This window comes from Hipposideros armiger, unplaced genomic scaffold (genome assembly GCF_001890085.2).
Source record: "Hipposideros armiger isolate ML-2016 unplaced genomic scaffold, ASM189008v1 scaffold_1164, whole genome shotgun sequence".
Classification (NCBI taxonomy): domain Eukaryota; kingdom Metazoa; phylum Chordata; class Mammalia; order Chiroptera; family Hipposideridae; genus Hipposideros; species Hipposideros armiger.
The window spans coordinates 132,788-204,876 of record NW_017732514.1 but is presented as its reverse complement, the minus strand read 5'-3'; the positions used below and the strand labels follow the sequence as shown (position 1 = coordinate 204,876).

Sequence of the window (72,089 nt, the reverse complement as noted above, 5' to 3'; positions counted from 1 at the left end):
CACTCACTTTAAATGGCTGATTACACACGCAATGTCCTTTCTCAAGTAACTTTAAATTTTTAACTTTTCTGTGGGAAAATGCTTGTTCACAAAGGAAAAAACAGGGCCCCTCTCTCTCTCTCTCTCTCTCTCTCTCTCTCTCTCTCTCTCTCTCTCTCCCTTGCAATGTATTAATAGCACAACTTAGAAATGAAAGCTAAAACAAGTGGAGACCCAGAAGTTTCCAGAGTTTTCCCAATGTCACAGATTCCTCGATGAAGCACCAACATGCCTCCTAAATTCTTCCGGAATTGTCATCTGGGCCCTGATTCATGTTTAAGGTGCAACACATTGGTGAGATCCTCAATCATACTTATCCTCTAGTACATGTGAATTTTTTGGATTCCACATTTCCAACATTTATGCTAGCAATTTGAATAGGGAAATAATGGCTGGTAGTGCTTGTATCTATTCTTGATGGTTCACCAGAAGAGTTTAAACAAGTCACTTCTTATTTCTGTCTCCTCACTGAAAGTAGCCCACAGCTGGCTTTGTTCAATATCAGGGAAGAATGAATCCATGTCCACAGAGGTTCTTTGATAAGAAACAGGTCAATACTTCATGTCTTGATCTCAAGGGTCAAGATTCAAATATTAATATTAGCACTACAGATAAAGCACCAAGATATAGAACTTGTATAACACATGGGTTCTGATTTTGTTAGTTTTATCATTGATTGTAGGAAATGTTCTAGCAAAGGAAAGGGGAATTTGATATTCAACCTAAAGAGTATACAGAATCATGCCTACACTGAGATGGTCATACGAGGTCAGACAACTAAGTTCAGAAAAAGTGCTACACACGTGATTGGTGAATATCACCTACGGTCACCTTCGAAGTACTCGCTTTGGGAAGCTCTGCACTGACGCCAGTGCCTAGTCCACCCTTCAAAGCAATTTTGGAAATCTTTTTCTGGAATGGCCATCAGAGTTGTCATTCATTGTATTACCCTTGATGTCCTGAATGTCATCAAAATGTCCTCCTTCCAATATTTCCTTTATCTTTGGATAAAGAAAGAAGTCATTGGGGGCCAGATCAGGTGAGTAGGGAGGATGTTCCAATACAGTTATTTATTTACTGGCTAAAAACTCCCTCACAGATAGTGCCGTGTGAGCTGGTGCATTGTCGTGATGCAAGAGCCATGAATTGTTGGGGAGAAGTTCAGGTCGTCTAACTTTTTCACGCAGCCTTTTCAGCACTTCCAAATAGTAAACTTGGTTAACTGTTTGTCCAGTTGGTGCAAACTCATAATGAATAATCCCTCTGATATCAAAAGAGGTTAGCAGCACAGTTGCAACAAGTTCGCAAACTTAATTGCCCGACCTTGTAGTCATGCCAAAACCATGAAGTTAAGACAAATCAACAAAAAAAGTGAAAATAATAATCTTTTTAAGTAGTATATGACACAAGGACCATTTTCTTGCTCTTCCAAACTCATCATGCATTTTGAGCTTTCTATTACTTGCTTTGGCTCTTCCTGTGTTCTCTTACCACAGGGATGTTAAAGAAAAAAATTCAATTGAGTAAACTTTAAATATGTTAATGTCATTATTTAGTGATTCATGAATTGGGTAGCAACCAATCAGCAGATATAAATGAGCTCCAAAGAGCTGTACGAGGCAAGAGATTTTATAGGCAGAAGGGAGCAGGAATAAGGAAGTTATACTGAGCATTTGCTGATTGGTTATTGCAAGGTTACTTTTCTTACACGGAGGAAAGTGAAGTCTTAGAGCCAAGTCAGGTAACTTGAGCTGAGAAGGCAAGCACTGAATGGTTGACATAGGCCTTCCTTTTCTGGGAGGGCTGAGCATAGAAACTTAGCAAAGTTTTGGTTTGCTGAAATGGGTCTTAGCAGAAGTGTCTCGATCTTGCACCCAATCTGGTTATTTTAACAAGGAGTTGAGTGAAGCCCAGGTTGTGGGAGCAAATGTAAACAGAACAAGTAAAAAGTACTCCACCCTACTTGGCTTTTCCCCAGGATGATTCTCTGATTTCCTAATCTTACCTGTCTTCGGCCTCCTCCAGACACTTCCATTCCCTAGCAGGCTGGATTTTTTTAGTATTTCATTGAACACCCAGGGATTCACTACTGAGAGGAAACATCTTTGACCAACATTGGATGAACCCTCTCATTCAGATGTCCGGGATCTCCACTGACCTCAGCTAACCCCCTAGAGTTCAAGCACCCAAAGCTAGAGCATACTCCCTAGTGTCTGCACTCTGAAAAATACTGTGATACCCTCAGACCTTCCCGGAAAGAAGGAAGCCTCCTCAGCTCTGGAAGAGGCAGTCTGAGGAAGTCAGGCCAGATCTCCCAGCTTGACTGCAGAGTCACCTAATCGCCAGGGATAGTTTAAGCCTAAGTGCTTCCATGCCAATGCCGGTGCTTTCTTCTATCACACTTGATTTTGGTTGCATTAGGAAGGCAATTTTATCCATTCGTGCCCACACATGTTCACTGAAGTCCAGAATTAATTATAATTGATTGAACAAAAGGGAATGACTCTGGCTCTGTTATACATATAATGAGTAGAGAAAATGTACTGAAATAAATTATATGGCCAACATGTATAGTGCTGATACTAGCAACAGAAAAGAGGCTAATGATGTCCTACAAATTCTACATTCCTAAGAGTAATTTTTGAGCTCAGGAAGCCAAGGCCTAATAATAACAATAATAAATAGTAATAGTAATAATAGCTAACATGTATTCAGCATATATTGTTCAGTGAGGCACTGTTTTAAATACTTTATATGAAATAGTTCATTTAATCCTCATAACACCCTAAAAGGTAGGTACTATCATTATCCTTATTTTATAGATGAGGAAACTGAGGCTTAGAGAGTGCATTGCTCAGTTTCAACTAAATAGTTAGACACAAATCCCATTTTCAAAATTAGGCTGTCTGACTCAAGAGCCTGTGCTCTTCACTCAGCTACAGTGTGTAACCTTGAGGAAGTCCCCCAACCTCCCAGAGTGCCCTTTTTATTCTCTGAAAATTGAGGGAGTGGTAGACTTCCCGTTAAATATGGAGGGTTGTCATGTATCTCTGTTCCCTCCCAAAACCCAAATATATATATATATATATATATATATATATACACACACACACACACACACACACACACACATATATATATTGAAGTATTAATATGGTATCTAATCAGAAGGAAAGAGAATTGGAAAGAAGACAACAGCAGATGAGAGATTTCAACATATATTTGGAAGATGGACATCAAGTAAAAAGTAACTGTCTTAAAACAGTGTACAGTATCCCAACTTTAGAACCTGTAGAAAGGGAATATGGCCAGAAAAGAGCCATGGTCTTTGCACAGCCCCTGAGAAGTTCAGTACTTACAAATTCAAGAGTGGGGGTGAGACTAAAAATAGGTAAACACCTTAAAAACCTGTACTGACTAGTTGGTCATCAGCCTCATTCACAGCACAGCCAGTGTACACCCAGATCAGTGACTGTCCTTCCCCCATGGAAAACAGAAGGACAGAAGGATTGTTTTTTGGAGAAATTGAGCCAGAGAAGCTCTAATCTGGTGTATACCAGACACAGAGGTGGAGGGAAGACAGATAATGAAAGTCCCCTTCGCCACCCCACTCCCAAATACATACAGATACACACACACAAACACACACACACACACACACACACACACACACACACACACACACACAAAGAGGAAGAAACTGCAGTATTCTTTTATAAGGAAGTGAATGTCCCTTCCCAAAATTATATACTTTAATATACCCTTTAATATACTGGAATTTGGAGATTGCTCTCCAAATGAAACCCACCAGTTGACATGTCTTCCACAAGCACCCAGGACTTCTGATCAACATTTCATTGCATCCCTTTTAAGTAGGAATGAACAGCCAAAGATTAAAAACACTTAAGGAAAGTTTCCAACATGAAAGAAAACCCAAAATAAACAAATGGGAAAGAGAGACTGCTGAAAACACAGCAATATAGGAAAAAGAAACGAATGCTTTCAAAATATACTCATCTTCAAAATAATAAGAGAATCCATCACATTCATATAGCAAAACCAGGATGCTCTAAAAAAGGAAGCATTGGAGAATAAGAAAGCACTCCTAGAAGTTAAAATTATAACCAAATAAAAATTTTAATTGAAATGTCAAAAGAAGGTAATCTCTAAGAAAATTAAAAATGGGATCAAAAGAGAATAGTTGGAAAGGAATACTAAAGAAATAAGAATCAGGGGATCAGTCCAGAAAGTCTACACCAATAGAAGTTCCCCCCAAAAGAAAACTATGGGGAAGAAATTATCAAAAAAAGAGTACAAGAAAAATTTCCAGAGTTGTATATGAATCTACCAGAAAGTACCAGCACAATGAATTTTTCAAATATCTATACTACAGCTCATCATTATGAAATTTCAGAACATCAAGGATAGATAAAAGTTCCACGCAGTCATATTCAAAGGAATGTAATCATCAAAATCTCATTAGATTCTCAGCAGCAACACTGGATTCTAGAAGAAAATGGGGGTAAGCGCCTTCAGAGTTCTAAGAGAAAATAATTTCTAACCTGGACTTATATATCCAGCCCAACTACTATACAAATGTAAAGTCAGAATAAAGACATTTTCAAACAAATACTAAAAAATTACCTTTCGTGCACCCTTTCTTGGGAAGCAACTGCAGTAAGGGCTTCTGAATTTAAGGGAATTCCAAGAAAAATGAAGATACGGTATCAATGCAGGAGAATTGCAAAGGAAGTCGCAGGCTAACTGGTAGACCAGGTCTAAAGAACACCCATCCTAATCAGAGCAAGAGGCCAGGGGACTGTGGGAGAGGGGCCTTGAGGGGAGTGGAACTAATATACTGCCTGATACGTTGGAGGTTTTGGAAAAGCTGTTGCTAAGCTAGGTATGTGGAATACTGGGAGGAGGAGAAGGCAGGAATAGACATAGATGTATATAAAACAAGCAAATGAAAAACTAAGAAAAATAAAATTCTAGGGGAAAAAAAACACCATTGTTTACAAAAGGAAACACAACTGGGAAACACTTTTGGAGCTACATAATTATAATATTGATTCTTTAATCAAAAAATATATTGAGGGGTTGGGGTAGAGAAATGAGATTATTATGGTATAAGAGAGCTAAGTATCAACTACCAAAACAAGAGATTAACATCTAAACAGGATAAATCAAGAAATAACATGATAGGGCTGGCCGAGTGGTGCGATGGTTAAGAACTGGCTTGGGATGCCAGAGGGCCCCGGTTCGGATCCCACATATGAGGGCCAGTGACACTGCCCTCCATAGCTAAGATGCTGAACAACAGCTCAACCTGGAGCTGGGCTGCCCTGAGTCGCCAGCGACGGCGTAGGCTGCAACCCCTGCTGCAGTGAGTTGCCATGGGCTACCGTATGTAGCCAGCAGCCAGCATGAGCAGCCAGCAGCCGCAGTGAGCGGCCGTCCAGAAGCCGGCGACTGATCTGCCTCACCCGGGAAGAGCGCAATGATGGTGCCAACTTGGGCCAGTGAAGCAACATCCTCCACAACTAGACTGAAGAACAAAAGGACAGCAACATGTCTGTTCCCCTTCCCCCAATTCCCCAGCACTGTTCCCATCCCCGCAATTCCCCAATTAAAAAAAAAAAAAGAAAGAAAGAACATGATAAATGTATGGTTTTAAGACATGAAGGAAAAAACAAAACAAACAAACAAACCCAGGTATAACAAAGTGAAACATTAAAAATGGTTGACTCTGGGAAGCAAACTCGGGAACTGAGAAAGGAAGGACAAAGAACTTTATAAAGAAATATGTCTTTTAGTGCTAGTCAATGTTATGAATGGATTAGTTCAATAACGTAAAATTTAACATTATACAAATAAACATTATGACCTGTCAGTCAGAATAGATTTATTTTATGCTTTATGGCTAAAAATTGCAAAGATACATTTCTTGTTCATGCTACATGTCTCTGCAGGTGTCCGGGTGACTGCTCATTGTGGTCAATTCGGGACATGGACTGATGAAACAGCCATCATCCTGAATGTTTCTGATCCCCACACCACAGGCAAGAGGCCACGGAAGGTCTAGTATCACCAATGAAATGCTCTTGGTTTAAAGTGGCACAGATCATTTCTGCTCACTGCTTACAGGCTAGAACCACAAAAAGGTCCGGAATGGCAACCCTACCATGTGATCAGAAAGGAGGAAGAACTGAAAATATTTGATGAATTGTACTAATCTCAGTCACATACAGTGATGATAAATCTGTAGTTCCCAAACTTGACTATGCATCTAAATCACTTGAGGAGTTTCAATTTTTAGTACAAATCCCCAGACCCCATCCCATTTCTACAAATTGAAATACCCAGGGCCAAGGCTGGGAATAGGTAACCCTATTGCAAGCAGCCTGAAACCAACCCAAAGCTGTGTACCTGAGAAGCACAACACTAGAATACCTCAGGGTTCCTTCCAAAGAAAATATGCTATCGAGCAGGACACTGATTTTGGTGGGCCAAGTTGTTTTGCATGGGAATTTTATTAATAAAATTTTAAATGTTTTAGTCTCTTTTGTTAAATCTTCTAAAATACATTTTGTTTTCATAACTTATATAGAGTAAACCTTTCCTTGTTGGCCCTGAGTGGTTGTTCTTTCAGCCAAGAATTCCCACCTTTGCTCTAGCACTTTGCCAATGGTATGCAGATGCCAGAATTTAGATCTTAAGTGACAAGCCAAATATAACAAGAGATGAAGGTTAATAAATATAACTATAAATTCCTATACTCATATGCAAAAATAAACCATACACGTATAATTGGAAAGACATATTCCTGATAAGATACATGTTTTAAGGACCAAGGGCTTGCTTGATTGTCAACAGCATGATGTTCTTGCCAAAGAACTAATGAGATCTTGGCTACATTATCAGGAACAAAGTCTCCAAAATAAAGGAGTTCTACTCTGCTCCACACACACGGGATCATCCTTAGAGTCAAGTATCTGGCTCCAGATAAGGTCCTTTAATAGGCTCATTAATAAATTAGAACTGACCTATTGTTGGGATTTAAAGCATAGAGTTCAGAGTTCAAAAGATAGGAACTGGAATATCAGCTCCATCAACTCACCCACGTTGGTTCACCGCTCTGGGCTTTAGTTTCCTTATCTGCCAAATGCTAGTATTAATATTGCATCTCTCATGAGATTGTTGTGAGAATTAAATGAGAAAATATCTAGCAATGTTTACTGTATTCTAAAGGCAAAATGTTAAACTCATGCTTAGCAAAAATAAGATTCTCAAAAAAAAGGTTTATTTTTAAGTATAATGAAGTACATGGGGCATTAATTTTCTTTGAATCCATTTCATATAAAAATTATTAATAGAACTGGGAAGATTTAGCTGGGGGAAGAGTCATCTTGAAAAGAACATGGGGTTGCTATGTTCAAACATTTGAAGGTTGTCACACAGATGAAAGAACTTGGACCAACAAATCCAAGATACAGGGAGACAAATGGTTTTGAACTCAACACGGGAACAACTGTTCAATGAGCAGTTGAAAAGTTAAGCCGTTACCACAGGAACTGGTGAGTTTCACGGCAATGAGAAGTTCCATAATTACCTTGAGAGTCTACAAATCTATAAAAATCCCCTGATGCCCCTCTACTGTGTGGAGTCTCTCTCTGAACATCTCATCAACTTATCAGTTACTTCTAGGCTGCAAAAGTCTAAAGACCAAAATCCTGTATTTACAAGTCCCAGGATCATCTCATCTTTGAACCCTTGCCCTATGTTCCTTGTGCCAATTGCCCTTCTCTCCTCTGACAAAACTGAAATGACCAAAGATGCTTCTCAGTGAGGGGAGACTGAAAGGAAGCCATTAGCCCAAAACAAGGTGATCACCTCCTTCAGTGTCCAGCCCAAACAAAGTCCAATTTCCTTCCAGATGAATTTCATCCCATTTTGCACAAACCTTTAACCTCTGACCCAGTGGCATTTAAATAATCAAATCCATTAGAAGTCTATCATTTTTGCTGTTGTCAGTATATTATATTTTCATTTAGTGAAGCAAGGATCAGCGAATGGAAGTTTTATGGCATCAACTTTTAGTTTAACAAAAGAAAGAATTTTTAAACCATGATTGCTGTCCAGTAATGAGGTGGGCTATCTCTAAGGATAGTGGTGGCCCTTCAGTGAAAGTGTTAGAGCTGAGACCAGGAGGGTACGGGTGGCAGGGGCAAACTAGAGCACCTTTAAAGTCCTTCCAACCCTAAGAATCTGCCTAAGTCTATAATGTTCAATAATTTCAAATGGAATCAAGGAAGAAAATGACCTGGGTGTATAAGGAAATGAATCCAGGTTGAAATGATATACACCTGCACTTGCTATAAACACCTTAATTTTAAAAATAAAACAAAAACTACCATTTAAGATAGCTTTGCTACTATTGCTTCACCAAAGGTTAGTGTGTTTTAGTGATAAATGCTTGTAGTACATTACAAAGAAACAAGGAGTTTTCTGAGACTATACACACAAACGACAAACAAAAAACTGTCTATAAAGTTTAAAGTGAAATCCCAGGGCAGCAATTACAGAACATCCTCCAAAAATGTGTAACAAGGCTTGACCTTGGTTCCTGGCTCCCCTTTCAGATAAAAAAAGAAAAAAAGAAAAAAAATCACCCAATAGGGTATGAAATTTAATGCATAGAACGTAAGTGAACACAAATATATATATATAAAAGAAGCTACCACTAGATCATCCCAAAGCTGTCCCTATAGTTAAAACTCTGTCTTTCTGATTCTTTCAAGGAGCAATGAATGGCGTCCCATCGAGCCATTTCATTCCTTCAGTGTCTCAGGCATTTAGGTGAAGAGGCGTGTGGAGGCTTTTGACACCCTTCCTTCATACTGCTAAGAGTATACACCTCCTCCAGAGGTGTTCATTCTCTTTCTTAACAAAGAGCATGAAAGTCTCAATGCCTGGCATTTCCTCTTCAAAACCAGGGAACTTGTACATGGGCTGAAAAACGTCATTAAACATACTGGCTTTAGTCATGCAGTCATTTAGTTGCCATGGTAATCTTTGGTAACTTGAAAAGTACTTTGGAGTGGTCATTTCTAATGCCTGTTTTTTTAAATTCTAGAACTTTTGAAAGTCCTAGGGGATAAAGAGACTGAAAATGCTTTTCTGTTCAATTTCTAACCATGGATTCATTAAATGAAGCACAGCTATTCACAATATGACATCCATTACACCTCTGACAATGATCGCTTCATCATTTCCCACTTCAAGACACTCTTATAGACTGCCCATTTCTTCCCAACTGAATGAAAGCATTAACTTGGGTCTCCGTGGCAGTGAAGAGAATTAATTCATGAAATAAGCACTTTCCCATAATAGTCCCCAAAGCTCACAATTGAGCACTGTCATCTTGGCCTTCCATCAATAATAGGGTGACAAAGTACACTTTGAAGCAGTTTATCAAAGAAACACCAGATCGCTTGGGACTTGAACACATCCAGGCCGCTACCCATGGAAACATTGTCGGACAGAAGGCTCCGATGATTCACAGCTCGAACCCACTCTGTTCATCAACCATGTCAGGGCTCAAAAGGTTTCAGGAAACACTGGTTGGAAGACATTTTTTGGCTAATAGCTACATTTGACAATTGACCTTTAATCTTTATTTCATACTATCATCCTATCATTCGCCAAGGATAATACATGAACATTTTTCAAGTGTATCAAATGGGTATCAAAGCAGTAGTTGGGTCCGGAGCTTACAGAAGGGATCTCTGCTAGAGATATAAAATTGAAAGTCATCGGCATATGAAAGTCAGCTGAAGCCATGGTGTGGAGCAAGTACAGCTGGGAAAGAAGAGGCCGAGAGCCAAGCTCCCAGAGTCGCTAACAATTTAACCTGAGAGTATAAAAGTAAGAGTGTGGAAGAGACTGGGAAGGGAGGAGCCACATAACTGAGAGGAAAACCAGGATGGAGCATTGCAGAAGACAAGGGAGAAAGGCTTTCCTTGGAGGGAGAGTTCCACGCTGTATTTAGTGACTGAACGTCACTGGTGATCTTAGTGAAACTGTGACAAGCTCAGAGGCAAGATTAGAATGAGGGGTTTAAGTCTTTACAACTTTATTGACACAAAACCATTTGTCCAAAAGAATGTCAGATAAAAAGGGGAGTCACAAAAAGAATATTTGCATGAATCATGTTTAAAAAGAAAAAATACATATTGGATTTTGAGCAGGATTCTGTTAAAGACCCAAACTACTTTGTAAGTAAAGCTACAGTGCATTTCTGCATCCCCAGGCACAGTACCCCTCAGGGGAGAATTTATGCTCCATTCGAGTATAGGATAAGCCTTCATGATTTGCAATCCCAACAAAACCTAGAGCCTTATTATATTAGGTTCTCAGAGTCAGTAAGGAAACCACTAACTACAGGAAACTGCCTTACTGCAAGGGCTTTTGGCCCTCAGTCCCCATCACAGACATTTGTAGAGCACATTCTATGTCTGAGGGTTGTGCTGGGTGCTGGAGAGCAAAGAAAAATCTGGTCAGTTTAAACCTATGGAGGGACTACCCTGGCGGCCTTTCCTAGGGGTAACTACCCGATTACTCCCTTCCAGTTCTCAGTAAGGACCAAATGGGAGATGACTATATTTTTTTGAAGGCATTGAATTTTGGCTCAATCAGCTCCTTGAATAGAATGAAATGATCCTGGAGATAACACCATCTTCCTTTTTCCACATCTTCTTTGGCAACTGTGCTCATTCATTCATTCATCCATTCATTTATTCATTCATCACTCTTCAATTGTTCAGCTATGTACCAGGCTATGTGAGCTCTGGCAGTTTGCTTACTCTTTTGTCCTCATCTGCAAAAAGTAGAGTAATAACATCTATCTCGTGGTGGGGTCAGGATGATCAAATGAGGTCACTTATTGAAAAATGAAAGCACTTTGGAAATCATGGATCATTCTGTATACCCTGCACTCCCCATTCCCGGGCATCAGTGATATTGCAGGCTCCGGACCTTTCAGCCTGCTGCACTGTGGGTGGGCCCTGGTGTGGTAGACTCCATTCTACCCTCAGGAGTGCGAATCTATGAAGCCATCACATCACTATCAGATGACAGCCCTGCTTGAAGGCCCTCTTTTGTCCTCACTTCTGTTTAGTAATACCCCTTCTGAGATACTCCTTTTTTCCAATAATGTCAATTTCTCTCACCACCAGCCTCAGTTTTCATCACATTGTTCCCTTTCATCTTCCTCTACAATTTTCCACTTAACAACACTGGTCTTGACCTCTTCTAAGAAAAATGAAGGTAGAAAGATGAGAGGAGGCTGGGGAGCCCCATGAAAGTTCCTGGAGCATGTATGCCATGAGGGCAGCTGCTGCTTGAACAAACCTCATTAGTTTCCTAGCTGCCTCTGTGTGTTTACCTTTCTATTGACAGTGATTATGCAAATGTGATATTTGTTTTAATGAGCACATCAGATGTGTTTAGCTGTAACGTAACATATGATTGACTATGGTATTAAAGTAACAACTTGAGAACAACTGCATAAGAATAAGTTGAGCTGTAAAAACAAAGGTCTGGCAAACTTCTTTCTGCTAACAGTGGCACAATCACTGTTGGACAATAAGAGCCTAAATTTTGTGTGAAGCAATTCCCACTATGTGCTAAAAATTCAGACACGCAGTATCTGGAGTGATCATTTCTGTCAAACTCCACTGGAGGCACAAGAGGGACCTGGGGCTCCAGCCCGCCAGTTCACTAATCTCAGGGAGTCAGTCGTCAGACTACATGTGGACTTTTTGAGGCGCTGTACTGGGTTGGGGGAAGGGCGTGCTTTATTCCAGAGAGGCAGAATGGCACAGTGGTTTTAGAGTCAGACCACACCTGAGTTTGAATTCTGGTTTCTGCCCTTTCTTTCCACATAATCATAGCAAAGTTACCCTCTATGGATCTTAGTGTTCTTATCTGTAAAATAGAGATACAAGATAATGCTGACTTCATGGGGTGTAAGAATTGAATGAGCTGCTAGCTGCAAAGCACTTAGCATAGTACACGAGCCTGCAATAAACTGTTTACGGTAAAGGCTAAGGCTGCCGAGGCATTATCTTTCTGCTCACTGGCTAAAGTGTTGGTGAAAACACTTGACTCTAGACTTGTCCTCCCATATTTTCCACCCTCCTCTAGCCTCAATTCTCCCTATCCTGACTGCCTCGTCTCCACCTGTATTGTAAAATGTCAAACCCTCTTCTAAGGGGCACATGTTAAGTGAACAAAACAATGGGAACTACTGATCTCTGCTCTCATAGGCCCTGAAAGTCGGGCAGGCTCATGAGAGAAGTTCATTGACAGGAAGGCTCTCCCCACATCAGCTCCTGCTTGTTCATTCCACGTGGTGGTGGTGGCGGGGGGGAAGTGGGGGAGAAAGGTGGCCTGCTGGAGGAAGAGCCCCCATCGTTCTCTGGGACACAAACAGGGCAGCACCAAGGAAATCAACACATGAAAATTGAGTCAGTCACCAAGACAATTTTTGTCCAAAACCCACTGTCAATTCTTTGATTTCACCACATTACCTGTAGTTATTGCTCTGGCCCTTGTTATCAACATGTACTTGTACCTATTTCACCCAAATCTCATAAGGTTGGTGGTAAAGAGCCAAACATCACAGGCCACAACTTGGTCATTTTGTCTTCATACTCCTGACTCTAGAAAGTACGATGGCAAATAAATAACAACAATAAAATTGATGGAATATCTGCATTATTATGATAAATTATAGTCAGTTTAAAGACTTCTGAGCATTTCCTGTTGTCATAAAGGCAAAAATATATTTCATTATCTAGAAAGTCTACATATCAACAAGGGCAACAACCGCTAATCTGACATATGGTTTACAAATATTTTCTCCCATTCCATAGGTTTCATTTTGTTGATGGTTTCCTTTGCTATGCAGAAGCTTTTTAGTTTGATGTAATTCTACTTGTTTATTTTTGTTTTTGTTGCTTGTGTTTTTGATATCATATCCAAAAATACTCATTGCCAAGGCCAATCTCAAAAAGCTTCTTCCCTATGTTTTTTTCTAGGAGTTATTGAAACAGGATTTAAGAAATGTCTGCACTCCCATGTTTATTGCAGCATTATTCACAATAGCCAAGGTATGGAAACTACCTAAGTAGCCGTCAACAGATGAACAGCTACAGAAGATTTGGTATATATATACATATACAATGAAATATTATGCAACCATGAGAAAGAAGGAAATCCTGCCATCTGCAACAATATAGATGGACCTTGAGGGCATTGTGCTAAGTGAGGTAAGTCAGACAGAGAAAGACACATGCTTTATGATATCACTTACGTGTGGAATCTAAAAAGGCCAAACTTGTATAAACTGCGAGTAGAAAGGTGGTAACCAGGGGCTGGGGGTGGGGGAATTGAGGCGATCTTGTTTAAGGGTACAAATTTGCAACTAGTGGAAAAGGCCTGGAGACCTAATGCATGGCATAGCGATTATAGTCAACAATACTGTATTATAAACTTCAAAGTTGCTAAGAGTCTAGATCTTAACTGTTGTCGCCATAAAAAATAAATAATAATTATGTAAGATGATAGAGGTGTTAGCTAAAGCTACAGTGGTAATCATATTGCAATATATAAATGTATCAAATCAACAAATTGCACACCTTAAACTTATACAATGTTATGTCAATTATATCTCATTTTAAAAAAAAAGATTAAAAAAAACAAAACAACAACAAAACAAGAGCAACAAGTCTGACCTTTAGGCTTATTCTCTTTCCAACAGCGTCCAAGTCCTTTTTAGCTCTGTTCTCTTCAAGTTCTTTTAGATAATTTCTGCTCAATTTACTCTTCTTAAAATGCCAAATTATTCGTGTGTGTGTGTGTGTGTGTATTAATATGTATACACACACACACAAAATGGTTTTGCCTTATGAATTAAGGTCATCCATGCCTTGTGCCATCAGTGAATCAATGACAGTTTCAGGACTTGATTATCTAAAGTTAGATGTGAATTTAGTCTATGCTCTCCTTGGGTTTCCAAGCCGTGTTCTTCTTAAGTTTTATTATAAAACAAATTTACTCATTTCAAATACCAGAGGCTTTTTTGAAACTGAAATTTCTGAAAAATTTAAAATAGCTTGGCTTTAAGATTCACAAATAATCCAAAAACTTTTTCATAATTAAAGGCCTCGACTTTCTCCCTTATGAAAAATTTAGCCAGAATTTCTAATGAATTAAAGTGATTTGAACTATAACTCATAAGACATGGGATTCAATATTTCCAAACCAGGTTGATCAAAAAGCCCCAAAAGACCTAAATAATTCATTGACACTCAAGAACTGGGTATCATTTCCAAACCTCAAGAATGGGGTCAAGCTGAATGAGCAGAGGAATGATATATAAAGTAGACACAGCTTGGTGAGGCCTTCCCAAACGGGCAACACAGTAACACCTCACCCCTCACAGCAGAAATAGCAATCCATCATCACATGCTACTATCTTTTTAATTTAAGAATAGCATTTAACAAGCTTATTTTAGAATCTGATTCATTATCATTTTTAGGAAATTTAAAGGCCTTCAATCTTCTCCATACTGTGATTACACCTAATTAAATTTCACATCTTTCGCAGAAAGGTAGAACATCAGTTCTAATTTTATATACTAGTGTGATCGAGAGCATACAGCATCAGATTGCAGGTCAGGAGACCCAGGTTCTATTTCAGACTTGATCAGTGCTTTTCTTAAATGCCTCAGTTTTTCCATCCATAATATATGGGCAGGGTTCATTAGAACTTGTCATAGCTCATTAGATCAAATTGTCATTAGCAATCACTTTAAAACTATTGAGCCCATACTGAGGGCTGGACACCATCCTTTTGCCAGCTTTCAGGTGAACAAGAAAGGCATGATTCCTAATGTCACAGAACTTACATTTCATCCATATATTTTTACTGCTATCAAATCACTGATAAGACACTCGAGAACCACTGAGGATACGTGAAGTCAATAAGTCAACCAAGTCAACAAATATTTGTTGAATATTTACAATGTGCAAGGCATTGTTCAAAATTAATGAGAAAAAAATGTCCCTACAAACCTATGCTCATAGCAAGAGGGTAGAGGTCATGTTCAACATTGTGCTCTGTGTCCCCAGAGTCTAGCAGAGTGTCCAGGACTCAGCAGGTGCTCAATATATAATTGTTGAATGATCAAATGAGTGAGTTTGTGAGTGAAAAATAAAGTATGGTCTCTACTCTCAAGGGATTAGAATCTAGCAAGGTATTTAAAGCATCTGTGCATCTAGGCAACAACTACAAAATATTACAGCATATCATGAAAAGACATGAAGGATACAAAAGAATTAAAAGCAGGAACTCAAACAGACACTTGTCTACTAAAGGTCACAGCACCATTATTCACAATAGACAAAAGGCAGAAACAACCCAAATGTTCATCAACACATGAACGAACAACATATGATGTATCCATACAATGGAATATTATTCAGCCTTAAAAAGGAAGGAAATTCTGACACAAGCTACAACATGGATGAACCCTGAAGACATTATGCTAAGTGAAATAAGCCAGACATAAAAGGACACATATTATATGATTCCACTGGTATGATGTACTTAGAATAGGCAAATTTGTAGAGCCAGAAAGTAGAGTGGTGGTTTCCAGGCACTGGGGGAATAAGGAGTGAGGAGTTAGTATTTAATGGGTACAGAGTTTCTCTTTGGGATGAAGAAAAAGTTCTGGAAATGGATAGTGGTGATGGTTGCCCAATATTGTGAATATAAATACCTAACTTCACTAACTTCACTGCACTGTACCCTTCACTAACTTCACTAACTTCACTGCACTGTACCCTTAAAAATAATAAAAATGGCAAATTTTCTCATGTATGGTTTGCCACAATAAAATAAAATGATAGTTATAAAAAGGCATGAAGGAGTTTGGGAGGCAGTAACAGTATTTGCCTGGCTTAACCACGGCACGGTAGTGGGTTCCTAGAAGTGGTATATTTGAGCTTGCTCTTCCTTTTAATGCCTATAAATCAAATTGGAAACGTTTCCACTGTTAACAATAAGAAGCACGCATTTGTTTTCTATGGTTCACCAGTTTTATATGATCCCCTCTTATACAAGAAACTAAGAAGAGTGGCTGCTTCTGGGGAGAGGCATTGGAAGTCTAGAGATTTAGGGATCTAATGGCCTGGGGTAGGAAATGATTTACTGTTCACTGTGCTTTTATTCCTTTTTGTTTAAAATACTAATATTAACATATATTTAAAAACAAATGACTCCTCATGCTCTTTACAAAGATTCCCTAAATGTGGTCTGAAAGATACACCAATTGTCTTACAATAGTTTCCTATACTCCTTTTAGTCAAAGGACATAAAAACAGTCCATGGTCCACGTCAGAAACATTAATCAGGTAACCACCAAAGCATCGTTTCAATTTGAAACTCTCTCTCTTCTGGGGACATCGGTTTTGTAACTCGGAAATCTGCTTCCCTGCTAATCACCCCTCAACACACAAATACAAAGAACTAACGAGTTCAAAATATTTAGACTATAATTTTAACCACCAACTCTTCCTCCCAGGCATCTTAAATCAGGGTCTTGGTCTGACTCTTTAATGCTCTGTTTTTAATCTTGGGTCCTCTTCTAATAAATTGTAATTTGTCCATTTATTCCTATATTTGTGGTCCTGGGTTAAAAGACCAATTTCCTTAGACTACTTTGCAGCTAGATATGGCCAGGTGACTAAGTTCCAATCAGTGAAAAGTATTGTGTCCTTTTCTGGAAGGTTCCTTAGCCAACAGACACACTCCCTTGCCCTTCCCTTTGCATCCTTCCCGGAAGTGATTTTGAGGCTACAAGGCATGTGCTAAAGATGGTGGAATGAGAGAGAGGACACTGGGTCTCTGATGGGATCCTAAAGCTTCCACTGAACACCTGGCTCCCTCTGTGCATTTCTATGTGGGAGAATAAACTATTGTGTGGTTAAGCCAGTGTTACTTGGAGTTTTCTGCTATATGATGTTTACATAAGCTTGCTTTCTTTCTTTCTCTGTACAACATTCTTCTTCATACTCACTTTACTGTGATTCCTGTACTTTTCTACACTGTGATATATGCTCTGTTTTCTGGAAGCTTTAGCTCTCCTGCACACCGCTGTCTTTTGCCTAGGGCCGCGTCTATGCGTCCTCCTCCATCTCTGACTGCTGTGGCTGCTTTACCAGCCCCATCATGCCTTCCTCTGCACAAAATGCCGTACACTCTGCAGTTCTGCTGTTTTGCAGTAGTCCCCACCAGGAACGTCAGCTCCACGAAGGCAGGGCTGTCCTGTCTATCCACAGCTGTATTCTAAGAACTGAGAACAGTGCTGGGCTTTTAGTAACTACTCCATAACTATGGCACTGAGTTTACTCAGCAATATTTATTAAGCACCTAGTATGTGTCAAGCACCTTCCTAAGCACTGGGGACACTTCAGAACAAAACAGATAAAAATTGCTTCCCTGTGGCAATTACTGTATTTTGCTGTGTATAATGTGCACTTTTTTTGCCCAGCTTTGTGAGGGAAAAATAAGGATGTGCATTATACATGGGTAGCGCTAATTCCATATCTATATAAATGTTTTCAATTATTTTATTTATGCTTATGAGTTAAAAACCTAATAATAAATAAATATGCTAAAAATTCCTTTAAAATACAAAAAATAAGTACCTAAATATAAACAAAAATCTGAATTAAAAAATTAAAACAAAAGATTTTTTTTCCCCTGAAAGTTTGGGCCAAAAATATGGGCCCACATTATACACAGCAAAATATGGTACATTCTATGGAAGAAAGAAAAATAAACAATAAACATTAACTCAATCAATCATTCCACGAAAAAAATGAAAAACGAATCTAGTATGTTACCAGAGGAGTGGTGCTCTGGAAACCAGAGCAGGGCAAAGGGGTTGGGGGCTCCTGGTAGAGGAAATGGGCAGAAGGGAGAGAGGGTCACAGTTTAAATAAATAAAGGAATAAGAGTTGGCCCTTGCAGAAGGCAACATCTGAGCAAAGACTTAAAGGTGGTAAGACAAGGAGCCATTCAGGTCTCTCAGGGAAGAGCATTCCCGGCAACTAGTACAGTGTAGGAACAGCGAGTACAAAGGCCAGTGGCCCCAAGGCATCATGTTGAGGATACTGAGCCTTGAAGAAAGTAAGCTGGCGGGAGACAGGTGTAAGAGGTCAGAGATCGAACCTTACAGGTCAATGTCACTTCTTTGACTACTACTCTGAGTGACATGGGGCACCACTGCAGGGCTTGGAGCCAAAGAGGGATAGGATGTGGTTTTCATTTTAGAAGAACATTCTGGCTGCTGTGTTGAAAACAGGTTATAAAGGAACAGGAATGGAAGCAAGGAGACCTGCAATAATTCAGGTGAGAGACCGTTAAAAGCGTGGACCAAGATGTAGCAAGAGGTGGGCAAACATGATCAAATGCTAGATACATTTCAAATGTAGAAGCAAGGAGATTTCTTAGCCAGTCGGGTATGGGGTATGACAGACAAAAAGAAAACAATTCCTTGGATGACTCCAAGTTTTTTGGCCAGGGGAAGTGGAAGAATGGTGTTCAATTAACTGAAATAGAGAGAACTGTAGGTGGAGCAGGCTCAGAGGGAGGATTTGAGTGTGGCTATGTGAGGTGGGAGAAGTCCATCGGACATTCAAGCAGAGGTGTCCAGCAGACAGTTAAATGTACACACTTGGAGTTCAAAGAAAAGTTCTGGGTTAGGAGTAAACTTTGGAGTTATGAATACCTGAAAAAAGGGCCCTGAACAATGATAAAACGTATTTTCCTTTACTCAAGGAATCTTAACATTTTGTAGCTAAAGGAATGGCTTCTAAAGAACAAGGCCATTTATCACGAAAACAAGTCAAAACCTCTATGATGCTTCCTAAACTTTCATTTTAAAGTAACGTGTCTCAAAACATGGTCTACAGATCCCCTGAATCAGAATAAAACCAACTTTTGTAATAAGCTCTCTTAGTGATTCTCACACATATCAAATCTGAAAACCACCCACTATGAGTGTGTAACTGTGGCAGAGTGCCATTTGGAAGTTTCCACTTTCATACCTATAACGGCATCTAAGTGAGGGTTACACAGGATGGGCACAGCCTAACCACAGAGTCATTAGAGATCCCTCATATCCAATTCATTTTATAATAGCCACAGGCTGACACAGGTCGCATGGGATTTATCAATATTCAAGGAAGTATGTTTCTGGGTAATCTTCTGAATCATTTCCTGCATCATCTCCATGGCAACCCTGATCATTCGCCTTTAAGATGGATCTCTCTTGCTATGAGTTGTAACAACTTTGGTTGGGATGAGCCTGATGTTTCAGGAAAGGAGCTGTTTCTCAGCCAGAGCTAATTCTCTGGTGTCAACATTTAAAAATATACCCATGACAGTTTTTCAGCTCTTTGTAATCTCGGGTGGTTTTTTTTTTTCTTTGACTATCTTTTGCTTGCTGATGAAGTGTAAGAGCACGTAAGGTTATATTATAGTCTGATGAACCGAAAAATCCTTACAAAGTTATTGGCACTCAGAGAAGCAAACATAGCAGACGCTAACAGATTACCCAGATGCCCTTTCAGGGAAATGCTAGTTCCAGGAGACTGTGTAAAGCCACTTAACAGGTTTCTTGAGCAATCATTTTTAGGCTCAAATTAATCTATAGTAACTAAGGAATATTTGCAAAGTTTCTGGACCAAGGAAGCCATAAACCCGAATGTCTCTTCAAGTAGTTTTTCAGGATGTGTGGTGGCTGTGGGCCTCACGCATGTATATTTCCTGCCTGTTTTTTCTAAGTACTGGAATTACCATTCCGAACCTAGATCTATTATTCTCATAGGTTCAAGATCCTGGAGCTACATTTTCAATCTACTATATCAAAAAGGAAAAGAAAAAGCCACTTGGCTCCATAGGCTATGGAGAATCTGATATTAGAGAATCTTTAGAAAGCACTGAGGCCATTTTTTAAACTATAAAACCCAAATTTGTGGTATTCTAGGTTTTGGTTTCCAAAACTCTATGTATTTCTGCCTTCCGTTCTACTGGACAAAAGGTTTACATTTTAAATTATAGTTGTCACATTCATTTGTCTCAATTCTAAAATGATATAATTTTTATATTTTTGTTAAATATAAAACATTAATAAGTTTGATTGATAGGTTGCTCCTAAATTCAGCAACAGTGCCCAAGGACTGACAGTCCGGGACAGGAATTAGAGATGATAAGGAACCAAGATCACGTCACTATGAGGGAGCCTGATTCTGAGCTCACTGGTCCACAGCATCCCTGAAACGGGCTCAGCATATTTGTAAGCCAAAGAGGACAGGAGCCGGGGTGGAGGTGGGGGGATGCAGAGTCAGAAAGTGCCAACTCTGATGATTCTCTGGCACCATTCGAAGCACCTGCTCTGGCAGGAGGAGGGCACAGTGGAAGCTCCCGTCCAAAGACCGTAGTCAGAGGCCCGTTCCCTGGGGAAGTCACTCCACCTCTGAATGGAAACCACAAGGGGTAGCAGCATCAAACAAAGAAACACTGACTTTTTCTAAGTGAACTCATGAGCTTATGACTCTTGGCAGACAGCAAGGTTGTAAGTTACGTCATTTTCTCATTTCTCACTCATTACTACTAAACACATCAGAAAGAGCTTCATAAATATTGAGATATCCCTTTACACTTTTATCCTCTGCTTTATTTACATGATACTTCATTCAGATCTTGCTTCCTCCTGGGAGGCACTGGATCTTATTCCCAGAATATTGATTCCCCTTCTTTTTCTACACCTGGTATGAAGGAAGCACATGACCATGAAAAGCATTGGGACTAGTACTGAGGCATGATGGGAAGGGAGCAGATATCTATGCCAGCGCACATTCCTACTACACTTTCTATATGCCTTCCCATGATGGCACCATGTCTCTTCAGTTATATTAACAGTCCCTGCAGTACAAACATCCTGTTGCCTTTCTCCAGCACTTGGAGTCCTGCTGCATTAGGCATTCACTAAGTATTTGTTGACTCATGATCAATGCAAACTAGAAAAGGGAAAAAATTATGATATCCTATCATGTGTCCATTTGTAAGGCTGCAAATAACATGAGATGTTGTCACAGAGACTTAGAAAAGCTACAGGATACAGTGACTTATATGGCTAGCTTGGGAGCTGTAAACAGGGAGAAAATATAATGTAACAAAATGTTCTCAACACTTATTTTCTTAGAAGAAATTACTATTTCGAAGGTATTGGTAGTGCCTCCTAAATCATCTGTTATTAAATATATTATCAAGGGAATAAATCCTTTTGTTGCATACTATAAGAAAACAGCTTTAAACAAGATGCCAAGAGGAAGCAAAGAGAAGAAAAAGGATATTTGGTAAAATATCCTTTGTTAAAATAGCAGTTGCCATATCCCCTTTATTTTTATAGTTATTAAAAGACAATGAATACAACAAAAGCGAATAGTTTCTAAATATTTCAAGCTATATATATTTATACATGAAATTATACAACACTGTCATTTAGCAATTCTTTTTACAATAGCTACTCATATATAACATAATTCACAGAATTGCCTCAAAGGGATCTCTAACTGCTCTAGTAAAAATTTAGAAACTAATTGAATTCCTCCACAGGAGCATTTCCAATAAGTCAATTATGATGAACTAGGATATTAACTAGACTTACTGTGGTGATCATTTCATGATATACAGAAGTATCAAATCATTAGGTTGCATACCTGGAACTAATATATGTCAATTATCTCAATTTAAAAAAGAAAAATAACTTAAGCTAATAAAATGCAGCAGCAGAGAAAAATAGATATGTAAAATACCAGGTAAACAGAAAGTATGAACATAAGATAAAATAAATATATCAGTAATCACAATAACTATAGACTAAATGTATTAATTAAAAGTCACAGATTGTCAGATTTGATTTTAAAAAAGAAACCACCATAGTTTCTTAATCCAGTCATCTACCAATAGGCATTTTGTTTGTTTCCAAGTCTTGGCTATTGTGAATAGCACTGCAATAAACATATGGGTGCATATATTTTTTCGAATTAGTGTCTTGGGTTTCTCTGGATAAATACCTAAGAGTGGAATTGCTGAGTCATAAGGTAGTTCTATTTCCAGTTTTTTGAGATACTTCCATACTGATTTCCATAGTGGCTGCACCAATTTGCAATCCCACCAATAGTGCATGAGGCTTTCCTTTTCTCCACAGCCTCGCCAGCACTTGTTGTTTGTTGATTTATTGATGATATCCATTCTGACCAGAGTAAGGTGATATCTCATTGTGGTTTTTATTTGCATTTCTCTAATGATTAGTGAGGTTGAGCATTTTTTCATATGTCTGTTGACCATCTGTATGTCCTCTTTAGAGAAATGTCTCTTTATATCCTCTGCCCATTTTTTAATTGGGTTGTTTTTTTGGTGTTGAGTTGATTAAGTGTTTTATAAATTTTGGATATTAACCCCTTATCAGATGTATCATTGACAAATATCTTTTCCCACTCAGTAGGGTGCCTTTTTGTTTTATTGATCGTTTCCTTTGTTGTGAAAAAACTTTCTAGTTTGATGTAACAGTTGTATACAATGTCAGAGGGGTAGTAGATTGGAGGAGGGGGGTTATCACTTTGTGAGGGGTATAAATGTCTTACTATTACATTGTTTTGTACACCTGAAACTAATAAAAAATTTTAAAAACCACCAACAAAATCCAGCTGTACACTGCTTGAAAGAGACATATCTAAAGCAAAAGGATAGAGGCAGGTTGAAAATGAAAAATGGAAAAATGATAAATCAGACAAATACCATAAAGCAATATAGCTATAGAACTATTAAAAGCACTATTAAGGATAAAGATGGTCACTATTTTATGATAAATGGATAAAAAGAAAAATTCACCAGGAGGATTTAGTAAATCTAAATGTTCATGTTCTTTAATAACATAGCATCAAAATAAAGAATGGAAATTTGGTAGAATTACACATTGATAAATCTGTAATCAAAGTAGAAGATTTCAAGATACCTCTTAGTAACCAATAAATGAAGAAGACAAATATTAGTGAGAACGTTGACAGTTTAAACAATCCAATTACGAAAGTACCATTCTAGTATGTCTTCACTGGTCTAAAGTATTCTATGGCTCCTTTCTGCCTCTGGCACCAAATCCAAATTCTTCTTGATCCTAAAAGTACTCCACATTTGGTACTGCCCTACCTATCTAGCCAAGCTTGTTTCTTACCTGTCCTCAACACAAACCATCTATCCTAGGCAAGCCAAAGCACTAATGGACCAGAGAGAGGAAGCTCTGTGGTATAGCATTTATGTTCCTGGGTTGAGATTAGGCTGCAAAGGAATAAGTCCTTGTTCTACCACTTACTAACTTCATGTTCTTGGGCAAGTGACATAATCCTTATGATCTTCAGTCTTCTCATCTACAGAACGAGGATGCTGGTGACCTCTACCTCCTAGGCCTATACTGAGGATTTATAAAGAAAATCGGTGCCTGATACATTGTACTTGCTCCATTAATACTGGCTACATGCCTTTATTCATATTGTTACCATCTATTGGAACAGCCCCACCCCTCCTCCCACATCTATTCAAACTGTACCCAAGCTCAAAGGCCAACTCAAGTTCCTGTTCTTTCATAAAGCTTCCACCAAATCCTCCCTTCAATTATCTAGCCTTCGTTTATCTCCCTCTTCTATAGTACAGTAGTTCTTAACCTTGTGGGGGAGAGGTAGAGAGTCATAGATGCTTTAGAGAATCTTATGGGGAAAAAAACCTCCTGTCTATAAAAATAAAAATGCACATGCATACCCACATGTTTGCTAAAACATCAGGGGATTCATGTCCCCTGAAGCTCACCTATGGAACTCCAACTGAAGAACCTCTGTCTTCAAGTCTATGTTTCACCATCACCCACTCTTTTCTCGTAACACCATCTTAACAAAAGCAGAGAATGCTACACAGAGCTAGAAGAGGCATAGAGAGAAGCTAGTGAAGCTCATCTTGAAGATAAGGAAACCAACATCTAGAGAAGTGAAGTGACTTACCAAAGCCACACTCAACTACAGAGTGGCAGAGATGGAGCCAGTCTTGTCTCCTGACTGCCCTTCTAGGGTTCTTTGCAAAAGTGTGTTTGAATAATTTATCTCTGACTCACAGAACTCTAAACATGAGAAATAATGTTAGCCCATTTTTCAGATGAGGATATGACCCTTGGGGAATTTATTCCCAGGTAATCAGGCCAGAAATCGCTGACTCATTCTCAGAATTATAATTACTAAACTTACTAGTTATGCTATTATATTTTATTCTACTTTACCTTCCTTATGATAAAATTCTCTCACTAGCTCTCTCTGAAGCAACGCTGAACTAAGTAAGAAACACAAAACTGCCCCAATTTTATTATTTGAGGAGTTAATTTTGAATCATTCTTTTATAATTTTCTATAACTGTAATAATCAAAGAACATTAGTTCTAGAGTTTAGGTCAGGAAAGACACACATAATGCCAATCTACAATCTTTCATTCTCAGATCTGATTTTATAAATATAAATATTTTTATAAATATTTTATAAATATATCTTCTATCTTCTTCCCTGTAAGACATTTTTCCAGAACAACTAACAAATAGTAAAATGAACCATACCTTGCTCATTCTCTACCCTACCTTCCAATTCTCAAAGTAGTTTAATGGTAAGTAAAGAAAAAAGCATTGTGAAAACCTACAAAAAACAATAATCAGCCTCCATTTTAATGTTATTAAAAACTGATTAGAATTCTGTAATCACAGTCTCCTCGTACACGCAGAGAACTATTGCACTACGTGGAGTCATACAACCAGCCTAGGAAATGAGATAAATGACTCAGGAAGAGGGGGAGGTTTGTAAAATGAGATATATTAGTCAAAAACTTTAATCAACAACCAGGACAGAAAGCACTTTATAAGGAAATAATATTGGGGCACTTAAACAGCATGGATTTTTAACACAGGGATCATAGAGTTGAATCATAAAGGCACCTAGTCGAAACTCTTCATTTTCCAGAGAATACACGTATACTGAAGCCTGAGGCCTAAACTGCATCTCCTCTGAAATCACAGGCTTTCCAGAGAAGGAAACCTGGGGGACCATCATAAGAGGTCAGCTTCCCCAAATGAAAATTCACACTATCTTAGATAATGAGGTAAGTGAAATAAATACTGGAAAATACCAGGAATATTATTTATACATTCTAAATAATAAGTCCCATTTAGGCCTTGTGGGAAAGTACACACGCCACAGGCAACTGGATCTTGTGCCTTACCAAGTGACGCAGGGGCTAGAGGAGACTGCACTGCACGCTTGGATGCGGACAAAAATACAATGACACACCTATTTACCACTAAGAGGCTCTTTCCTTACTGTCTTCCTTTGGCAAGTTAAAACACCTACAAAAAGAAAAGTGTTGGCTATAGAACTTACCATATATGTGTTCATATTTTTAGTATTTCTATTCATATTTTTCATAGATGTGTTCTAAAAAAATAATGGGTTGGTAATGTTTGGAAACAGTTCTTGGTTAAGAGGGGCCAAGGATTAATATTTATTTGGAATACCAGTAACTTCCTGTGTATTATTAATATTGCTTATGTGGGAAATTTAGAAGAAAAATTGGATTAATATACGAGGTTGCACAATTAAGTTTGCAAACTCATCATAGAAAAAGTGTTACATACCTCATTGCTGAATATCACTATGGTCACCTTTGAAGTACTCCCCTTGGGAAGCTATGCACCAACACCAGTGCCTAGTCCACCCTTCAAAGCCATTTTGGAACTCTTTTTCTGGAATGGCCATCAGAGCTGCCATTGTATTACCATTGAGGTCCTGAATGTCATCAAAATGTCTTCAATATTCCCTTTATCTTTGGGGAAAGAAAGAAGTCATTGGAGGCCAGATCAGGTGAGTAGGGAGGGTGTTCCAATACAGTTATTTGCTTACTGGCTAAAAACTCCTTCACAGACAGTGCGGTGAGAGCCGGTGCATTGTGAGAGCTGGTGATGCAAGAGCCATGAATTGTGGGAGAAAAGTTCAGGTTGTCTAACTTTTTCACGCAGCCTTTCAGCACTTCCAAATAGTAAACTTGGTTAACTGTGTCCAGTTGGTACAAATTCATAATGAATAATCCCTCTGATATCAGAAAAGGTTAGTAACATCGTTGCACAAAGTTCGTGAACTTAATTGTCAGATCTCATATGTTCACACATGGTCTATGATTACAAAGACAAATCGAAGGCTGTGTGATGACCAAGTTGCTTTCCTGAGGGGAAAGATATTCAGGTCTCAGTTGCCTAACCTAAAGCAAATCATTCTAAAGTTATTTATAAAAATTGTTCACTTTTATCAGGAAAAACACAAAAGGATTTCTTACTGATTGCAATTTTACTTTCACAAACTAAAATATAATAGAAAATCATAATTTAATAAATGGATCAACATTTTCTGTTATTGGATTTTTTTAGTGCAAACATCCCTAAAATTCTGGAATTTCAGTTTTCCTTTTTATATCAATATTTCATTCTCATTTTGAACTCCTTATAGAAGTAAAATCTAAAGCATAACACCAATCTCATTCCCTTGGGATCTGGTGATAAAGCCTTATGAATGAAAACCATCAGCCAGTATTTACTTATCTTACAGGTGGTGTTAAGATTTTGGCAGATAAAGAAAACTGCATTTGCCAATCTTTAAAAAACAGAAACTATTGCACATTTTATAGAGAGCAAAACAAGTCAATTCCCAAATGCTACCATCATTTTTTCTATCCTAAAATCCAAAGTATTTTCTAGGCAAAAGTACAACGTTTGGTAGTTTTTTGGGGTTTTTTTTTAATCTACTTCTACACTAACGACACAAAACCTTAATGCTTTTGTTCCTTTTAAAAATAAAATAATGGATTTTGTACAGGTTTCTGACTAAAACTGAAGCACATGAATACATAGATTTTGTCTATGATTAAGAAATTTTCAAAATTAAGTTTTTCCTGCCAGTAATCCCAAATTCAAATTATAAATCAGTAAAAATAAATTATGTGAATAATGAAAGCATTTTAAGGGCCCTTTTGTACTACTTTATAAAATTACTGGCACATTGAATTTCTTAGACAAAAATACTCAAAATAACTGTGCTGAAAAAATGGTTCAATCATCTCTAACAACTTCCGCTTCCAAGAATGAGCAACTGAGAAACGTTTAGAAACTAAATCTAAGTTAATGCAGTATCAAAAGAGTGAAAAATTGCTTACAAAAATGTTTTACTGATCAAAGTAGCTATGTTTTTTGAAAATGTGAAAGGTATTACCTTCATATCTTTAACCTTCTTGTCCCTGGTTTGGCGGGGTGTGTGTGTGTGGGGTGGGGGGGTGTTGGGGGGATGGTCAGGAGAATCACCCTATAGATTCATTTACGTGAATGGAAAACTTCACAGTCTTTACTACAAAAATATAATGACTGATTCTTCTTTGCTGCGCCTCATATTTGCCTTTTCTGAGGAATGTCCTTAAGGTTGTACAAAGGCAGCTGATGGGAAATAGGAATGGGAAGAAATATTTAGAAAATAAGCATCAAGAGCACTATATGCCATATGAGTAAAAAGAGTTGTTTGGGGCCGGGTCATGAACATCCAAGACCAAGAACAATCATATTTTGTTAGGTAGAGAAGGGAGTTTTTAAGAAAAGTGACGTGGCCAGATCTATGGAAGATAATCTTCAGGACCGTCCTCTAGAAACCAGAGGCAGGAAGCTGTTAGGGAGCTTCTGGGATAGCTCCCTGGGTATCAGTGAGGGTCCAGGCAGGAAAACAGGTAGCAGTCAAGCTGGGTAATTTAAGAAAGGTCAACAAAGGGACTATTACAAAGATGTGGGCATAGTTTAAGGAAACTCAAAAAGAAGACTGCTATAATAGCAAGAGCTGTGTCTACTCCAAGGCCTACAGGAACCAGGGAAGTAGAGGAGCTAGGAGAGGGTGGCTGCGTGGAGAGAGCTGCCTGATTGGAGCTATGGCCTTTCAGAGGAACCAGCCAATCCACAGCAATCTGCAGAGGGCTGAGGTCAGACATGCCTTGACCTTACTCTCTTCACACTCTCAGATCTCCTGCTGGCTGCACCCAGCTGGACACCAGGGCAGAGGGCAGAGGGAGGATCTAGAGAAGCAAATGAAGAGGCCCTGTTTAGAGGAGGTCCTGGTAGTGGGAATGGAAAGGGTACAACATGGGGACAAATTTAACAGGACTTTCTACCTGGATAGATTTGAAGATGGAAAGAGAAAAGTCAAGAATGACATCATAGTTTCAAGCCTAAGTTACTAGACTAGAATGACAATAGCATCAACTGAGGCTATTTTTACTAACCATTGTATGTCCAATGCCCAACACAGTATCTCGGGCGTGAAAGGCCTTCTATAAACATTTGTTGGGGGAAAAAGAAGTGAATGGATGTTATGTAGCCTTAAACATGCTGAATTTATAGTGGAAACGCCCAGCAGGTGATTGGAGATTTGAGCCTAAATCTCTGAAAGGGAAAGGAATACAGATGTACCTCTAAGAACCTCTGCACACAAAAAGGCAGCTGACACCATTGAGACAGGATGAAACGGCATGGAGAGCAGGTAGAAAGAGAAAAGGAGGATCTAGTGACCAAGCTTGAGGTCTGTCTGCATTATGAGGCAAAAGGAAGAAGGGCAACGAACAAAGAGAAAAGACAAGAGGAAAACCAACAGAGATATGTGCAGCCATTTGCTGTACTGTTAAAATAATTTCACATATATTTGCACATCCTTTTCTTGACACTGCACAATCCTGCCTAACACAAAGATGATACAAATGCAAGCTGGAGGCCACCACTTACCTGCTTGTCTCAAGATATTTTTTAAAGCATTAATTCCCAATCTTAATAGTTTTGTTTACCTTAAATCTAACACAGCCAACATTAATCCTTTTTTAATTTAGTAAGGTCTATTTAATAAGCTTATTTTTTTCAAGCAATCATGTATTAAATACCTATTATGTATCCAGCACTATGCTCAGCAAAGTGAGTAAAAATCAGTCCTCAGTCATCAAGAAAATTAAAATCCACTTGGAATTAAAAAAAACCACAAAACACTTTGAAAACAAAACAATTAGAGTTCAATTAAGAGCTAACCTGTATGATTCAAACCAAACAGCATTTCATCCAGTGAGAATTCATACTATTCAACACCTGTTGACATCTGCTCTTTTTTCCCTAACTCAGAATATTGATAGAGTAGCTAAATCCACATGGGCCGGCCGAGTGGTGCGACGGTTAAGAACTGGCTTGGGACGCCAGAGGGCCCCGGTTCGGATCCCACATATGAGGACCAGTGACACTGCCCTCTACAGCTAAGATGCTGAACAACAGCTCAACCTGGAGCTGGGCTGCCCTGGATCGCCGGTGACGGCGTAGGCTGCAGCCTCTGTGGCAGTGGGTTGCCATGGGCTACCGTGTGTAGCCAGCAGCCAGCGTGAGCGGCCAGCAGCCGCTGTGAGCGGCCGTCCAGAAGCTGGCGACTGACCTGCCTCACCCGGGAAGAGCGCAATGATGGTGCCAACTTGTGCCAGTGAAGCAACGTCCTCCACAACTAGATTGAAGAACAAAATGACAGCAACTTGTCTGTTCCCCTTCCCCCAATTCCCCACCACTGTTCCCACCCCCCCAATTTCCCCAATAAAAAATCTTTTAAAAAAAACCCAGTCATGTCATATGGTAAATTTCTCTTTACCTTTCTTTCTTCCCCACTGTTCGATAAGGCCTCAATAATCTTTGCATCTAATGTCTGGAACATGATAGTCATTCAAATGTTTGTTAAATGAATGAATGAATCAGAAGCTAAGCCAGGTCCAAAGCAACTGTCAATGTCCTTAACTCCCTCCTACAGCAAATCTCCAAAGCTTTAAGGTTCACAGCAGTTACCTACTATGGTCATTGACCTAGTCTTGGCCCAGGGGATGAAGTATTAAAGACTTGGTGCTGAGTGTTAAGGTAAAGGCTCAGAAAACCCTGGCAAATCTTTTTTTTTTTTTTTTTAATATTTTATTGGGGAATTGGGGGAAGGGAACAGCGTTGGGGAATCGGAGAAGGGGAACAGACAAGTTGCTATCCTTTTGTTCTTTAGTCTAGTTGTGGGGGATATCACTTAACTGGCCCATGTTGGTATTGTGATCATTGCGCTCTTCCCGGGTGAGGCAGATCAGTCGCCGGATTCAGGATGGCCGCTCACTGCGGCTGCCAGCTGCTCACGCTGGCTGCTGGCCACTCACGGTAGCCCACTGCAGCAGGGGCTGCAGCCTATGCCATCGCCGGTGACTCACGGCAGCCCAGCCCCAGGTTGAGCTGTTGTTCAGCATCTTAGCTGTGGAGGGCAGTGTCACTGGCCCTCATGTGGGATCCGAACCGGGGCCCTCCTGCTCAGAGCTGGCGTCCCAAGCCAACTCTTAACCATTGCATCACTCGGCCAGCCAAACCCTGGCAAATCTTAAAAACCCTTTCGGAAAAGAGAAAGAAAGAGGATTCTAGCACAATGCCTGAAGTACAAAGTGTGCTCATTAAATGGTTTATGAGTGAATGAACAAAGGAGATCGGAGGAAAGACAGTGAGTTCAAGAAGAGACCAAACTCGGGGCAGGTGTGACAGACCAGGCTGTATCTAAAGCCCTCTCTAGCAGAAACTCAACTGAATCCATTTCCTAATGGATACTATGTCCATTTCTATAGGTTAATTCTCCAGCATAATCCCCTCTTCACTACTCCCAACCGCCCTTTAAAGAAAAATAAAACCTGTAAACCACACAATCAGCAGTGCCTCCCAAACTTAACTGTACATGCTCATCACCTACAGATCTTATTAAAATGGAGGTTCAGAATTATTACGTCCGGGGTGAGACCAGGACTGTGCATTTCTAACAAACTTCCCACGGGTGCTATGATACTGATCCAGACCACGCTTTTAAGAGTATTGGGAGCCTGGAAAACATTACAGAGAATATGTAGTCCTAAAAGCCGTAAGCTACCTCCTGCTCTCACATGTCCTAGTTGTATAACCTTAAACAAGTTATTTTACCTCTCTGAGCCTTCCTTTGTCATTAGAGGAATATGGTGAATAACAACGGCTGAGGTTTATTGCGTGCTTACCATATATGGGAAACTTTCATATTTATCCACTTATGAGTAGCACTTAGGTTAAACAACTTGTCCAAGGTAGTACAGTAAACGTGTATCTTATTCTAGGTCGTCTGGCTCAAGAACCTGGTGTTTAATCTCTGCATAAGACTTCCCCTTCAGCGCCGCTCCCCGGGCCATGATGAAGATTAAACAATAACAGGTAATTAGTTAACTTTTATTGAGCACTGACATGTTCCAGGCCTTGGTCTAAACTCCTTTGGGGACATATTCACTCATTTATCTCTATAACAGCCCTAAGGAGGTTACAGGTTTTAAATTAGGCCCAAACAAGTTCAGGCTGAAGGTCAAGCACGGGCAGTCAGGACTGGAACCCAGGCAGCCTAACCACAAAGCCGGTTGTGGCTCTTCTGCCACAAGCCTGGAGAGGATGTGGCCCCGGACGCTGGGCTACGGGCGGTCAGCAAGCGGACCCACTCGGGGCGGTCCCTAGCCCGCTCGCTGCCAAAGCAAACCAAGTCTTCTACACTTAGCTTCACATGTATCTGTGGAAAGTGTGCTTCTTGGCCCCAACCCACGACCCCCACGCAAGGGGCTGGTGAAATAATGTGTCGAGCTAAACATCTTGAGAACGCATTTTCACGGAAATTGCGACCGAGTCGCTCGGGACCGCCACAATCCGCGGCCCCAGGAACTTACGCCGCCCCGGCTCCGCCGCCGCCTCCACGAGGCCGCAGTGCCAATCAGCTCCACGAATTTGTGGTCTGGGCTCCTCGCGCCAGCCCCGCCTCCATCTGGGCTCGAGCCGAAAGGGCCACCACCAATGCCATCTACTCTCCAACACCGCCCTCTGCCGGCCTTTTCTGGAGGCCCGGATTGTGCACCCGTTTCCGGTTGCTCCGGAAGTGAAGCATTCTCTTCCGGGGCGAGCGTCCGGGTGATCGCACGTGGTTGTATTGCCTTAGCTTGAGCCGGCGCTGTTGGAGAAGTAATTTGAACTGACTTCTTGGAGCCAGTGAGCCCACCCGGAGCTATGGAGGGCCAGAGCGTGGAGGAGCTGCTGACAAAGGCGGAGCGGGACGAGGCAGAGAAGCTGCAGCGCATCACGGTGCACAAGGAGCTGGAGCTGGAGTTCGATCTAGGTAACCTGCTGGCCTCGGACCGGAACCCCCCCACTGGGCTGCGCGGGGGACCCACGCCGGAGGCCGAACTGCGGGCCTTGGCGCGGGACAACACGCAGCTGCTCATCAACCAGCTGTGGCAGCTGCCCACGGAGCGCGTGGAGGAGGCATTGGTAGCGCGGCGGCCGGAGCCCACCACTCGCCTGCCGCGCGAGAAGCCGGTGCCCCGGCCGCGGCCGCTTACGCGATGGCAGCAGTTCGCGCGCCTCAAGGGCATCCGTCCCAAGAAGAAAACCAATTTGGTGTGGGACGAGGTGAGCGGCCAGTGGCGGCGGCGCTGGGGCTACCAGCGCGCCCGCGACGACACCAAGGAATGGCTGATCGAGGTGCCCGGCAGTGCCGACCCCTTGGAGGACCAGTTCGCCAAGCGGATTCAAGCTAAGAAGGAACGGGTGGCCAAGAACGAGCTGAACCGACTGCGTAACTTAGCCCGCGCGCACAAGACGCAGGTGCCCAGCGGGGCTGGCATGCACCCTACGGGACACCAGAATAAGGAGGAGCTGGGCCGCGCCATGCAGGTGGCCAAGGTCTCCACCGCCTCTGTGGGGCGCTTCCAGGAGCGCCTGCCGAAGGAGAAGGCTCCCCGGGGCTCCGGCAAGAAGAGGAAGTTTCAGCCCCTCTTCGGGGACTTTGCAGCCGAGAAAAAGAGCCAGTTGGAGATGCTGCGAGTCATGAACAGCAAAAAGCCTCAGCTGGACGTGACGAGGGCCACCAATAAGCAGATCAGAGAGGAGGAACAGGAGGAGGCGGCCAAGAGGAGGAAAATGAGCCAAAAGGGAAAGAGAAAGGGAGGCCGTCAGGGTCCTGGAGGCAAGAGGAAAGGCGGCCCGCCCAGCCAGGGAGGGAAAAGGAAAGGGGGCTTGGGAGGCAAGATGAATTCCCGACCGCCTGGCTTGGGTGGCAAGAGGAAAGGAGGGCAACACCAAGGAGGAAAGAGGAGGAAATGAATTTCACCCTCGGACTTGGCTGTAAACCAAGAACTACACTAAATGTTAAGTTCTAGGACCTGTAGGGGGTTGCAGAATAAGGTGGTCGCTGCCTTCATTGACCTTGAAGTTGAAGGGCTAGGATTGCTCTCCCCTCAAAATAGTATGTCAGTGTTGGACTCCACAAGTTAATGTTTTTCCCACAACCAAGACTTTGGCTGGAGATTTAAAGGATGTATTTGAGGACATAAAAATTAGATAAAGAATTTGGTTGAAACTAGGAATGAGTTCTATTATTAACTTTGTGTATGGTGTGAGAGAGAGTTGGTCATATTTCAGAGACTTAAAATAGATTGATTTCTGTGTTATTTTTCTAACAATCTTGTGTATTTATTTATCAAAGCAGGTGGGGGGGGTGACACACAGAAAGATTACACTTTCAAAACTGGCCTGACAAGTAACCTGTTATTTAATAAAAGTGTGTCTTTATCTAACGTTGCTTTTAACTCTGGCTGTTGGTAGAACTCTTAAGGAAAGCCAGTGACCTGAATACCTGGCACAGATTATTTTCATTTACTGTCTGAAAAACACAAAGCAGCTAAATTATGATTTCAGCGAGACCACTGTTTAGAAAAATTCATACTTCTTTTGGTATCAGATATAATGTTGAAATTGTAGTATAACTGGTGTCTCTGAAAAAAAAATTCATGCTTTCAACACTGAAAACACTGATTTGCTATAAATGATAAAGTTTAATAATGGTAATAATCCTCATTAATCCAGAAAATACTTAAATCTTTGTCAACATTTATGTCCCTAATTTTTTAAAGGCTCATATGAGGTCTGTTTTGGGGAAGAAAGAAAACCCACAAAATCCTTAATTGGAATATTATTTGATTCATTTGTCAAATTGATCTGAACTGTTTTGTTTAGGTGAAATGTTTAGCTATTCTGGGTCTCGCCCTAATTCATCTAAGTAACTCAACTTTGTAAAAAATATCTCCTGAAAAGGATTCATAGATCTAGAATCCCTGGATTGGTTGGGGGGAGGGGATCGTTTTTGCTACTATTACAGCGTTTAGAGGACTTCACACTATTTGATCTGACAAGAAATTAAAATTGGGAATTTATATTTTCTTTCATTTTTTCAGTGTTCTCATTTTTATAAGATTACTTTTAGAAATTGCTATGAACGAAAATGTTCAGATTTCATAATAGGTTACTTAAAACACATGTTCAGTCATCACTATCTTAGGATACTTGCAGGTTAAGTTAAAAGTTGAACTTTGCCAAGTTGATCATTGATGAACTTTGCCACTGGGGGGACTAGGTACACTTCGGGCTGCTAAACCCTCCCAAGGTATAGTGTAATCATGGAACATTTTTAACTACTGATTAAACCGTTTAACGCAATGTGAACAACTTCAAAAGCCAAGCCATTCACAGAGCACTTAACCTTTTAAAATCTTGGGTGGGGGAGGGAGGGCTGGAGGCGGTTTGTTGCTGTTTTGTTTGGGAATTCTTTTTTGTTTTTAGACTTGATTGATTTAGCAATTGGACACAATACTGGTAATTTAGCAATTGGATACACCACTATACTGTAAAAAAGGACCCTCGGGCTTTTTGCAAGGTTCTTGTTTACATGCAGTGTCTTAATTTATTCTGAAAATACTTTAAGAAAGCAGAATAGCATTCTAAAGGAATCGGAAAGAATACCCTCGTTTCTCCCTTTCCCCACGTGTGACAGAAGGTTTTAAGAAGAGAGACTTAAGACCCTACGGAGCAGTTATCTTTACGGCAATTTCAAAGGTGGATGGTGAGACTTTGCAGCTGGAACAGTTGAGGTTTTGTCTTGTGGGAAAGGGGTCCTGAGCCACTGAGGGCTAAAGGCTTGGGCGAAGGGTACCTAGCGAAGTGGGTGGCAGACGCGGCCGAGTGGGCGGGATGATGAGGTCGCGGCTGGGATTGGCCGGCGCAGGGGGCGGGGCCACAGGGAGACGCCCGCGTAGCCATGGCCGCCGCCGCCCGCTCTCGAGTCGCGCACTTGCTGAGCCAACTGCAGCGCGCAACGTGAGTGCGGGGCCCGGCGGGCGGGCAGGGGATCCGAGGGTGCCGCCGTGCCCACGCAGCCCCACTGGGTGTGACCCGCCCGGGCCCCGCGCATTCTTCCTCGGGTTACTTTCCAGAACTTGGGGAAAGGTCTACAGCCGGGCGCGCCCGCTGCGCGTGGGGCAGGAACGCGTTGTCACACTGCCGTGCAACCATGCACCGCGCATAGAGCAGGCTTGACCCTGATCTGTTAAGGAAGCTACAGCCCAGAGAGGACAGTGCCTGGTCCCACATCCTGACAGGCAGTGGAGGGCTTGACAGTGACCAAGACGAATTTATGTAGCCAATCAACACATTTATATTGGGTACATGTTATGTGCCAACTAGGTGCTGGGGCTACAACGATGAAAGACCCTGGAGCAGTTTAAAGTGTAGTAGGATATCGAGGATAGGACAAGGTTTGTAAAACGGGCTTATGCGGACTGCAGCAGACAGAGGGTGTAGAAGAGAAAGGTGGACGTGAGAAAGCACCAGGAGCTTCACTCCCTGGCAGTACAGGGAGGGAGTCAGGGTGTTAAGTGTTATGACATGTTTCAGACTTGCCCCGTAAAAATCCCGGGTACATAGCAGCCACATGATAAAATACTGGTTGACTGTGCAAGTGCACTAGTGGGCCTGGGAAAACATGGAAATATTCAAGCCAAGGGGAAGGTAAATAAGCATGGGGGATGGGGTGGGGGGCCGGAAAGGCATTTCAGGCAAAGGGAAGAGCAGCACCAGAGGCAAGAGATGTCGTTCCAGCATCTAAATGTAGTTCAAATCTGGACCTTCTTTCATAGGAGGAGGCGAGGATGGAGAAGACAGATGGTGAAAGACCATGAATAAGAAAATAGAACTTATCGGGCACTTACCATGTGTCAGGCACTGTCCCCCACCCTTTACCTATACCATGTACTGTTACTACTAACTCTAATCGTTACAACAATCCTATGCAATACTGTGTTATATCTTCATATTACAGATAAAGAAATAAAGGCATGGAGAGAAAGAATTTGTTCAGTGTCACACAAATGGCACAGCCATAATTTGAACCCAGATATTCTGGCTTCACAATCTTTGTTCTCAGCCCTGTGCTAAGGAATTTGAATTGTGTCTTATGGATAATGGAAAATTATGGAAGCAATAGTTCTCAGTGTAAAACACTAATACCTTGAAAGGCCCCAAGAAAATAGAATTCCATGGCCAGATAGGTTTGAGAAACTGCTCAGTGCTGCATAGCCCTCTTGGAGAGTCAGGGTACATACATTGGTACATGAAGGGCTCTGACAAGTCCCGCAGTGGGGGGAAAAGGTTAGCTGTATTTAAACTTTGTTCTAAACCTGTCACCATAGAACTCTTTTATCATTTATATCCCTTGGAACCAGTGTCATGTAGAACATGTTTTTGGAATGGTTGCATGACAAACAAGTGTGGCATAATTAGAATTATGTGAGAGCTTTCTGGTGGCAGTGTAAAGTGGAGAAGAAAGAGTAGAGGTAATTATAGTGCTCCAGCTAAAAGGTGATGCCTTAAGGAAGCGGTTCTCAACCTGTGGGTCGCGACCCCTTTGGAGGTCGAATGACCCTTTCGCAGGAGTCGCCTAAGACCATCGGAAAACAAAAAGATATTTATATTACGATTCATAACAGTAGCAAAATTACAGTTATAGAGTAGCAACAAAAATAATTTTATGGTTGGGGGTCACCACAACATGAGGAACTGTATTAAGGGGTCGCGGCATTAGGAAGGTTGAGAACCACTGCTATAAAGGGTAAGGGGTGAGCCCGGGATAGAATCCAACATTTAAGGAATGGGCAGAGTGGAAAAGAAGAAGCTGGAGGAAGAATAATTAGAGGAAACTCAGGTGAGCAAGGAGTTCTAGAAGCCAAAAGAGTGTTTCAGCCACCCAAGGAGGGGTGGCCCACGGTGTTCAATGCTGTGAGAGCAAGGTGGTGGGAGGTCTGAGACATAAGGATACAGCAGGAATGCTGGGACTTGTGAAGACAGCAGCCAGATTTCAGGGGCCAAGGAATGTGTGAGAGGCAAGGAAATGGAACCAGCAGATATAGGCCTGGAGTCGAGACACAGCGAGAGCAAGCGGAGGGGCAAGAGGTTGAAAGTTTTAACAAGAAACTCTTAAATATGATCTGACAAGAATCGAATGAAGAGGGAGAGCAGGAAATGCAGGACAGATGGAGATCCCAAGATGGCAAGAGGGGATGGGATTCAAGGCACAAATAAGAAGGAGTAGAAATGACCAACAGATAGCCTCAGAGTCTGAAAACTATAAAAAGAGAAGGAAGGTGGAGGTGGAAGGAAGCGTGTGCTCCCACTGGTCCTGGGCATTGGAAAGATTGGGTTTGATTTTCTTCTTCCCTTTGCCTCTTTTTTCCTGTCGTTGGAGTGTGTAAAGCGCGCCCCCCCCCCCCCCCCCCCCGCGTGAAGGAGAACACCTTGGCCTTGCCCACTTGCATTTCTCCTGTGGAAGGGAGCCTGAGGCTGGATCAGACCAGCTGGGATGCTCCCGGGAAACACTTAGCACCTAGCGTTCTCGCGACGCCCACAAGATGGCAGCCTTGATTCGTGGTTCTGACTTGCCGATTCTCAGGTTTTGAGATCGTGACCGCCGTTGAGTTCAACCCTTTCCCTTCCTTCCCCATTTTCCCACCTCAGATGTTTTCATTCCAAATTTGAATGGGGGACAGAAGGTTATACATTCACATATCCGTAGGGACCCAACTATGACAAGGTCCCCGGGCAATAATTAGGAACATAAAACCCCTTAGGACACTCCGATAGTGAGCAGGACAAAGGGAAGCCAGAGACGGGACTGTCCAAGAACTAGGAGGCGACCAGGACAGGGAAGGGATACGTACGGAAGGCAAGAGCAGAGAAGCAGGCTGAGAGCTGAGAAGAGTAAGGAAGGGATTTGGTGAGAGGAAAGGGGCAGGTGTGAGTGCAATTTAGGCCGGGAGGGGATGAACACAAGGAGCCTGGGCCGTGGTCGCTGGTCCCTGAAGCTTGGCAGAGAAAGGACAGAGGCTCGAGGTAGTACTCAGGGAGGCCTGCAGGCCCAGGCACAAATAGGCCCAGAACCTGTTTGAAGAAAAATTAAACACCTTGAAGACCATGGGAAAATACAGGAAAGTTTTTGGTGGGAAGAGGCGGGTGGGGTACAGAGGAGAATAGGTGCGAGAATAGTTAACTGTGGGTCATTTTGGTCAAAACACCTAACTTAGTAAGAGCTGGGACCTCTCCGAGACCAGGAACCCCAATCTTAAACTTACTTATATTCCCTGGGTGTTCATCTCAGCTACCTGTAGGCATTTATTAAACACTGCTTGAATAATTCATGAAAGAATGGCCCTACGACACTGGAAATATTCTGAGCCAATGTTTTGTCCGTGGTGATTTCTCTTTTCTTCTATGTACAGTGTTTGCCAATAGCTACTATTTTGATGGTGTCTTAAGACTGTTATAGATAAGCTGCAAAGTGAATTACCTTAAGGCTTCTTGTCTTTGGGTTTTCTAGTTTCACTTTACATTTTTTCTTTTCCCTAGATGCCAGTGCCCAACTCATTCGCATACTTACTCCCAAGGTAATAATACATTTTGTATTTTTAGACTGGCCACAATTTCCGCTTCCACAGTTGGCATCATATATTTGGACAAAGGGTAAAGCAGAGAAAATCAAGGGATGTGAGAAGGTTGATAAAAATGGTTGTCTTCTCATTTGAAATTGGTAATATGTAGTTCTAATTATATGATGGCAGCTGAATGTATGCTACTGATTATGGGTTGGGTTCAAATATATATGTTAAGATTGTCTGAGTTCATCAAACGGAATTCATCAAGATGAAATCTTTGGAAGTTTCTAGTACATCTTGAGAAAGAAAGAAGCTAAAGAACAAGGTGGTTCCTGGAAGGAAAAAATTTATTGGTATTAATTTTTAAAATAACATTCTATTTCTTAATAATTGAAAAGAATGACAGAAGTTTGCAGTTCCCACAAACATCTTAATCAGTACCAACTCCATTGTCCACAAAGCAGCAGGAAGCCCAGCGTAACTTCAGTGTGTCCTCAGAATGGCTGTCACATGAATTACTGACACAAACACTGATTTTACCTCTTAGAAGGAAAGGTCAAATCTAAACAGTGCAGGGAGGGATAGAAAGGAGGCGGCCTGCCCATGCAGAATCTTAAGCAAAACCCCCCCAGAGAAGCCTGTTGGGGAGTAGAGCAGACAAAATAACTGAGGGCTCTGCCTGCCGGTGGAATGACTCACTCTTAAGGACTAGCCAAGGGACCTCCCATTCATTAATGGCCATCGACCACGCAGACACATGCCCAGCCCTCCAGGCCCTCTTGAACATGCGTCTTCAGCTGGTTTTCTCCAATTCTTACTTGGTTTCAACAAAGGATCAGAAATTTCCTGTTTGGGGGAATAATATTAGTAATTTAGAGAAAGATAACCTCTGTTTAATAGGATCTAATTTATGTCTTCTCCTAAACTTTAGTCACAGGAGTAATAGATTTTTTTCTTTAAAGCCTATAGTAATCAAAGAAATTTAAATTTTGATTAAGGATACCCTCACCCTTAGGAAACTGAAGGTAGATTATTGTCTAGTTGTGGTCTTTTTCTTTAAAAAAAAAATGGTAGTGAAAATTGTTTGGTAGATTTTTTTTCAATTGTATGACTCACTAGGACTGATAAAAAGAATAGATAAAAACAAGGATAAAATTCATTTAGTGGGGCCCTGTTGTTGTTCCAATATCACAGAATATCATTTTTGCCATAACTAAAACCAGATACTTTGCAAAGAAATATCACTTTATAAATTTTTTAAGTTAAATTTCACAAAACTAAAATTTTTTATATGCATAAGCTTGAAAATAGAAATATCTTACTGTGATAAGTAAACTCCATGGAAAAAAATCTTAATTTAAACAAATGGTCACGGTTGCTATAAGAAGTGTAAGCAGGACTCTAATTAATGAATTTACTAATCATTTTTCTCTAACAATAACCCATCTGTAAAGTATAGAGGATTTCTTTTCTGGAAGATTTTTACACATCGTGTTTTCAAAAGTAGATTTTAATTTCAATGGAAAAAAATATTCTAAGTACCTCTATTTTCACACAATATGCATCAAGTTAGCATTACATTCTCTTAAAATTCAGGTTTAATTTGATATGCAACAATGAAACCTGAAAAATATATTTTAGGTAAGGCTTCAAGGGAGATGTTTATGTTCCTTGCTGGTGTTCACTGCTGGAATACCAATTTACTGTCAAGTAACAATATATTGCTTTATTTTTGACGCCTACTCTGATGCTAAGTTTTACATTTCTAGCTCCTGGATTTTCACCTTATGGGAAAACAACAGATTATGCCTTCGAGGTAAATTTAATTAGTCTATTCTTTCTTTTATGAATGACCTGAAAAAAATACAACTAGAGTATTTTGCTAATGCAGTATTATATCATTTGAAATCGGTTATTAATTGATGTTCCCTTGATCAGGCCCTAGTTAGCAAAGTACCGTGTTAGGATAATGGAATAGAAACCTGTTAACATGAGTCGTGCCTACGATACTTGTCCTCTGGATAGCTGTTAAAATAGGACAGATTCCCAATTCTACAAACTCCCACTTTATATATGTTGTATATTAAATCTTCTTTAGTTTTGTAATTATAGCAATCTCAAAAGAGGTCCAAGTAATTTTTTGACACAAGAATAAATGAACAATTCATTCTGATGAATTTTTACCACACCGTATTTACATAAGTATTTGTTTAAATCCCTGTCTCCTCCTAGTTCAAGCATCATAAAGTACATGTCACCAGGGGCCTAACATTTAACCTGCCCCTGAGCAGGCTGGGTGAGGATGGAGTTAAGTTCACTGAGAGCACAGGCCCATCTGAAAGTGCGACCTCCAGTCAGCCCCACGTGACTGCTGCCTCCCAGGAATGCAGGCTTAGTGTTGCCCAATTATTCAAGAGAGATAAGACAGACACATTGTATTTTTTTAATCCTGATTCTTAAGAGTTATTAGCCAATTCAAAAAAAAAATCTAAACATAATGTGGATCAAACAAAACGTCTTTGAGACGAAAGTGACCCATTATCCATCAATATGAAAGCTCTTTATGAGGCCGTGTTTCTCTCGTTAGTAGTTGTATTACCAGAGCCTACCACAGAGCCTGGAACATAGCAGGCACACAGTAGTTTTGGGGTGGGTCGGAGGATGGATGGATGGATGGATGGATGGATGGATGGATGGATGGATACATGCATGCAACAGTAGTTGGATAGATGAATGGTTGGATGAGTGAACGAAGGGGTAAAAAATACACGAGGAACCAACAACATTTAAAATGGAAAATAGAAATTTGAGAGGTAACTTAGGCATAGAGGCAAGAGAAGGCAGGCATTTCAAGCTGAGGGAACAACTGAGAGTTTATGATGAGTCTGGAAAAAGATAAATAATTCCAAAGTGACTAGAGTCAAGGTTTGCTCAAAGAAATATGATGGGTCTAAGGGTGACCTGGAAGGCCATGCTATTGAATAAATATTTACTCTCTAGACAATGAGAAACCATTTCATGCTTTGAGAAATGAAATGGTCAAATCCCTAATACGCCCATCACCTACATCTTTTTTTTTTTTCAGATGGCTGTTTCAAATATTAGATATGGAGCAGGAGTTACAAAGGAAGTCGGAATGGCAAGTATTTAAGATTTCTAGAGTCTACTGTAGAGGTGACATATCTTTTTGAAAAGTGCAGGTTGACAACAGTTGAGTTCTTTGTGTTTTTTTTTTCAATGTTCAACGTTCAGCTTACCAGAGTGTCTAGTACATTTCTAGTGCAATCAAACCTAACTTATAAATTACTTTCGTTACCGTAGGACCTACAAAACATGGGTGCTAAGAATGTTTGTTTGATGACAGACAAAAACCTTTCCCAGCTTCCTCCTGTACAAATAGTTATGGATTCTCTAATGAAGAATGGCATAAACTTTAAGGTTTATGATAATGTGAGGGTGGAACCAACCGATAAAAGGTATTTTTTTATTGTTGTTTACCTTACGTGGAAGCCAACACGTATCACTGTTGCTTAAAACGTGTCCCAGGCCTTATGTAATGGCATGGCCATTTATTTCTGAAAAATATGACATAATGCTTTCATTTTCCCTTCTCTAAGCTTCATGGAAGCTATTGAGTTTGCCAGAAAGGGAGCTTTTGATGCCTACGTTGCTGTGGGTGGTGGCTCCACCATGGACACCTGTAAAGCCGCTAACCTGTTTGCGTCCAGCCCTCACTCTGATATCCTAGATTATGTCAGTGCCCCCATTGGGAAGGGACAGCCCGTGTCTGTGCCTCTTAAGCCTCTGATTGCAGGTAAAGACTGTTTGTTTGCTTGCTTGTGTATTTGTTTGTCTTATTTTGCAATCGGCAAAAGGCCTTAGGAAAGATGCAAGCCAGGAATGTTAGAGTAGATGTTTCCAAAGCTTTCTGATCTCGTCATTTTGGAGATCAAAACAGACAGCAATTCACTTATGTTAAAATTCTGATCTTCCTTATTGCACAGATAGGAATTATTGGGTCAGTGCTAGGAAAGTCTGCAGATTAAAGCTATGAAATCACTATTTGAAGGAAGGGGGCAGGTCATCATTTACTTAATAGATGCCTCTCTCAGCAGGTGTTTCTTCTAAACCCCACTCTGTTTTGTCCCATTTTGCCAGCCGCTGTGGAGTTTAAAGGGAACATTCACTATTATTTTTCTGGTGTTGACGCAACCCTTTCTTCCACATAATGGCTCTTCAGTTGACCTGAGGCTTTGTGTCTGCCCTTGGACATGTGGCCAGCATGGCCGCCTCGCTCTGGGTGACATCTGCTCTGTGGCTGCCAGGGGCGCAGACACGCAAATCCAAATCAGAATAGCTTGTCTATTTAACACAGACTTTGGGTTCCCTCTGTCTGTTCTTCCCTCTCTGTTTATGGCTGTTAGCTTATTACTATTTAAAGTTTTACAGCTCAAATGCACTAACTGGTAACTGGAAAATATCAGTTTAATGTCCTGTCCCCATTGTGAATGGGCCTTGTGATGGGATGCGGGTGAGTTGATGGCAGATGAACTGCTCTGATGTGAATGAGCAGTCAGCAGGGAGCAGCATAACCGATGTCTGGCAAGTGGAGCCCTCCGGGGAGACTGTGGCAGCATCACACAGAGGCATGATTAGTCAAGTTTAGAAACTTGACAGAACTACAAAACCACGAGCCCAGCAAAGGCAGAGCATTACTTGCTGCCAAGAGGGAATGAAGACGTCTTTTAGAGAGGCGAATAGGGGTTTTCTTCCTGGAGATGCCCACAGTCTGCATTTGAATACCCACTGCAGCTGCTTAAGTACTGGCACCGAGGAACCTGAGGTTCCCAGAGCTCCTCATGTTACTACAGAAACAGATATCACATGTACACATTAAACATGCATGTGTGTTAATACAGACATGGACAGCGTATACACATGTTCACAGGTATAGGCATCACACATACACATCAAAATGCATACACAGGTTACACATGCATGCATTTAATGCAGACTTGGACATCATACATGTTAATGCCAACACAAGCATCATACTGTTATACATGCATGTTAATGCAGACACTAACATACATGTGAAACAGACATACATGTTAATAGACATCAGACAAGCAATGAGGGCAGCAAAGCTTCCTTCTCTAATTTTGCTCCTTATTTCCTAAGGCTAATTAAGTATCTCCACCAACCTTTATTTAGATGCTGTATTAAAATTAATATTATTTTGTCCAAGTCCCAACTACTTCAGGAACTGGGAGTGAAACTACCGGAGTTGCCATTTTTGACTATGAACACTTGAAAGTAAAAATTGGTAAGAATTTTGCCCATTAACATTTTTTTTAATTCTCTCTCTTACCTTTCAACCCCATCCCCTCTTCTTTAATCGCAATATTTAACAAGGAATTATGGAGTTAAGGGGAGGGTACGTACATATATGCATTTTCTTTTTCCAAGTACATATAAAAATATGAAACAATCTAATAAACTTCTTTTTTGAAAATTACCTACACAAGCATATAAAAATGTCATGAACCTTGATTGGCCATTTTTCTGCCCAAGTTAGTGACTGTATGTCAATGATAAATGGTCATTCCCTTTCTTGGCCACCTTTTTAATATTTTAAATCAACTTGACATAATTTAAATCAACTTGAAACATCATTTTATATAATAAAATGCATGCATCTTAAGAGTCTGGTTTGATAGAATTTGACAAACATAGACACCCATGTAGCCACCACCCCAATCAAGACACAAAACATCCCCATCATTCCAGAATGTTCCCTCCTGCTCCTTCCTAGTCAATCCCTCAGCCCCATTCCTGAGTAACAGTTGTTCTGCTTTCCATCTTCTTTATCATTTTTATCCTGTCTTCCTCTCTGACTCTCAGCTAAGGTGGCAGAAATGTCCCTCTCCTTGAGTCTGGCTCAGTATTCTTCTTCTGGGCCTTTGTAGCAGAATAAATTGACATTCAACCACATTTTTATAGTAACTTCTCTTTTCAAAATTAAATTACATTATCCCTTGACATTGTTAAGATAATAATAGTTACCAACACTTAAGCCCTACCTTAGTTTTTAAAAAGAATTTTTCATGTCATCTAATGTGATCCTTACAACAGCTCTGTGTGAGATGGAGGCCCTGTGATGGTATAATCTAATCTCATAGAGAACTCAGAGAGGCTAAGTGACTTACCCAAAGACACACAGTAAGTTGCAGAGCAAGGAACCAAACCAGTGGCGTGCTAATAAACCAGCTCTCTAGAATTTAATAAGTAAATAAGCCCTGATTTGTAGTAATTGCCAATTTCTGTGGTGTAAATACTCCCACCAGAGCCAATGCTGTCACTCATCCTGGACTTGGGAAGAGATGCTCACACTTGGCTTTTTCCAACCAGAAGCAGCTTCAGCTCCACTGAAAAACCCGGGTTTCTGACTCCCAATCTCTTTCCACTGTTCCTTGCCACTTGCATACAGGAGAATGAACCTTGTCTCATATTTTTTATTTTTAGGATAATTCCTTATCTTAAAGTTATTGAATGTTTTAAAATGGAGTCCATACTTAGCCTCAATTGAAAATCCGTGTCTTAGGCATTGCTTCCCGAGCCATCAAACCCACGCTGGGACTGATCGACCCTCTGCACACGCTGCACATGCCTGAACGGGTGGTCGCCAACAGTGGCTTCGATGTGCTTTGGTAGGTAAGGTGCCACCTGGAGGGGCTTTTTCAGTAGCTGGGTCTATGGACAGTATTTTCTTGCTGAGAGTCCTTGCTAAACATTCAGTACTCCACAGCAGCCCCAGCTTCAGCTGTTATTATCCCCTTGCCCAGATGAAGCTATTGAAGCTGTAAAGATTGGTAAGTAGGTGAGGCCATGGGTAAGCGACGAACCTGCTGTTCAGGATGGATCACCCCAGCCACAGCTGCAGCTGCAGGGACATGGCAAAAGGAGCAGTTGGAGCTGGCATGCCTCGATGGCTACACTAACCAGGGAATGCCCAGGGCTGCCAAAACGTGGTCGAGGGCAGGACAGGGAGCTGACGTTCCGCGGGCTGAACCGGGCTCACAGTGTTAGCATTTTACATGCACCATCGCTTCACCACAGCTCTGGGTCAGGGGAAACAGAGAGCTCGCCCTGAGTCATAACGCATGCTCCCTTGCCTTCAGCAGCCATGTGCTCCTGGCTTCCTAATCAGCGTTTCCATCACAGACTTCGCTTCTGAGCTGCAGGCCATTCATTCCAGCGGCCTCACTCACGGAGGTCCCAGGGCACTTCACATCCAGCAGGTCCCAAAATTCCCTCTTTCACCCACTTTCACATGCATATTTTTTCACATTCTCACATCTCTAAAATCGGAACATATCTTAAAATCTGTGGCATGGCAGTATAATTTTCTTCCTTGGTGGTACTTTTTTTTTTGATGGTATATCGTATAAGGCATGGCATCTTAAATTTGATGATATCTGATAATTCTATTAATTCTGCCGCCCCTCCCACCCCCTCACCCACCCCCGACACACACACATACACGCCCCTCACAGCTTCTCCTCCTGAGTCCCTTAACTTAGCGAGTGCAGCACTCAGTATGAATGTCTCCTTTCTCTCGTGCCCACACCAGCTAGCAGGTCCTCTCTCTTGTCTTGCTGAATCTCTCTCATATTTGCTCCCTCCCGAGCCTCATTGCTCCAACCTTGGTTCAGGCCTGCCTCAGCTCTTACCCTGATCATTGCAGGAGTTCGCTCATCGATCTCCCTGCTGCCATCCCATAGTCTTGCCATCTGTCCTCCACACTGGCCTCACCAAGCTTTCAGAATGCAATATGACCACCACCACCACCACCACCACCACCACCACCACCACCACACACACACACACACACACACACACACACACACACACACAGCTCTACCTTATAAGCCTTTCAATGGCTTTCCATGCCTACTGTCCAATGGCCAAATTCCTTTGGCCCTGGAATGTCCCCAAAGCTCAGTTCTTTATCTGCTTTGATAACTCATCTTTCATTTCCACTGGAACATTCTCTCTCTGATGGAGCCTTTCTGACCCTCCCCTTCCCTCTCCTCAAGTACAACTGAACGCTCTGTCCTTTGCCCTTCCCCTTTGCTTTTGAGACACCCCTCTCTTCACACGCCTCTCTCCCTCAATGCACCGTGAGCTTGGCGAGGACAGGACCATCTTACTTATCTACCACTGCCCTTGGCACAGTGGCGGTCACATCATAGGTACTCAATTAATACCTGTTAGATGAATTTCACACAAGCAGGAGGTGGCGGACTTAGGATTCACATCCAGGTCTACCCAAGTTCATGGTCTGCTTTACTCAATACGTTACGCTGCCTTCAAGAAACTGGAAAAAATTGTGTTCAGCTCCATCTTGGTCAATGTTATCAGTACTTTGAAGAGTTCTCCCCTAACAACTTGGAAATGAGGGAAATAACATTACCCTCCCTGACTGGAAACTGCATAATAAATATATAATGGATGAAAGCAGTTGTCTTTAAGTGAATGATTCACTGTCAATCAGAGAAGGGAGTGGGCTCAGAATGATGATAGCTGCCCTTCCAAGTATTGTCCAAGGGAGAGAACACCTGGCCTGAAGAATCTGCCCCTGAGGCCCAGTAGCCTGTTCTGAAGATGGCCACACCCACCCACTCAGCCTTAGAGGCAGTCCCCCTTTTTAGGACTCCATGGGCCTTCTGATCATAAATTAGCATCTATAGGATAGTAGGGAGAAAAGATGCCATCTGGAAGACTCAAATGTCTGACCCCCTCAGCAGTTAACATTTCTCGTTGCAAATCAATAATCAGACTTCTAGGTTTTACACATAGTTTCCGTGAATGCCATTCTGTGCGTGTACCCTTGAGAGACAAGCTGCTCTTGGGCCCAGAATTGAGATGCATGCAGGGCAGAGGCTCGACTCGACCTCAGTAGATTCGTTGCCACCCCGTCCTGGCCACATGGCCGCCTCATTCTTACGTTACCCACAGATTCTCTGTTTAGAACCACAAAGCCATAGCTTCTGTCTCCCGACTAATTTTTTTGGTTAAGTTCTAATGCTTTGTTCAAAAGACATTAGCTGCTTCTCAAATGTAGAAGAGAGTAAATGCTCCATTTTAAGACTGAAAATTATAATTCATGCAAAAAATAGTTCATGTTATATTGTGTTTCCAATGCATCATTGATCTAGACGGTTATACTTATTCTTATCTTCAGCACTTGATTATCTAGAATTGGTGGCAAGCCAGCAGGTGAAGGAAACTCTGAAGCTTGGGTCTTGAATTTAGTGCACATAGGGAAAAAGAACTGGAATTTTTTTCAGACCAAGATTTATTAATAATGGTGAATGATAAGTTTTATAATGTGCTGGTCCAATGTGCTAAGTAAGTACTTTACCGGTGTCAACTCAATTTTCACAGTCATGCCATGAAGATGTACTATTATTTATTCCTGTCTTAGAATCACAGGGAGGGTAGTGACTCCCCCATGCCCACAGCGCGAAAATCTGGTGCCAGAATTTACATGTGGGCAGATGACCCCAGGGTTATTGTTCTCACCCTACATCACCCTCTTAATAGGAGGCTAGTGTAATTAATATACTCCTTGGGTAAGATGGTATTTGAGCAATGCAAGGTATACAATCGTAAGTATACTTTAGAAGGAAATACTTTTTTTAGATTCAGTGCTTTGCTTCGTGACTTAAATATTTAAAAATTTAACACCATAAAGATTTATTTGCCATATGTAATCTTATACAGACTCGTCAAAAACACTGTTTTCAACCTGTGCCTTTTAAATACTTCTCGTTAGCCATGCTCTGGAGTCCTACACAGCCCTTCCCTACCACATGCGGAGCCCCTGCCCTTCAAACCCGATCTCCCGGCCAGCCTACCAGGGCAGCAACCCGATCAGCGACATCTGGGCAGTCCACGCCCTGCGGATCGTCGCTAAGTATCTGAAAAGGTATGTCACCCAGAGGAGCTAGAACTAGAACAGAAAGACCACATTCCACCCTCGCCGAAAACGTGCTATGCCAGGTCCTGAGATGTCCTGAGCAAGTCCCATCACCAAAAGGTTAGTCAATGCTAGGCTTACACCAGCAAGCTTCTGGGAGGATGAAAGAGACGGGAGGGAGCCACGTGAGGGCAAAGGAAAACTGGATCCTTCCGTCTGAAGAGGCAAAAGCCTGTGAGGGTACAAAATAGGAGCTCCTAACTGATGAAGGATGCAGGGAGAAGGATTAATCATGAAATCCTCAACACTAAAGCTGAGTGGAGGGGAGTTGTCCTCTGAGATCTGGCTACAAGGGCAGACTAGAGAACCACAGAGGCAGATGTCGGCTGTGCCCATCCTGGCCCTGTGCAAAGGCACACGGAGTCTACCAGTGAGCACGCTCACATGAGCTAGATTTTAAAAATTAAACATGTGGAGTTGTCTGTCCCAACAGATACGAAAGGCTTCCTAAACGGTTATGAAAGATTTGTGAATGACACAGCCATGCTAGGCCCTGAGGCAGCAGAGAGACACTTGGAGATGAAAGCTGATCCCTGAGACATGAAGACATTCAAAGTCGGACTCACCTTTGCACTTATACATAAGGGAGGGCAAGAACACAGCAGGTCAGGCCTAGACGTGAGCCCAGAGCCTCCTCTGGCCTTGAGCTGGGAGCTGCGCCGGAGAGGGGATTGGACTGCATCTGTAGTGGAGCCGGGAGAAGTGACATGGAATTATTTCAGGCTCGCGGGGACCTTCAGGGAGCATGGCAGCATTTGACTGGGTAGAAGCGGGTACAGGTAATGGTCAGCCAGTGTGTTTGAGAAGAACAGAAGGCTTGGTCAAGCAGCGATGGGAGGTGAGGGGGTAAAATGGACACAGGAAAAGCTGAAGCCCTATCATCTACCATTTCGTCTTGTTAATCAGGAAATACGGAATGAACATTGGTTTTTGGAAAGGAGACACAAACGCCTTACCATTCCGAATGAAACGGGGGAAAGGCCGTGGCACTCTTATTTCATAACAGGAACCCTTCCTTACTCCAGGCAACATGGCGAAAAAGCCAGTGAGAACTGGCTCGCCTGGCAGTCGCAGGCTTCCTCCCCAGGGCAGGGTTTCCAAGCCGTGTGTGCAGGAAGGCAGAGCCGCATCTGAAAGGGGCCTTTGAGAGTGTGTTTTTCCAAAGTGGCGCTGGGGACACAGGGAGCAAGCAAAGCCCTGTCCTACAATAACATCCCACTTCCACAATAACAAATATTAAAATAACACGTGCAGTTTCCATAGATAACAAAAGAGGCCTCCAGTGGGTCCTGTGTGGGGCAGTGTCCCAGCAAGAAAGATGGGCGGGCTGCGTGTATCCTGCAGGTAGCCCCAGGCGACAGGGACTCGCTCCTGCGAACGGGTCTGGGCCCTGTGCTTTCGGAGGATATGTTTACTCTAAGTCCATTCACAGCAGCAGTCAAGGTCACTGACAAATGAAGAAGAAGAATGAGGCCCAGCGCACAATCCAAGGGTCAGTGCTTTGCTTCCTGGGCACTTTTATCACATGAGCAGCCTGACACAATATTTATTATGCCTTTGCTGAAACCATTGATGAGAAAATGTGTTTACCTTCAGTTTCCCTTTAGAAGACAAGATGTCACTTGAATAACTTGCCTAATTTTTCTTCCTACCGAGCTGCATTTCTTGTTTTCCCGGTCGCTCCCTAAGTCAGCTCTTCAGTCAGTAGGAAATGCCAATGTTGATGTGTTTTTGTTAGGTATTTATATCATCCACAGGGCTGTCAGAAATCCTGACGATATTGAAGCAAGATCCTATATGCACTTGGCAAGTGCTTTTGCTGGCATTGGCTTTGGAAATGCTGGTGTTCATCTGTGGTGAGCAAACCTGAGATTTTATTTCTTCACCTAAGATAATTGCTTTTGAATTTTTAAAAAATGTTTAGAATTTAGGACAGATGGTAAGATTTAAATATGCTATAGAAAGAAGAAATTTAATTTAGGGTCCTGGAATATTTTCTTAATTCAAATGTACTTTATTAGGTCAAAGTTTTTGTTTTTGTTTTTGGTACCAGTTTTATTGAGGTATAATTCACACACTATATAATTCACCCATTTAAAATGTATAATTCAGTGGTTTTTAGCATATTCACTGAGTTACCATTACCGTAATCAATTTTAGGACATACTGTCACCCAAAAAAGAAATCCTGTACCCCTTAGCTGTCACCTGCCAATCCTCCTCCAGTCTTAAGCAACTGCTAATTTACTTCCTGTCTCTATAGCCATTTCATATGAATAGAATCATATAATATGTGGTCTTTTGTGTCTGGTTTCTTTAACTTAGCATAGAGTTTCCATGGTTCATTCACGCATATATCAGTACTTCATCCCACTTTATTGCCAAATAACATGCCATTATATGGATAGACCACTTTAATTTATCCATTCATCAGTTGGTGGATGTTTGAGTTGTTCCCACTTTTTGGCTCTTATGAATAATGCGGTTATGAACATTGGTGTACCAGTTTTTGTGTGGACGTATGTTTTCATTTCTTTGGAATTGCTGGTAATTTTATGTTTAAATTTTGAGGAACTTCCAGACTGTTTTTCACAGCAACCGCACCATTTTACATTCCTACCAACAGTGGATGGGGGTTCTGATTTCTCCACATCCTTGCCATGAGTTGTGGATTTTTAAAACATCAAATGCGTATTTTTTTTCTCCTAATCTCTCACAAAAAGAGAGATCAGAATCTTTATTAATAGCCCAGAATTCATCGTTTTGAACAGAACTTTATTTGTATGTTGCCTTAGAAATGAATACCAGTGAACACTGAGAATTAATAATACCAGTGAACACTGAGAATTAAGAATAGGACTTTGTTAGGGAGAGTACAATGAAATGGTTACCCCCAAACTCTGCTGCTGAGAGGAAAATAGATTGTCAGTCACGGCCTTTCTAAAAAGCAGGTAGCAAAGTCTCCCCAGAACTTGAAAAATATTTATACCCTTTGACCCACTAATTTTACTTCTAGGTATGTAGCCTAAAAAATCATGATATCATCACAGAATTTCCTTATAACAATACTCACCTGAATTTTATTTATAATTGAAAAATTTGGAAACAACCTAAATTTCCAACAGTTTTGAATAGTTAACTAAAGTGCAGTACTCGAAGAATAAAATAAGGCTATTAAAAATAATGTTTTAAAAGAATATAAAATTATATGGAAAAATGTTTACAAAGACTATTAAGTAACAAAAGCAATGTTTAAAACTGAATACACACTATAATCATAAATTAAAGATATGCACAAGAAGATTAGAAGGAAATGTTCTATAATGATTTATCTTGAGGAAATAGGATTATGGATTATTTTCATTTTGTTAAAGAACATATAGAATGGTTGAAAGAAATCAAACTAGCTGGATGGTGACTAGACTTGGAGCTGAGCTAGCTGCGCCCTCCACAACTACGATTGAAGGACAACAACTTGGCTATTCCCCTTCCCCAAATCCCCAATAAAATCTTTAAAAAAAGAAAGAAAGAAATGAAACTAGAATATTGGATATTGTTAGAAAGGTACCTTTGAAAGCTTCATGTACCCTTTCACTTCATGAAAGCACACAAAGCAATAATTTTCTGAATACTCTGGAGCCTGAGATAGGTAAAACACATGCCAAAATACCCAACAACTCAGAGAACTGATAGCTTCCGATCCGCCTCATAAAAGATGATAGGCAAGGGGCACCTGTTTTTTGGACAGATAATTATACTGTTCACAAAAATATTTCATCTTTCTATGAAATGCACATCATTTGGTAAATAAGCACAGTCATCCAATAACCCATATAAATAGACTTACAGACCATTTTACTATTATAAAACATTTTATTTTCAATATACTAATGGTAACTATATTCTTACAGTGTACGAATCTTACAGAAAATTACTCTTCTGAGTTTTCTATTAAACTATAATATTATCCTATTTGTTCATTAAGAACTCAAGAAGACATAAAGAGTTTTTCCATTAAAACAAACCAAAAAGAAAATCCCCACAAATAAAAAAAACATGGCGCCTTTTCTTGAAAGCAACTTCAGGCTAGAATAATCATTTATGATTCAACTCCATTAGTATGTAACATTCTAAAGAATGTATGTTATTGGTGGGACAGATCACTGGCAGGTAAAGTTTGCATGTGTAACACAGCACATCTTGGCTCATAAAACTCCCACGGACGTTGTCAGTCTGTGTGGGAGCATGAGGCCAAAGCATTGCAGAGCAGGATAGAAAATGCATGCCCTGAAGTTTACTAAAGACACTTCAAAGTGGATTCTTCATTTCTTCAAGATCGTAAGGGTAACCAATGTGTTTGGGGAGCGACTTCTGCATCAACATGCTTTCATGGCATACCATTCTATGAGCATTTGAATTTGAATATTTCAGAGGTTTTGTTATGAATAACACCAAATACCGAGCACCTAATAACATATCCTTATATCAAAGAAAGCAGGATGTGTAACTTTGTGAGATAGCAGGATTGTCAAAAGACTATAAAGGGCTGTCCCATAAGATTATCTTTGTATTGTTAATTTGAATTTCTGATATCTGTATGTCAACATAAGGACTTTCTTTCTTTTCTAGCCATGGAATGTCTTACCCAATTTCAGGCTTAGTGAAGACATATAAAGCAAAGGATTATAATGTGGATCACCCGCTGGTGGTAAAAATCATAATACATTCTTTAATTAAATCTTCTATGTCCTCGCAGTTGCCATAAATGTATTTGTCAATTCTTGATTGCTTGGCATACAGGGTAAAGTAATTTACTATCTAGAACATGCAGGTTGAAGGCCAGCTTTGGCCAGCTGCTCACCACGTCTTGTTTGTCTGCAGCCTCATGGCCTTTCTGTGGTGCTCACCTCCCCAGCCGTGTTCACTTTCACCGCGCAGATGTTTCCCGAGCGGCATCTGGAGACGGCAGAAATTTTGGGTAGGAACCATTACTCGTAAATCTGTGACGCATGTGTGTGGAGCATTTCCTAGAGTTGCTTCTGAAGATAAAGCATCAAGGATAATACTAAAAATGTTACTTTGAAGGGCCAGCTGAGTGGCTCAGTTGGTTAAGAGCTCGCTCAAGAGTTTGAGCTCTGAGCAATAGCGGTTCGTGTCCAGCCCGAGCTGAGCAGCCGCTGAGCTGCCAACAGGTAGCAGGATGGCTCAGCTTAAAAAAAAAAAAATGTTTCTTTGAGATAGTTTACTACTAAAATGTCAGTGGCCTGCCCGAAGTCCTATTGACGCTAAAATTCTGTAATTTTATGTTTCTAATAAATAGCCTATTAACAATGAAATGGAACTAAATATTGCTTGTGCTCACTTTGGAGTAACCCTATGTCAGCAGCAGCTCAGCAGCAGCTCAGCTTGTGCTGGGAATCAAACCAGCAACCCTGTTGCTCAGAGCTCACACTCTTGAGTGAGCTCTTAACCAACTGAGCCACTCAGCCGGCCCTTGTAATTCTTTATAGACTACCGTGTTGTAAATGGCTTTTATTATGTTTAACGGGTAATAAAATGAATCTAAGTGAGGAAGTAACAGTAAATTCTCAATTACAGAGAATCTAAACAGCTAAAAACTATAAAACGATCCCAAAAGAAGAATTTGCTTACTGCTCTGGAGAATAAATAATGTCTATAATAAGATTCCAACTGTGCCTTTTGAATCTTACAACACATAAAATTATGTTCAGGATAGCTTTAGGGTTGAGTAAAATTTTGGTTATTTTTCTAAGATGAGCCCTCTTTTAAGTAAACGAATATTTGATTAACTTTCCAAACATCTTATTCCCCTACTTGCGTTTAGGGTAGGAAGGGAAAGGTTAAAAAGAAAACTTCATTATGCTCTTCTAGCACCAGCCGTTGGAGAGATTGTTTCCAAAAAGGTAGGAATGACCACAGACATCCTTCCGGCGTGCCGCTTCACCCCACCTTCTCTCTCACACTGACGTTTGTGCTTTTGCTGAGTTCCCGGCGCTGGGCCGGGAGTGTTCATGAAACAAGTCCAGGGCAGAGAAGCGGAAGCAGTGCTGGGGCCTTGGTTTTTCCACCATGTTCTGCTGAAAATGTGGCGCCAGCTTTACCAAGGGTCTTGTGTCCCTTTTCCCTTTGGGCCTGGGGATGTTGTTTAGTCATTTGCTGGGACTCAGATGCCTTTGTAAATATGCAAACAGTGAAAATAGGCAGGAGTCAAAATAGACGAGCTTTATGGGAAATGGGAAAATCTTAGAGAACTTCCCAGGCAGCCAACAAAATTACAGAGAAAGCGATTCCTCTGTGAGACAAAACCCAGGCCAGTAGAACCCACCAATTCTTTCTTCTTGCGTAGGAAATGTGTTTAATATCATTCTATACTTAGTCATTAAATACGTTGCTTCCCTATGTAATCTTAGATTTTCTTAGCTTTATACCAATGTAGTCGCTTTGCTACCCTCTTTTTTTCTAAAACACTTCATAGGAAAACCCAGAGGTTTTGATGGTGTGTTTTATGGCAGCAATCCCAGGAAAATAAAAATCTCATAAACCTCATATCGTGTGTCACCACTCCACCTACTCCATACTTTAGCTGCCACTCTGGAATACAGACTGCTCTTGTCAGGCAAGGTTTGCCTTCCATTCAGCTGCTCTCCCTACCAGCCCTGTATCTGATTCTATTTATACCTTTTCCTGGATTACTAAAACAGTCCTCAGTGTCCTGGAAGAGAAAGGTGAAAACTGATTTAATAATGTGCTTTAGTGTGGAGGTGAACCGCACGTTCTAGCCTCCTTTGCAAATTCCAGGTGGGCTTGGACCACAGCACGAGGCATTTTGGAGAATAACTACTGTTACCTTCCATTTGTAAGGTGTTTCACTCCCTGATAGTGAAGATGGTCAACTAGAACAGATGGGGGGGAAGGGTGCAGGAGTGCTGGGGGCTTGGTCAGTTCCCTTCCTCTGGGAACTTTCACCGCCACCCTGCCTGAGGGCAGTACCCCCTGTTCTTCTAGACTGACATTTCTATGATTTTGTGTTAATTATGCCCAAATTCTACCCTTACATCTCTCCAACCCTTGGGAAGCTTCCTCCCCCTTTACCAATATTATTACCTACATACTAAATATTGTTTTCTGAGAATCTTCATGTTCTTGGCTCTGTCTGAGTCTGTAATATTTATTTAGAGGAACCTACCTTGGCCTGTGGTAACAGAGTCCAAAATAAAAACTTGTAGCTATAGACAGGAAACCCTTCCTTCCCTGGCCACAGATAGTCCATTTTTGTCGTTTTCCTCTTTTTTGGCAGTGAACACCGGAGTGTTTGTACTTAACATAGATCCGTATCTCACAAGGTGTTTTTACAAAGGGTTTGTCTTCCTTTCCTACCATGAGAAAAGACACTGAACATGTGTACCTCTAGATGTCAGCAAATTCCAAGCCCTGAAAGTTATGTAAGCTGCGTTTTCTGCTACAAATGCCCCTTCTTCCTCATCCAAACACCAGCCTTCCTTCTTGGTCTCCTTCCTGTGCCTCTTTTCTTGGCTCTGTTCCTCTCCTTCCCACCCCACAAGGGGGGAACAGCCCATCGGAAATGTGAGAGCCAGGTGAGCTGCCCCAGCTGCCTTCTCTGCACTGGCCTGGCCCGTTTGTCTTCTGTGGGGCTGACCGCTGGGCGGGCCCCCATGAGGCACAGCGGCGCCCTTGTCCTCCGTGTCAGGGAACCAGCAGTAGGCTATACATCAGCTACCTTGTGCCTGAATTACACCCAGGGTGAGCTTCCTCCACTCTGTGTACAGTCAGCGCTTTGTGTCTTCTAGGGGCCGACACCCGCACTGCCAGGACCGCAGATGCTGGGCTTGTTTTGGCAGATGCGCTCCGGAAATTCTTATTCAATCTGGATGTTGATGATGGCCTGGCTGCCATTGGTTACTCTAAGGCTGATATCCCCGCATTAGTGAAAGGAACGCTGCCCCAGGTAAGAGACACAGCGCATCCTCCCTCCCTTCTAGAAACACAAAGCTGCCGGAAAGATGTGTCCCGTTGGGGGCGTGTTAGGGGAGATGAAAACCCAGCATCCTCAAGTCTGTCTGTATCAGACGGCAGCTCTCCCCTTTCCCAGGGGAGGGGCCAAGGCTCCGTCATCTTTATATTCTTCCATAAAACTGTGGCATGTGTGAAACTTTTATGATGTAACTGAAAGGAGCCTTTATAAAAATTCAAGGCAAAGAAACAAACCACATTTATCTTGAGGTTCTCTCTTTTCTCTATGTCTACTCTTTTAAGAGTCCCCTATAAAATTATGTGAAACTGTTCCAAAAGGGCCACTAATATTATTTTTCACTATAAAGAGTTACAAATTCCTACTACTGTGAAGAGTAGATATGGCCTTTAAATTAAAGACTATTACAAAATTACTTTTTTTATTTAGATATAATTGATATTATATTCGTTTCAGGTATACAACATAATAACTCCATATTTGTATATATTGTGGAGTGATCACCACAAATAAGTCTTTTATTAACATCCATCACCTCACAGAGTTACAATAATTTTTTTTCTTGTGACGGAAACTTTTAAGATCTCTCCTTGCAACTTTCTACTATATAGTACAATATTACTGTATAGTAGTCACCATGACAAAATCACTTTTTAGTATATTTGGGAGATTGTATATTTTATATGTGTACATATCTGTGTCACTTTGAATCTTATTTCATTTATTTAAATGTTGCTCAAGAGTGTAAACTGAGCTGTTACCCTTTATTTGGTAGAGTCATAATAGATGTCAAGTTTCCCCTCGCAAAGTTCACATGAAGAGAGCTTATGCTGTGTTGGACCTCTCTTCCATTGTGCTATAGCATCAGATCCTAATAGGCCAAGACTACATTTATTGCAATGCACCATCAAATAGAGATTCCGAGCCATGGGCGCTCAGTTTGTGGACCACGCCATGCTCACCAGGCCCAGGGTGTTCACTTAGCCCTCCTGTCTGAAATGGGAAAAGCAAAGATCATTTAAACGCTGTGAGGATGTGAAGATAAGTCATGTCTGCCCCAAAGTATTCAAGGATCTTTCCCTGACATTGGAACAGAGTTAACAGTTGGAATATCTACTCACACAGCATCCTGCTTACCATAATCAATAGCAGTGCTTTTTCTTCGCCCCACTCCAGTTCAGCAATTCCCCACTTAGCAAGTGCTGAGAATGTTGAAGACCTCAGCTCACATAAGGTAGTATTTGTGTGGATTAGGTTCACAGACTCACGGGTACAGGAGCCAGGTAGATAACAGCAATAAACAAAGTCAGTTAAGGCAATGGGGAGTGGTGGATACTTTGGTGAACCAGAAATCACATGACCCATCTGATGGGGTAAGCCACTTTTCAGCTATAGTTTATCCTCTCCAAGCAGAAATTCAGGTCCCAGTGTTGGGAGAACTTCCAGTTTTCAAGAAAAATCAGCAGTCTGGATATGTATTGAATTCCCTTATTTCCCATCATGCAGACCAAACATGGCCCTTGAACCATCAGTTTCCCTGATTTAGACTCAGGCCCAGTGGTCTCAGTTGCTTCTAAAAACAGAAATGAATGAGAAAAAAGCCCCTAGACTAACTCCTGAACCCACAGTCCAAGGGACAAAATAGCCAAAAGCCATGACCATCCCAGTTGTTTTGTTTAAACCTACTAGACTGTAAGCTCCCTGAGGGCGGGAATCTATCTATTTTCCTTATCCATTCTCTATTGTAACTAGCACAGGCTAGTAAACATGTTAAACGAACACATACCTGCAGCCCTCTCCTTCTAAATCTTCTGTCCGGGTGAGCTTAATGGCTGAATGGTGGTAACTTCTTGAGTAGTTTCCTTAGATTTAATAGGACTCAACCAATGATAAAGAGCCATGGAAACCTACCTAAAGACATCAGAGACCAGACGGTCACCATGAGTTTGATGCAGGCTCAGGCTCTTAGAGCACGGTCCCAGTCATAGTATCCATTCTGCAAGGGGTCTTTTGAAAACTTCTGCTTGTTTAGCCCAGGGAAGTATTCAGGAATATGTGTTTGTCAACCTCTAGGAATGGTATCCATGGTTTTCAGGTGAAACTGTGTGATGTTCTTGGCCATTTAATTGCTGGTGGCAAAGCATCTCCCAACCGTCGGGATGCACTGGCAAGTGTTTATTTACTGTTTTAATTCTGCCGTGCTCAGACTTTCATTTTCAGAAGCTATTCCAAAACTAACATCTGAGACCATCCACTAAAATAGCAAGCTAATTAGATATCATTCTGAATGCCTCAGTGCACGTGTCATACTGAGAAATAGAGAGCAACACTTTAATTAGACAAAACTAATTTCTTTGTTTCACAGAAGGTGCAAGTCATGTCTATAAAGTAGGAAGCCAGCATTTCCTCAAGCTGTATTCCTAAAGCGGTCCCAGCATGAATGCTGCCTTTTTCCCCTTTGATCATGTTTTTATGATTGGGAGAAACATAATTTTAATTAACTCGCACTAGTTCCATTTTGGAGTCAATGTGATATATGTGAGATAGATAGATGATAGATCGATAGATAGATAGATAGATAGATAGATAGATAGATAGATAGATAATAGATGTGATAGATAAAAGATGATAGATGATAGATAGCAGACAGACATAGGTATATAGATAGATATAGATATAGGTATAGATATAAATAAGAGAGAAAGAGGTATATTCACAGGACTTGAGAAGGAATCTTAGAAATAAGCTTGTCTTGTAAATGGAGAACTACTGTGAGGTTTTTTGTTGGGTTTTGGCAGCAGTGAACGTTTTACAGGAATGCTACAGCAACTTCAGGATTTTCTACATGCTGCAGACCACTCTTCACTTATTAGTATTTACAGGATTTCGAGGGGTGAGGGGCAGGAGATATCCTGGTTCCTGCAAAAAAGGTTATTTCATGTAGTCGACATTTGATAAAGCTCCTTGTATGTTCAGCAGCCAGGGGTCGGTTTTCTCTGGGAGGAACAACCAGGCCAGTATTCCTGACCAAACATCACAGCTCCTACCGGCGGCAGCACATAGCAGCCCTGTGTGTGGACAGAGGCTCCCAACTGCCATCGCCAGGCAACAAGGGGAGCAGGCAGGAATAAATTAATCTCCCAAACTGGGTTTCTGAAACCTCTGGAAAGAACCATTTCCATTTCCAATCAAAACATTTCATGACTAAGGAGAGCTGTCTACCAAAACGAGCACTTCCACTCCCTGGCAGACAAGCCAGCTGAAATGTTGTTGGTTTATGAATGTGATAAAAGTAGTAGCCGGGGTTTATTTCCGTGCCTGTCTTCATCCGTTGTCCTTTGGCCTCTTCCATGTCTATAAATAATAGCACATCGCAGAACACATCTTAATTCTGAGAGTTTAGCTTTTATACGGCATGATGCTACGTGTGGGGATATATCGCAAACTTGACCTCCTTGCCCCCGTTTAACCAATCATCGGGGATTAAAAATGTGAAAGAAGAAGCCCAGCTCAGCTTCTCTTCCGGGCCTTGAGGACATCTGAATGTCCTAAACGACTTCACCAAAAAGGACAGGATCATTTTAAGGGCCTTTGAGCTCATCCGATAAGACTCACGCCATTATAAATGGAATAACGGGGCAGCAATCTTCAGCCGTAGCAAGCACTGAACTTCAGTTCTTGACCCTGGCACAAACATATATTAATGCATAGGTTGCCATGAACAAGTCTGCCTTGCTATGGATTTTCAATATTCTTTCAAGTTTCTAAAAGATACGCTAGCAGGTACCGTTCTGCCTCACCTTCACCCATATTCATCAGCATAGTCCCCATCCTTCTCCCATCTGTCTCTCAATCCTTTCTTTTTTTAATTCACTTTTTTAATTGTGGTAAAATACACCTAACAAAATTTACTGTTTTAACCATTTTTAAATGAACAATTTAGAGCCAGTAAGTACATTTACAATCTTGTGCAACCATCACCACTATCCATTTCCAGAACTTTTTAATCATCCCTAACAGATGCTCTGCTCTGTTGTTTAATAGTAAATAATAACTCCCCATTCTCCCCTCCCCCCAGCTCCTGGTACTTTCGATTCTACCTTCTGTCTTTATGAGTTTACCTAGTCTAGGTACTTCATATAAGCAGAGTCATACGATATTCATCCTATTGTGCCTTCCCTACTTCACTTAACATATGTCTTTAATGTTTCAGAATCACATTCCTTTTCAGGGCTGACTAATATTCCATTGTATAGTATACCATATTTTTTAATCCATTTATCTTCAGATAGACATTGGGGTTGATTCCACTTCTTGGCTATTGTGAATAGTGCTGCTAGAATCATTGGAATACAAGTATCTCTTTTAGTCCCTGATTGCAGTTTATTTGGTTATACCTAGGAATAGAATTGTTGGATCATGTGATTCTATACTTAACCTCTTTAGGAACTGCCAAACTGTTTTCCATAATGGCTGCACTATTTTACATTCCAACCAACAATATATGAGGATTCCAGTTTCCCCACAGCTTCATCAATACTTGTTAAATACTTGCTATTTTTCTCCTTTTTTTTTTTTGATAGCCATTCTACTGGGTGTGAGTGGAAATTCATTGTGGTTTTTCTTGTATTTCCCTAATGACTAATAATGTTGAGCGTTTTTCCACGTACTTGGCTATTTATATACCTTCCTTGGAGAAATGTCTATTCAAGTCCTTTGCCTATTTTTGAATTGGGTTGTCTGGGGTTTTTTGTTGTTGAGTTATAGCAATTACTTATATATTCTGGATATTAATCCCTCATCAGATATCTGACTTGCAAATATTTTTTCCCATTCTATTAGTTGTCTTTTCACTCTTTTGATAATGTTTGTTGATGCATAAAAGTTTTAAATTTTGCTGTAGGCCAGTTTATCTGTTTTTTCTTTTGTTGCCTGTGCTTTTGGTGTCATATCCAAGAAACCCAGTGTCGTGAAGATTTTCTCGTTTTCTTCTAAGAATTTTAAGATTTATCTCTTACAGTTAGGTCTTTACATTTAGGTCCATTTTGAGTTAATTTTTGTATATATCCTTCCTTTCATTCTTTCTTTTACCTGACAAATACTTAGTGAGGTCTTACTATATACCATGCATTTTATGGGATACAGTGAGGAGGAAAATAAAAGTTCTTTCCCTTTCTCACGGAGCTTACATTCTAGTGAGGGAGACAGACAATGCACATCTAATCAAATCGATAAATAACATACAAATGAAATCATTTCGGATAATGATAAGTGGTATGAAGGAAAAACTGGGTGATTTCACACGGGACAGTGTGGAAGGAACCCCAGAGAGGATGGTCAGAGAAGGTCTCTGACTGAAGGTGGACGTATCCAAGTGAAAATCTGGGAGAAGCAGCCCAGCCGGAGGGGAAAGGCTAGTGAAGGTTAGCATTTTCATAGGACTGAGAGGGGACATGGGTCTGTGAGATGAACCAATGAGAGAAGAGTCAGAGCTGGGCCAAGAACCAGGGCCAGATCAGATGGCATTAGAGGCTATGGTTTTGTTCTAGTTGCAATGAGAAGTTATTGGAGGGCATTAAGCAAGGGAATGTTATGATCAGATTTATACTGGGGGGAAAAAAATCACCCTTCTGCCATAGGGAGATTGACCTCTAGGGGGCGAGCGTGGAGCAAAAGTGGGAACACCTTTAACAGGCCTTGCCGGTAGGACAGGGGAGTGAGAGGGTGACCTAGACTTGGGTTGTGGTAGAATAGGCGGTGAGAAGTGGTCAGATTTGGGATTTATTTTGGAGGTAAATTTGACAGACTTGCTGATAGATTTAGATTTAACATTTAGGGAAGAGAAAGAGGAATCAAGGATGACTCCTAGGCTTTCGCCTGAGTGACTAGGTGTCATTTCTGAGATGACGAAAATGGGAGGCAGGGGAGTCCACGTTCTATCTTGTACATATGAATTTTGAGATGCCAACGCCCCCACTCCCACCATCTTCATTAATTCCACAAATAACTGTTGAACACCTATTAACGGTGTATTGAGCACTCTAGTAGGTGCCAGGTGTGGAGCGTCCCTCTTATACCAGCCAGATATGCTCCCAAACAAGTGCTCATCACAAGACAGAGATATCCATGAAAATGGAACCCAAAAAACTGACCACTTCTTAATTTTATTTAGCCCCAGAAATTCAGACACAGGGTACTTATTACAATATCCTTTAATCCCCTGTCCCAGAGGAATTTAGGAGCCACTGATGGGAGTATAAATAGCAAAAGGATGTGCTAACTTGAGTCAGTAATCAGTAGAAAAATTAAGCAAGTCACTGAATTCGCTGGGGACTGTAGAAATAAAGCCCTAGTTAATATTTAAAAAGGAGTTACTTATTGCCCGCAGCCTGAAAGTTATGCCCTAATGAAGTTCTTTCAAATGTATACCTGAAGTCCAAGTTGCAAAATACAGTCTTTGAGGTGAAGGACAACCCAGTTCTATTTTCTTTGGCTGCACTTGCTGTGCCTGGGACTGTGCTCTCCGCTCACACAGAACTGGCAGAGGTTGCTGACTAGACACGGTTTGGTCATTATAGGGGTGTTTCTCCCACGGTTGATTTGGTTCTGTACATTTGGGCAGAATGGTATTCCCAGGACATAAGACAAGGACAATGGCTTTTGAAAGCTTTGTAGGAAAGAGGTGTAACTTGATAAACTTCTGAGTTGGGGGCCAGCTAGTACAAAGCAAACAAGGACTGTGACTTTTAAAGACATAGCTATTATCAAGTCATTGTTTCTCATTCCCAAGTTCATTTACATAACCTAGTAGCTTTTGCAAGCTGTCTTTTCTTTTCCTTTTTAATTTATTGGGGTGACAATGGTTAGTAAAGTTACATGGGTTTCAGGTATACAATTCTGTAATACATTATCTATATAGCACACTGTGTGCTCACCACCCAGAGTCAGTTCTCCCTCCATCACCATATATTTGATCCCGTTTACCCTCATCTACCACCCCCCTCTTTTCACAGCCCAGAGTAACTCCTCTTGTTTACTGTTTCAGGAAAGGGTCACCAAGCTTGCACCACGCCCTCAGTCGGAGGAGGATCTGTCTGCCCTGTTTGAAGCTTCAATGAAACTGTATTAATTTTCGCATTCATGGAAAGAATAACCATTGGCTATCATAGTTTAAAATCAGAAGTTGATCTAGGCAGAGCTTTATCTTTTCATCTCCATACAGAACTTATCTGTTACATTTGAATGGGATATAAATTTACCCTGCAGAAGATTCCGTGATGCTCAAAGTCAAGCTCCTTCCATAATACAGGTTAGACAAATGCCCACAATGTTGGACCCTCGTTTGCAGTCCCATCCCAAACCCCACAGACTGCCTCTGCTTCATGTATCAAATGGGTAAAAACTCAGTATCTATCAAAACTTTTAATGCACATATCCTGTGCCCAGCAAGCCACCTCTAGAAATCTATAGAAGTACTAGCATGAGTGTGTTAAGAAATATGCCAAGGATATTTCAGGCAGCACTTTTTCTAATAAAAAATTTGAAAGAACCTAAATATTCATTAACAGTATATTGATAAATAAATCACAGTATATTAAATAGTGGAATGCTATAGTGCTATTAATAAGAACATAGTAAAACTATTGGAAATATGTCCATGATCTGCTAAATTGGAAGAAAGTAAGTTGCAGAAAAATTATATTTTAGTATGGTCTGATTTTTGTTTTAATTATATATAAATATATGTCTATATGTAGAAAAGAAAGATGCACATCAAAATATTAAAAGTTATCACTGGAGAGGGGCCGGCTGAGTGGCATATTGGGTTAAGAGCTGGCTTGGGATGCCAGCTCTGAGCAGCAGGGCCCCGGTTCGGATCCCACATGGGGGCCAGTGACACTGCCCTGTACAGCTAAGATGGTGAACAACAGCTCAACCTGGAGCTGAGCTGCCATGAGTCACCGGCAACAGTGTAGGCTGCAGCCCCTGCTGCAGTGGGCTGCCATAAGCTACCGTGTATAACTTATGGCTGCGGCCAGCAGCCAGTGTGAGCGGCCGCAGCCATTGTGAGCTGCCAAGAGCCACCATGAGCGGCCATCCAGAGGCCAGCGACCAATCTGCCTCAGCCAGGAAGAGCGCAATGATGATGCCAACATGGGCCAGTGAAGCAACGTCCTCCACAACTAGACTGAAGAACAAAAAAGGATAGCAACTTGTCTCTTCCCCTTCCCTGGTTCCCCAATGCTGTTCCCTTCCCCCAATTCCCCAATAAAATCTTGAAAAGGAAAAACGTTATCACTGGAGAAATGGGATTTGGGATATAGAGAATTAAGCGAAATTGTTTACTTTATATTTTAAACTTTTTATTATTGTAAACATCTGTATTGTTTGGATTTGTTACAACAAGCATATATCTTCTAATTTCAAAGGGAGTAAAGAAAAGAAAGAAAAATACCACTTTACTGTTTTCGGTCAGATTCATCATATTTTATAAAAATACTAGCAACTGATATTTAAAAGGTAAAAACAAATGCAAAGGGGTAAAATATTAGAGACTGATCCTCTGGCAAATAAATTGTTCTTTTGAGAAAAACACTTTTTTTTAATTGAGATAACATGTAAGTTTTAGATGTACAACATTATAATTCAATATCTGTATACACTATAGCGTGCTATATATATCTTCTTCACCCACTCCTCCATCGTTGGACACTTAGGTTATTCCTGTATCTTGACTATTGTAAATAATGCTGCAATGAACATGGGGGTGCATATATCTTTTTGAATTAGAAAATACTCACATTTTAATTCCCTCTTTGGAAAAATGTTTCTGGTGCTCAGAATAAATTAATTCAAAATCAAGCAGTTTTGTAGTTTACAGACTTCAGCCTTGCAAGTAAAATCTAAGGAGTGTGACCATCTGCCCCCTCTACCTGCTGAAACTTCTGTGGTTCATTTCCTCACAAAGGTTCCTACATCGAGGTTTGCCTGCTCAAGCTTTGGAATCTAGATCTCGGTGGACTTGTGGATTTACTCGTGTTTTAAATTGAATTAAAGACTTAATCAAATAAGCCATATATATATATATGTATATATATATGTATAATTACATCATAATTTTAAATCATGAATGAAAAGAGCATATCTGCGCCATTCAACCTGCCCAGGCCCACTTTATAAAGGTCTTTATTTCCTTAAGATTTTTAAAATATCATTTAAATAATGTTTATTGAAAGTTTTCTCTAATCACAAACATAAAATATGTTCAGTACCAAAAATTGGTAATACAAAGATAAACACAAAAGAAAATATGTGTTCATATTGCACCATCCAAGATAGCCTCTGTTAAAAGTTTGGTATATGTCCTTTCAGTAATTTTGTATGCATATATATGTATATATGTTATAGATAGCTATGTATGTAGACATTTTTTACTTAGAAATGGTATCAGTAAGGTATAGTTGTTATTCCTACAGAACATGCAGATTCTTTATACCAAATGCCCCAAAGGCAAGCATGAGGCATCACCAACAGAATATCAGCTATACCTTGCAGACCCTATCTAGCTAAATTTCCCTCCAGCTTTTCAAGAGAATCATGGATTCTGAGAGCAGAAGCTGTGTGAATGATGTGGAGAACAGCTAAATGCTCTTCCAATCTGAGATTCTTCAGGAAACTTTAGTAAAAACTGTTAATAAATATCTCAAAATGCATTTGGCATAGCAAAAACATATGTGTCCGGCCCCTTTCCTCCCCTCCCGTCCCGCCACCCCCCCCAAAAAAAAAAAGTCCAGGGAATTTCTAGAACTCTTGTAATAGTTTCTGCAAGGTGACATCATTAGAACAACCTTAGACTAGGAGTCAAAAGCCCTGGTCCTGCTCCAGTCCCTCGGTCTGAGTCTTACTTTATTCAACCAAGGCCTCTTCCAGCTTGAAAACGCTGTGATTAGATTTTATGTATTATCTAGTCCTTAATATGAGGTTTTGAGTTTGGGGGATTTAATGTGAAATAATTTGACATATAAAAATGCATTCCCTTTCTCTCTTAAATGTTCAATGCCTTTACTACCAGTAGCCAGATGTCTAAATGTGACTCACCAGGCGGAGTGTTTGCTGTTCATACTGATGATGACTCTAGAGGAAGGATTTAAAGGTCAAGCATGAGGAAACAGATTTAGGAAGACTTCATGTTTTTTTATCTTAATACTTACCATTTTCAGTTCTTACAATATGAGAATATGGAAAAGATGTGTTTTTTAGCTATTAAGAGCGTGTGAGATAGGCTATTAGGCCCATTAATGTGAACCATACACTTTGATGTTTCTGAGACAATTGAGTGCATTTTTCTAAGTCAAATCCTATTGTTCTATTGATTTCCTTTAAAAGATCAAAAAGTTCTCAGGAGTCCCAGCTCCACTTATATGGATTAACTTACTTGCAAAGGCAAGGAAATTGAACAGTATTCAAAAGTTTCTATAATGCTACTTTCATAAAACTGTCACATTCAGTGGCATTTTCACTTAAAATACATGCACATCCCTAATTTATTTTGTGATACAAAATACCAGTTTGTTTCATGTAAGTCATGTTTCTATGGTTTTTGTCAAGCCACAATAAATAGCTGACCCGTCTTGCACTCCTGTCTCTTTCTCCGCATGGAGGGCTGTGTTGGGTTTGGCATTGTTTGCATAGCTGTAGACACAGCTGGGGGGTGTTTTCCAGTGGTCAAGGAAGTAAGTCTGCTCTTGTAAAATACAGACAAATACAGTAGAGAGAGAGAGAGAGAGAGAGAGAGAGAGAGAGAGAGAGAGAGAGAGAGAGAGAGAGAGAGAGAGAGAGAGAGAGAGAGAGAGAGAGAGAGAGAGAGAGAGAGAGAGAGCGCAAAAATTGCTTTTCTGGCCTTTTAACCCTGAGAAAGATTAATGGTTGTTTGGATTAGAAACTGTACCCTAATGAGGAACTGTTGCCTCCGGGGAGTGGGTATGAGAAAGGGGACTGTTCACCTCCAGGTCAACATTGCACAGGCTGCCATGTCTCTGATGACCAGCAACTCCAAGCTGAGACAGCTTCCCCGGGCTCCTCCATGAAATGCCTGATCCACTGGGAGCTGTTTTGGAGGTTAGGCCACATCCCAACCATCACCATCACAATGGTCTGTGGGAAGCAGTCACTCGGGACCAACCACACTTTGGGCAGAAATTGGTTCTTGAAGCCCTAGGTTGAATGACTGGCAGCTGGGGGTGGGAGGGTCTCCTTCCTCATGTTATTATTCCACTGTCTTTCCAACCACCCCCACCACTCTCAGAATAAATGCATAATGCCTTGCAAATCGCAATAACTGCTTGCAGTTTTGTCCCCTGTGAAATCCCTCATGAAGCGATGAGCAGAACAGCTAACTTTAAAATAACCCCATCATAGTCTTTCTGGCTTTAACTATTAGCTTTTCCATTTGGGTGCTTTTAATTGGTTTTTCAATTTATAAAATTGGAAAAGTGATTAAAATAATCATGAGCAAAAAGGAGGAAAAAAAAAACTACCATCATGCCATTACCCAAACACAGCTGTTATCATTTGATATATTTCCTTTCCATCTTTTTCACTGGGGTGATGTAATCTTAAAGCATGACATTTTCAGTATTTTCTGTGTTGCCACATAATCTTCATAACCATTCATTTAAAAGGTACTAATAGTTTATTGAGCAGGAATTTAGTAATTTATTCTTATCATAGGGCATCGAAATTACTTCCAAATTTTTACCCCTACCAATAACATAGCAATGAATATTGTGTATGTGGCTTTTTTCATATTCTAAACGAATTTCTTAGGTTAGTTAATCCCTGACTGAATTTTTACTTTAGAGTATGGACATTTTTATGGCTCTTGATTCATATTGTCAAGTTGTATATACATCACTATTGTTTTAAATGCTGTTTAACCTCTCCTTCAAGCTTCTCTTTAAAATCAACAGAGCAGCAATTAATGAAACAAAGTTCACATGGAAGGACCCCCAAGACTATTTGTGCAGACCTGCAAAATTAAGCTGTGGCTTTTCTTTTATGTCAGCATATCTTAACAGTTCACATGAAACAGATTAAGATTTTCAAATAAAATCATGACACTTATTTTAGCGTTATGTTATTGCCTCTTAAATGAAACTATAGACCACCAACTCTACTTTTCTTGGTTACTTCCTTTTTTTTTTTTTACCTTCTAGAACCCTCTATGAGGCCCTAAGTCTATGGTCTGTGTTATTATATTCATGGTCCTCAGTTTTGGTGGCCAAGAAAAAGACCGAAGGGAACAACATGAAAACATGAAGGTCCTTTTCTCTAAGGATGTTCTAGAATCATCTGGGTATGTGAGTGAAAGCATTGCTGCACTGGAAGGGAGGTGAGTGACACGAAACAACCACCCCCACCAAGATTCCTTCCAAGGATCTAAGCTGTTCCTCTAATCAGAAATCTCTCAAAGCTTCACAGTTGTGCATACTGGTCCCATGATGGTTTGGCAACATTTACTGGGGACCAATGGGAACTCTTTACCAAGCATTGCATATATGAAAAAACAATGTAAAGCAGCATTTAATTGAAGAGATGTCTGAATAGTAACAACAGGCTGAGTGACTGCCTAAGTAAGGACAGGCTAATTTTCTACCTTGACAAAGTATTGAGTTGTCGTAAAAGTCATGATGCATGTTTGCAACAGATGGCACTAGTTCATTTTTGGAAGTACTCTAGTCATTCGCATCTATGTTATTGCCATGTCATTTGACAGCTGACAGTTCTAGCTTCATTTTTTAAAAAAATTGAGTGAATTGGTTGAGTTTTGGAGATTTTACAAGTTGAAGCTGGAAGACCAAACTGTGCATTTTTGCCATATTTTACTGTTTTACTTCCATAAAGGGAAGAAAGCACGTCAAGCTTGTGAAAAGTTGCATAAAGTTTATGGTGACAATGCTCTACAAGAATGTCAGTGCCAACAATGGTTAACGAAATTCCGTGCTGGTGATTTTGATCTCAACAACGCTCCTCGGTCAGGGAGGCCCACTGAGGTTGATGACGACAAAATAAAGGCATTGATCAAGTCAAACCCACGTTACACAACACGAGAGATTGCAGAAACATTGAACATCCATCATTCAAGCATTCATGACCACTGAAGAAGCTGAGACATGTAAGCAAGCTTGATATTTGGGTTCTGCATGAACTCAAAGAAGTTCTTTTGACGGCGTGTATAAACATCTGCAATATGCTCATTAAATGGAGGAAAACGATGCTTTTTTGAAGCGACTGCTAACTGGTGATGAGAAGTGGGTTGTTGACAGCATTGTGGTGTGCAAGGTCTTGGTCCCGACGTGATGATTCACCTCAAACGACATCGAAAGCAGACATTCATCAGAGGAAGGTTATGCTCTCAGTGTGGTGGGATTTTAAAAGTGTGTTTTTTGAGCTTCTACCAAGGAACCAAACAATCAATTCGAATGTGTACTGTTGGCAATTGGACAGCTTGAATGAATCCATCATCCAGAAACGTCCAGAGCTCATTAATTGTAAATGAGTTGTGTTCCATCGCGACAACACGAGACCACACACAAGTTTGACCACCTGTCAAAAATGATTGGAGCTTGGATGGGATGTGTTGCCACACCCACCATACTCACCTGACCTTGCGCTGTCAGACTTCCACTTGTTTCGCTCTCTTCAAAACTCCTTGCGTGGTATAACGTTCAGTTCAGATGAGGCTGTGAATCAGCACCTTGTTCAGTTTTTCGCAAATAAAGACAGGTCCTTCTATGAACGAGGAATTATGAAGCTCACTGAAAGATGGCAAAAGGTTATCGAACAAAACGGGCAATACCGTATTCCCCATGTATAAGACGCACCCTTTTTTGAAAAATTTGATGTCTAAAAACTGGGTGCGTCTTATACAGTGGTTGTATGAGTGCAAAAACAAGCATGAAAAAAGCGGGAAATGCAAGTAAAAAAAAACTACAACCACTGTATAAGACGCATCCAGTTTTTAGACCCCAAATTTTTTGAAAAAGGGTGCGTCTTATACATGGGAAAATATGGTATATCATTGATTGATCTTCATTCTTTATAGAAATAAATGACCGTTGAAAAACATAGACAAAATACGTCATGATTTTTCTAACAACCCAGTAGTTTTCCAAAGGAGGAAGGAGAACATGGATTTGGGGAGAGGAAGTAAATTGAAGTTCTGCAGACTGGGGTGATTACAAGACCATGACAGTAGTATTTTAAAATAAACTATTGACACTTAAAAATATCAACTCCAAAAAAAAAAGAAAAAAAACACCCAAAAAAATAAACAAAAAAGAAAAAACAAAAAAATATCAACTCTTATGAAACACATTGGCCTATTTACTAGGGCATCTACTACAACTGGCAAAAATAATAAAGACAGTAATAATACAGACATGCCTCATTTTATTGCACTTTGCTTTGTTGCACTTCACAGATACAGTATCACATTTTTTACAAATGAAAGGTTTGTGGTAACCCTGCATTGAGCAAGTCTTGTCGGCACCATTTTTCCAACAGTATTTGCTCACTTCATGTCTCTGTCACATTTTGGTAATTCTCAAAATATTTCAAAGTTTTCCCTGTTATTATATTTGTTATAGTGATCTATGATCAGTTGACCTTTGATGTTACTATCGTAATTGTTTTGGGGTGCCATAAACCATGCCCATTTAAGATAAATGTTGTGACTGCTCCACTGACCAGCTGTTCCCCCATCTCTCTCCCTCTCTGTGGGCCACCCTGTTCCTTGAAACACAACAATATTGAAAGTAGGCCAGTTAATAACCCTACAATAGCCTTTAAATGTTCAAGTGAAGGGAAGAGTCCCATAGACATTTAATCACTTTAAGTCAA

General features: G+C 40.8%; 2 protein-coding genes across 2 annotated transcripts; both read left to right on the top strand.

Moving 5' to 3' along the window:
• The first annotated feature begins 32,255 nt into the window (after positions 1 to 32,255).
• Positions 32,256 to 33,952, top strand: RRS1 (regulator of ribosome synthesis 1). Its single transcript, XM_019632703.1, has one exon. It carries the CDS (start codon positions 32,385 to 32,387, stop codon positions 33,477 to 33,479), a length of 1,095 nt encoding a protein of 364 aa, XP_019488248.1. The 5' UTR covers positions 32,256 to 32,384; the 3' UTR covers positions 33,480 to 33,952.
• A 1,504-nt stretch (positions 33,953 to 35,456) lies between these two features.
• Positions 35,457 to 64,743, top strand: ADHFE1 (alcohol dehydrogenase iron containing 1). Its single transcript, XM_019632702.1, has 14 exons — positions 35,457 to 35,528; positions 39,108 to 39,145; positions 40,903 to 40,949; positions 42,219 to 42,272; positions 42,455 to 42,609; positions 42,751 to 42,947; positions 44,382 to 44,459; positions 45,738 to 45,843; positions 48,975 to 49,127; positions 50,936 to 51,034; positions 53,807 to 53,885; positions 54,059 to 54,155; positions 57,007 to 57,164; positions 64,234 to 64,743. Exons 1-14 carry the CDS (start codon positions 35,470 to 35,472, stop codon positions 64,315 to 64,317), a joined length of 1,404 nt encoding a protein of 467 aa, XP_019488247.1. The 5' UTR covers positions 35,457 to 35,469; the 3' UTR covers positions 64,318 to 64,743.
• Positions 64,744 to 72,089: the final 7,346 nt, after the last annotated feature.

Bases quoted from the DNA above. Each gene is read 5' to 3' on its own strand.
- RRS1 (XM_019632703.1), top strand. From the start codon at position 32,385: ATGGAGGGCCAGAGCGTGGAGGAGCTGCTGACAAAGGCGGAGCGGGAC.
- ADHFE1 (XM_019632702.1), top strand. From the start codon at position 35,470: ATGGCCGCCGCCGCCCGCTCTCGAGTCGCGCACTTGCTGAGCCAACTG. The intron at 42,610-42,750 runs GTATTTTTTTAT...CCCTTCTCTAAG, and splicing joins GTGGAACCAACCGATAAAAG to CTTCATGGAAGCTATTGAGT. The intron at 44,460-45,737 runs GTAAGAATTTTG...TCCGTGTCTTAG, and splicing joins ACACTTGAAAGTAAAAATTG to GCATTGCTTCCCGAGCCATC.